Here is a 72,089-nt window from a genome sequence, read left to right as displayed (position 1 = left end):
TTGTCCATTTCTTCTAGGTTGTCCAATTGGCTAGCACCTAAGTGTTCATATTATTTTCTTATGATTCTTTTTATTTCTGTGGTATTGGTTGTTATTTCTCATATTTCATTTCTTATTTTGCTTATTTAGGTCCTCTATTGTTTCTTCTTCATAAGCCTGGCTAAAGCTTTGGCAATTTTGTTCATAATTGCAAAAAAGCAACACTTTGTTTTTATTGATTTTTTTCTATTTTTTTAAACTCTATATTATTTATTTCCTCTGTGATCTTTATAATTTCCTACCTTATGCTGAATTTGGGTTTTGTATGTTCTTCTTTTTCTAATTCTTTTAGGTTGCAGGTTAATATCTTTATTTGAGATTTTTCTTATTTTATGAGGAAAGCTTGCCTCACTACGAATACTCTTAGAATTGCTTTTGCTACATACCATAGATTTTGCATGTTTGTGTTTTCATTGTCATTTGTCTTGAGGTATTTTTAAATTTACTCTTTGATTTCATTGTTGACCTATTAATCTTTTAGTAGCATGTTTTTTACTCTCCATGCAATCATCCTTGTTTTTATCCTTATTTATTTTTCTGTGGTTGCCTTCTACTTTCATGCCATTGCAGTCAGAAAAGATGCTTTAAATAATTTCTATCCTCTTAAATTTGTTGAGGCTTGTTTTGTGTCCTAGTATGTGGCCTGTGCAATGTTCACAGTGCAATGTTCCATGTGCACTGAAAAGAATGTGTATTCTGTATTTTGGATGTAGTGTCCTATAGATATCAATTAAGTTCAACTGCTCTATTGTGTCATTTAGGGTCTCTCTTGCCTTATTGATTTTCTGTGTGGAAGAACTGTCCATTAGTGTCAATGGCATGTTAAAGTCTCCTATTATTATTGTATTCCTGTCAATTTCTACCTTTATGTCTATTAGCATTTGCGTTATGCATTTAGGTGCTCCTATACCAGGTGCATATATGTTAATGGATGTAATATCATTTTCTTTTATTTATCCCTTTATCATTACATAGTCTCCTTCTTTGCCTTTCTTCATGGCCTTTGTTTTAATATCTATTTTGTCTTATATGACTATTGCTTTCTTGTCATTTCCATTTGCATGAAATATCTTTTTCCATCCCTCACTTTCAATCTATGTGTGTTTTGACCTAAAGTTTATCTCTTGTAGGTGACACATTGTAGGTCCTTGTCTGTCTTATCCCATCTGCCACTCTGTGTCTTTTGATCAGAGTATATATTCTATTGTCATTTGAAGTAATTACTGATAAGAATGTATTTATTGCAATTTCAAACCTTGTTTTCCAGTTGATTTTGTAGTTCTTTCATTCTTTCTTTTGTTTTTTCCTTTTGTGGTTTGATGGTTTTCTTTTGTAATACGTTTAAGTACTTTTCTTTTTAGTTTATGTGAATCTATTTTTTTGTTTGTTTGTTTGTTTGTTTTTGTGGTATGCGGGCCTCTCACTGTTGTGGCCTCTCCTGTTGCAGAGCACAGGCTCCGGACATGCAGGCTCAGCAGCCATGGCTCATGGGTCCAGCTGCTCCATGGCATGTGGGATTCTCCCAGACTGGGGCACGAACCCATGTCCCCTGCATTGGCAGGTGGACTCTCAACCACTGTGCCACCAGGGAAGCCCCTATTGTATGTTTTTGATTTGTGGTTCCCCTGGCTTTCAAGTATGTTAACCCATAACTCTGTCTACTTTCTTTAGAATGATAGTCTTATAAGTTCAAATGCATTCTAAAGGATCTATATTTTTTACTCCCTTCCCCCATATTTTGTGATTTTGATATGCACTTTTGCATCTTCATGTTTATAACTTTGCTGTTAATTGGAGTTATAATCACTTTAACAATTTTTTCTTTGTTTTTTAATCTTTGTACTGGTTTAAACTATGTTCAATCCTTTTTTATATATTTTCCTTTCCTATCGTTTTTCCCTTTCCTAGAGATTTTTGCTTCATTTTTATTTAGAGAATACCTTTCAATATTTCTTTTAGGTTACATTTAGTATTGCTGTATTCTTTCAGATTTTGTTTGTATGAAAAGTTATTTTCTGCTTCAATTCTGAATGATCACCTTTCTGGGTATCCTAGGTTGTAATTTTTTCCCTTTCAGCTCTTTAAATATATCATGCCATTCCTTTCTGGACTGCAGTGTTTCTGCAGAAAAAATCAGATGTTAGCCTTATGGTGGTTCCCTTGTAACTGACGCTTTGTTTTTTCTTGTTACCTTTAGAATCCTCTCTTTGTATTTGACTTCTGCCATGTTAACTAACATATGTCTTTATGTGAGTCTGTTTGGGTTCATCTTGTTTGGGACCCTCTGTGCTTCCTGTACCTGGATATCTTTGTCCTTTAAATTTCTAAAGTTTCAGCCATAATTTCTTCAAATACATTTTTGATCGCTTTATCTCTTTTCTCTTCTTATGAAACTCTTATTTTGGGTAACTTTGCATGCTTTTTATTAACCCATCAATCTTGTATGTTGCTTTCAGTTTGTTTGTTTGGTTTTTTTTTTTTTTTTGGATTTGTCTTTCTGTCTGTTGTCCCAATGGGGTGATTTCCATTATTCTAACTTCCAGATCACTTTATTCTGCATTATTTAGTCTGCTATTCATTGCTTTTAGTTTCACTTTTATTTAAGCATTCGTGTTGTCTAATTTTGATTGGTTCTTCTTTATATCTCCTAGTTCCTTGCAACAGTGATCTGCATTTCTATTGATAACCTTTCTTAATTCTTTTAGCATTTTTATTACTCCCTTTTTGAACTCAGGGTCTAATAGACTGGAGAGGTTCATTTCATTGTTTATTCTTTCAGGACTTTATCTTGTTCTTTTAATTGGGAGTAGTTCCTCTGCTTTTACATTTTACTTAAAATTTATCTGTCCCAGTGATTTTGGGAGAAACAGTTATATAATACTGTCTTAAAGAGCTCTTTTTATGTGAGAGAATCCTTGTGTAGATTGTGTGAGTCCAATATTTTTTGTTGTGAGTGCTGTTTTTGATATGGATGCCTGCCACATATTTCCTCAGAATGTGATGGTCATTATCCCCTTGGTAGTGGGTGTGATTGGTGTTTTGGTGACCAGAGCCTGCAGTCAATGTTGGGAGGGATCTCCTCTTTGCTCTGTGGTTGTCACAGTCCTGTCATTCGTATGGGGAGACTGATTCCCAGTTGTTAGACTAGAAATCCCCAGATCTGGCTCTAAGCCAGGGTGTGAAGGAGGTGGAGCACTCCTGCTGAGATAAGAACTGCTGCATACTCCGCCCCAGGGGCTGTCTGTCAGAGACATACAATTCTGTAATGCTGCCTCCCACCTAGTGTGTGTGCCAACAATGTGTGCTGCTGATGAATTCACCCCAGGATCTGCATCCACTGTGGAAGTGCTGATAAGCAGCTCTGATGTCAGCCCCACCTCAGACATGTGTGGGTTCACAAATCCCATTGCCACTTCAGCCATGACCCACTGTGAGCATGCTGACAATTGGGCTCTTATGGCAGACCTGTGCCCCACCCAGAGCACACTGGTAATGGGTCTCCTATGGCGGACCTTCACCCTGCCCTGTGTGTGTCAACAGTGGCAGCCTGGATCACACTTCAAGCCCTTTGGGCTGTCTCCACACATCTAGAGAGAATCCACTCCCAGAGTCCATTGACTGAAACCCCAGTTTTAGAGCCCAGTTGCTGTTACTACTAGCAGCCCATACCAGCACTCCTTTTAGGCTAGAAAGTGTGGTGACATGGCAGCCATCAGAACTGGTCTCTCTCTGCTCTGATTGTTAACAAGTCAGCACAAGCACACTCCTCGTGAGCAGAGTCCAGGCTCCTTTGACTCCCTATCTGTCCCAGTGGATCTCCCAGCTGGCAAAGGGGGTTCTCAGGGAGAAGGTAACTTCCCTCTTTCACAACTCCCACCCAGGGTTGCAGATCCCATCCTGACGCTCTCTTTCTTTCTTTCTTTTCTTTTCTTCCTCCCTCCCTCCCTCCCTCCCTCCCTTCCTTCCTCCCTCCCTCCCTCCCTCCCTCCCTCCCTCCCTTCCTTCCTTCCTTCTTTCCTTCCTTCCTTCCTTCCTTCCTTCCTTTCCTTCTCTCTCTCTCTCTCTCTCTCTCTCTCTCTCTTTCTTTCTTTCTTTCTTTTTTCCCTACAAAGTTACATGGGGATCTTTCTTGCAGCTTTGGCTCTATAAGAGATATTTTGCCAGTTTTTAGTTGGTTTTCTGTGAGAATTATTCCACAAGTAGATGTATTTTTGGTGTGTTTGTGGGGGGAGGTGAGCTCCACATATTTCTACTTTGCCATCTTGACCTGGGGCCCCCAGACATATTTATAAATACAAATTACAAGTACCTTATCTTTGGCTCCTCCCTTTAATTTAGTAAGTATTCCATTATGCCAAGTACTGTTTAAGATGATTGAGAATTTCGATTCCATCTTCAAGGAGTATACAGACTCTTGGGAAGTATCTACTGAAGAAAAATTGTTTGAAATGTATATGCTACAATGGGACATGTGTGTGCAAACTTAGTGGAGAGTAAGTGAATATCAAGTCTCAAATATCAAGTGTGGGGAAGAGAATTGTTTAAAGAAGACTTTATAAGGAACCTTGGCATTCACTGAAAATTAGAGAATCTTTTCCCCCGAGTGCTTTATTGATACTACTCTCCTGTCTTCATATGTATTATTCCAAGGGTAAATCTATAATTCTTACCTTTGCTTCTCTCTTCATAGTGTGTATATTTCTCTCTGGTTGTTTTAAAGTTGTTTTTTTTTTTTCTTTATCACTTGTTTTGAGCAATCTGATTGTGATGTGTCTTGGTGTAGTTTTGGAAAATTTATAACCTCTCTTCCTTAAAATATTTTTTCTGTTTTTTCCCCAGTCTCCTTTGGAAACACCACATACACATATATAGGCCACCTGATGCTGTCCTACTACCATCTGATACTTTGGGGGGTTGTTGTCATTGTTGGTGGGTTTTTTGGGGTTTTTTTGTTTGTTTATTTTCTACTATTACACCTTCAAGTTCAATATTTTTTCCTGCAAATTCTAGTATTTTGTTAATGAAATTCAGTGTATTTTTATAAACTTACACATGTAGTTTTCCTCTCTAGAAGTCAATTTGGATTTTCTCCTCTTCCCTAATTCTATTTAATGTGGTCAATCTTTTCTTTCTTTTTTTTTTTTTTTTTAAATTATTATTATTTTTTATTTATTTTGGCTGTGCTGGGTCTTCGTTTCTGTGCGAGGGCTTTCTCTAGTTGTGGCAAGCGGGGGCCACTTTTCATCGCGGTGCGCGGGCCTCTCACTATCGCGGCCTCTCGTTGCGGAGCACAGGCTCCAGACGCGCAGGCTCAGTAGTTGTGGCTCACGGGCCTAGCTGCTCCGCGGCATGTGGGATCCTCCCAGACCAGGGCTCGAACCCGTGTCCCCTGGATTAGCAGGCAGATTCTCAACCACTGCGCCACCAGGGAAGCCCCATCTTTTCTTTCTTAACATGTGCAATATAGATATAACTGTTTAATACCCTTGTGTACTAATTCTACTATTTTTGTTCTTTCTGGATTTATTTCTATTGATTGACTTCCAGCTCTTTATGTGTTATATCTTCCTGTGTCTTTGTATATTTGGTGATTTCTGACAAGATGCCAGGCATCCTGATTTTACCCTGTTGGGCTCTGAATGTTTTGTGTTCATATATACATTCATGAGCTTTGTTCTGGGATGAAATTATTTTACTTGGGGAAGTGAAAATAGGCTTAAGAGAAAGAGAAGGAGTCATAAAGTAACAGGAAAACCAGGCATATGAAAAGTCTGTTGAGCCAAGTGAAGGAATTATTTTAAGGAGAAAAGCAGTATCAAATGCTCCAGATATTCCACTAGAGTATAAACCAAAAAGTTACTATTGGACTTAATAACATGTAGGTAATTGGTGATGTTGATAAGGGCAGTTTCTGTAAAGAAGGGAGGGGAGGAAGCCTGGTTGGAGTTAATCCAAGAGACAAATGAGAGAGAACTAATACTCAGAACTCTTTCAAGAGGTTTTTATGTAAAGAAGAGAAACAAAGGGGAGTAGGAAGACAGAGAAAATGTAGGGTCAAGAGAGTTTTTATTTTATAAGATGAAAGAAGTTACACCGTGTTTGTTTCATTATGGTAATAATTCACTAGAGAGAAAAAATGCTACTGCTTGAAATCATGGAGGGGAGAATTATTGAATCAATGTACTTGAATAGATCAGAAACAATGGGTACCAATGCATAAATAGAGAGAGTAGTCCTTAGCTAGGACCATGGATATTTCATCTAGAATGCCATTAGAGCATACTGAGTACTTCAGTATATAGGATAGGTAGATAAGGTAAGATTTCCTGGAAATTTATTTGATTACTTGAATTTTCTCAGTGAAGTAGAGTCATTAATTTTTATTGGCAATAGCAGATAGGTTTGAGAGAAGAGCTAGTATAAAGTATCTGTCCAGGAGAGTGGGAGGAAAAAAAAGGACTAGGAAATTATAGTCTCATTAGTGGACACCATAAATGTTCTACTTGAGTTTAGTGATCATAAATGTTGAGAACACTTACGTTGTTGTCCATCTTTCTCCACCCACATTTAGCTGTGCAGGTACACCCTCAGAATGTTTGTAGAATTGAGTTTAAATAGGGTTATAGTGTTGTCAAGGTGGTACAATAAAATTTTAAAAAGTGACAAATGACTTGGGAGAGTAGTAAAAGATTTGTAAGGACTGACTATGGAGTGTAAACCAGATAAGAAGATAAAGACAGGAGAAAAGTAAGATATAATAAAAATTATAATACAGTAACAAACACATATAGTACAGACATTCTTCTAATGTGTTTCATGTATATTAACTTTCACTTATTGAAAGGATCAATAGATAGAAGATATTGCCTGGTCAAAGAATTGTTAGAATTGGTTTACTAAAAAGCATAAGTTGAAAAGACAGCAGGCTTAAGCAGGAGAGCTTGCTTGTTTAGTCACTTGGTCATTGGTTCTCAAGCTCTAACATTCCAGTCACCAGCATGACTATAAAACTCAGAAATCTGGACACCCACTCCAGAATTTCTCATTCAATAAGTCTAAAAAACTCCTAGGTGATACCTGATGGTGCTAGTCCAGTGATCACCATTTGGGAATCACTGTTCTGTATCAGAATTCTGCATTCCAGGTCACTGCCACTTGAGAAAGCAGGAGAAAAATTAATTCATACTGGAATATGAATAGTTGAAAACATTAGCTTTCAAATAATTAACATACACACACCAAGGACTCTTGCTGTTGTAATTCCATAAGAAAAAACAATAAAATTTATGTTGAATTTCAGCTACACTAAAAAATTAAATCTCAAGTCTGGTACTCACCCACAGTTCATGTAGTCATCTGTCACTGAATCTGTGCAAATGATTTAGGGAAAATTTTCTTCTATGATAAAAATCTATTTCAGCTGTTTCAGTACCTGTTTTTTTCTACTATGTGAATTAATTCCTTTACTTAAAATTTTATTTTTCTTAAAATGGGAGTCTGGAAGTTTTTGCTGCTTATTTCAAATAAGGAGTCTAGAAAAAACACTTACTAAATATTTAACTAAATTAATTGCTAGAAAATGGAAGAGAGCCTGGTGACATAACTAGCTGAAAGAGGGTACATAGAGAAAGGGAATGGGATTACATTTCTAGTAATTAGCAATGGACTGGGAATCTCAAGGATCCTGCTCATTATTTATACTGATGGAACTATATGGTTGATATGTCATAAAGATGTACATCTATTCTATTCAGTTCAGTCAAACAAGGTGTGTAGTATAGAACTAGGCATGTAATAAGACTTCCATAATTAATTATTGGAAAGCTATCTATCCAATAGACTAATTAATCGGTGTCAAACTAAGGCTGCTAGGCTAAATCTGGCTCACTACCTGATTATTATAAAGCATTATGGGAACTCAGTCATGCCTATTAGTTCACATTTTATCTATGGCTGCCTTCCTACTACAATAGCAGTATTGAATACTTCAGATAGAGATAGAATGGCCCACAAAGCCTAAATATTTACCATCAGGCACTTTACAAAAAAGTTTGCTGTCCCCTGGGCAAGTTTATGGGCAGCATGAACCAGATGTTTTGGATTCCTTGTTCCTTGCATGTCAAAAACTAATCATTCTTATTCTAATATGAAGTCAATACAAAAGCCAATAAAGCCAGGAAAATACTAACTTTTCTACTACTGCATCTCACAATTAAATTGATGCAACCCCTTGGGGCATATTCCAGATGTTATGTGAATGTTACTTTTCTGACACTCCATAAAACAAGTTTTTATAATATTTGAGATGGCATTTGAAAATTCTCATAACTCTAGCAATAGATTAGGGATCTTTCCTTTCTTTCTCATTTTTTCTCTCTTTCTCTCTCTTGAGAAATTAGTCATAAACAGTGATGACCTCATCATTATCTTTAGGTGTGGAAATAGCACTTTTTATTTTTCTGCTTATTTACCCTAGTTCCCTCCTTCTTAATGATGGGAAATTGTAGCATGAAGGAAAAAGGAATAAATCTTTACCGAATGCCTATTATGGGCCAGACAATGTATTAGTTAACTCAAAAGCACAATCTAACTTAATTCACTGAATAATCTTGCAAGGCAATTTATTTCCCTATTTAAGGCTTCAAGACAGGTTAAACTCTAAGAATTAAGCTCCATGAGGTAAAAAGCCCACATTTTCTATACTATAGCTGTTAACATTTTTTATACTAACCTTGAGTTATATCTGCTATGGGAAAATAACTAAAAGTTTTTATTTTCCAAGGTCTCAAAGATTAGGAAACACTTATAATACATGACCAAGTTTAGCACTAAATGTGCATGGACATACAACCTGCTAATAACAATTTGATGCATTATAGGAATGCCGTGTGTTACAAAATAAGACAAGTTTTCATTTGTTTATTCAATAATGAAAATATTTATTGAGGTCTAACTCTGGGCTATATGCTCAGAATTTAATTTTGAACTTGACATTGTTATGGACTGAATGTTTGTGTCCCTTCCTAAATTCATTGGTTGAATCTCTGATCCTCAATCTGATGGTATCTGTAGGTGGGGCCTTTGGGAGGTAATTAGTATTAGATTAGGTCATGTGGGTAGAGTCCTCATGATGGGATTAGTGCCCTTATTGATGACAAGCCTGGGCTCTTTCTCTCTCCACCATGTGAGGATACAAGGAGAAGATGGCTGTCCGCAAAGCAGGAAGTGTCCTCTCACTAGAAACCAAATGTGCCAGCACGATGATCTTGTACTTTCCAGCCTCCAGAACTATGAGAAATACATTTCTGTTGTCTAAACCACCTATCATTATAGCCCAAACTGAGATTGACACTGTACCTATCCTTATAGATATTTTGCGTTAAAAGTCTCAGATCCTGAAAGGCCTGTGAGTCCCTTTTGTAATTTCATCAATTAATAAGTTATAAACTGCTTTCAAAACACTCCATTTAATGCTTATCTCACCTCTGTAAAACAGGTCGTTATTTCAAACATTTAATTGTACATTGAGCCTCATATGTAACAGGTTTAAGTAGCATATTCATAGCTTGTATGTGGAAGTGTTGGGATAAAAACCTGAGTCTCTGACTCCAGAACCAATGTTCCATTCACTATACTACAACAAATTCTTTTTAAAATGAAATAGTCCTACAGTTTATATTAAGCAGTATGTTAGATATTACTGAAAGCTTTTTTCATAATTGGTCCTAAAGGAATTTTTTTCTTCTAATCCAAATCCAAATAGCAGAATGCTAGGACTAGAAAGGATCCCAGACATTATTTCAGCCTAAATTACTGATTTTACAGATGAAGAAACAGAAACCCAGGGAAAATATTAAATTATTGTCCATCAGTGAAAGAATCATTGAGCTTCCTAATTGCAGTTATGTCCTCTTTCCAGTACCCTATGAAGAATTTTTCCTAGTGTTAGTATTTCTGCTATTATATGCTGCCTTTAATGTGTTTAACTGTGTTGTATGATTAACTTTTATATTCTAATAGTCCAGATCCATTTGCATGGATGAAAAATCTTGTTCTTTTCTTTTATTCATCAAATTGCCAAAGAAAGCACATAAAGAACTATTACATATCCTAAAATGTTATTGCTCACATTTATGTTCTCTTGCTCTAGGATTAAAAAAACAGTTAAATTACAACGAGTCTGTTTGTGATGCATTCCACAGCTTTACGATGGTCTGAAATGTGAGCTTGATGTTAGATATCTCCAAACAAACTCACATCATTTCCTCTGTTCTCTGCATATTTGGACATTTGGTCAGTGCCTTTGCTCATCTGTAAATACTATGTGGTCTGTGTTATACACCATGGTTTGTTTTAAAATCTACAAGGACACAAATCAGTAACACAACTTACCATTTTTAAAACAAGGTTTGAAAGATACTAAAGTGCGTTGAACAAATTTGCTTTGTTACAGTCATAATTTGATATATGTATATTGTGTATATACATATATGTTGTCATTCCCTCTTTTCATATTTTTATGGTCATTGATAAACATTTCAGAAATACTAGAATTCGCATTCATTTTTTATTGTACTAGTTAAGGAAAAGGAAAATATTTATATTTTGTCACTGTAGAAAAGCCTTCACCCTAATTTCACTGTAATGGCCAAGATCAACAGCTAGAGACAGTCTTAAAGAAGATCTTAAAAGTCAGATATTATGGATTTAGATTTCAGCTTTATCACTTATCTTGATTTTGTGCAAGTAATTTAGGTTTTCTCTACCTCACTTTGAAAAATGGGGCTAATGATATTTCTTCTAAGAATAGTTTTGAAGATTAAATGAGATAACCTATATACTATTCTTGATTCCATCCCTGGTACACAGCAAGCACTCAAAATACATAAACTGTAATAATGATGGTGATGAGAGTGATCACGACAAAAGTGAGGATTATGATTTCATTCCTCAGAAGACAGATGTTTAAGGCAATGATAAATTACCCAGAATAGCAGAATAACTCATATTAAGTGTCCTGTGCATATTAAGTGTCCTGTGGCAAGGAACTCAGGTAGATTTCCAATAACCATGTAAGGTCAACAACTATGAAGACATCATGTTAGCCAAAACCAGCATTACCAATAGAGAGCCCAAGCAAGCAAAAAATAGTACAGAGTATTTGGAAAACTCACTATAAGTATGGATTTGTGATACAGAATGTTAGTAATATACAGAATTATGTGGGTCTACCCCTTTCCCGACATACAGGCTGAGTGGGGAATATGCCAAGGAGGAGAGTTCCTAAATCATGGGGGGAATAATACTGTATAGTGTCCAAGGAGAAAAGTAGGGGGTGGGGGCAGACAGGTAAAGTAATACAGTATACAGCAATTTATCTAAGGTATGAATATGACCATGAGTAAGGAACCAAGGCAGTTGGAGAATCACAGTACAGTGAAAAACAGAAGATAGAGACAGGAGTAAGATGTGATCTGGCTCATTACCAGAGAACTTCATTTGAGGATTTCCCTGTTTGCATTTTAAAGGGGCCAAGGTAGGAGTACCATGAGATGGGCAGGGTAGGGATTGCCAGCTGGGGTCTGTATACATTAATTGATTTACCTAAGGCCATAGAGCATGTTAGTTGCTCATCTGGCTTCAAATCCATATCTCCTCACAGTCCTAAACTTTTCCATTAGATCACATGAGAAATGCTGACCCAGATTGTTACTTATGATCAGAAAATACTTTCCTAAACTATGTTCATTTATTAATATGATCCACACAGATCTGATGATCCCAGCACTCTCTCAACAAATTAGTCAGATTAAAAAATGGTTATTGCATAATAATTTCAAAAATTATTAGCATCAACTAAATTTAAAAGAGACATTAATACGCATCTACTGTTAGTCTCAAGAGTACACACATACTTGAATAATTTTTTGGACTCTTGCATCTTTCTAGGTCATTAGTTTTAATTTTTAAATTTCCTTTGTCTGTAAATGTATAAGATGGCCATATTAATGCCCACTGCATAACCCGTCATGAGTCAGGACACATCAAGCTTCTGTTCAAGGCTTTTCAGTGGCTTTTCAGCTTACTCTAGGTAAAAACCAATGTCCTCAGGAGGACTAGAATCTTCTCCATGTGCTGATTCATATTCTTTCTCTCATCTTGCCTTTACCACTCCCCTCTTATTTAGGCTGTTCCAATTACTCTGGCCGCTTTGATCACTCCTGCTTTGAGACCTTGCACTTGCTCTTCCCCTGCTTATCATTCTTTTCCTACCACAGCTATCCACATGGATGACTCCCTCACTTCCTGTAGGTTTTTACTCAGAAGTCACCTTCTCAATGAGGCCTTCATTGGGCTCTGGAACAAATATTTCAATGCATCCAGCACTTCATATTTCGTCTCCCTGCCTTGTGTTTTTTTTCTTCATACTTAATCATTTCTAACATGTGATATATTTTACTTGTTTCCTTTATTTATTGTTTGCTTCCTCCTACCAGAATATAAGTTTCATGAGAGTAGACTTATTTTTTCTGTTTTGTTTACTGTCAGATCCACAATGAGCAGAACATTACCTAAATTTAATTAGAGAATTAAAAAATTGTATATACAAAAACAAATCAATATGTGAATAAATACTGGTCCCTTTAAAATAAATTTAAAATTGTATGACTTCCCTGCAAGAAGGGCAATACAAAATAACTTTCAAACTATACAGGAATTTAAAAACTCTGACGTTAAATTCCTTCAGCCTGGAATTTTATACTTACACAACTTAATTTCCATCTGTATAAGTACAAATATATCTCTCCTAAGAAATGCTCTATTCAGTGGCTTCTAGAAGGATTTTTACATTTTTTACATTCATACTATATTTTCCACTTTCGAAATTCTACTTTCTCCTCTTCTCTATTCCAAAGGCTACCTCTTTGTAAGTCCAGCATAAGTTCCTTCTCTTCTAGGAACAATTCCTGTAATCCAGCTTGAACTACTCTTCCCCTTTTCTTCATCTCTGGACCACTTAATAGCTAAACCACTCATTTGATAATGTTGCATCACTGTCTTTTTCTAGAATATAATATTTTTTTCATATTTTAAATTACTATTATTTATCCTTTGTCTTAGCTGTGAGTCTATTGAAGTCTCATTGATGCTTTACATTTTTTTGAAACCCCCTTCATCCTAAAATACTATCTTGCATATGGTACACGTTCAGGATATATCTATTGACAGATTTATTCTCATGGCTATTGTAGCAATTCATTGTCTTTGGTTTAAAAGATCATTTAAATATAATAGGTTAGCTGAATTAGTGGAAAGTCAGACTGGAGTAATCAGAAGTTACAGCCTCTGCCAACAAAACTTCCTCTGAAAAATAATTATCCAATTTGTGCTCAATACCTTTAGAGTCTTTCTAAAGGATAAGTAGGTAGGTATACTCTCACAGTATCATAGGATATGAAGTAAGTTTTACCATTAAGTCACAAGGCCAAATTTTATTCATTCCCAATTGATACAGCTAAACTAAATCTAATTCCAATGTTTCATGAATAAAGTGAGCCAGGCAATTGGGCAGAATCTACTTTATTGCTTATTATCAGCATTTAAAAGGATACTCTGGTTCAGAGTCAGGAAGGTAAGTAACCCTTTGGAAAAGCAAATGTAGCAAGCTCACCAATAAGGCTATATATAACTGAGTACTCACTCTCCTGAGCTGTTTATCTCAATTTTATATCTCGCTTGTCATTTTGAAAGGTATTTTTCCCCTTAAAATCCTATCTATTTCTGAAGACAGTAAAGATATCCTAACATGGCAACGATTGCTGTAAAATATTGTTGTTTATTGAAATCATACTATTGTGTCTATTGTTCCTACTTCACTTTCAAGAATAAATTGTTTGAAGTGTCGTTTAGTACACAAATATCTTACTGCAAATTAAATGGTTGTCAAAAATGTTTTGGGAAAATTTCATTGCGGAATAAACCAAAACACTGCATGATTTATTACTGAGCCTGCTCAACTCTCTGGCAGTACATTGAAAGTCAGAGAGGTGGAGCCCTTTCCCAAGCAGCTCTTTCAGGATGTGTGTGTGTGTGTGTATGTGTGTGTGTGTGTGTATTAATCCCATGTATACTTCAGGCCAGTTTAGAAAAAAAGTGTTAAGATTAGAGTTAATGAATGATTAAAAGTGGAGTAATTTAATTTGAAGCAGGAAAAATTTCTATGGCTGTGAATGTGCTCTGCACCTTAAGAAAAGGAATTGTCATTGATTCCCAATTAAGTGATTCCAATTAAGATACTAACAGAATGTTGGCAGCTAATGACCTGAAAACTAATACTGGTTCAAAGTGTATGCTGTATTTCCTGATGGTGATGATGATGATGATGCCAACAATGCTGTACCTACTACTTACTATGAAGCAGTGGATAAAACGACAGAGGATTCTAAAATAAATACATTCGATATTGCACTAGAGGAAAAGCAGCAGGCACATATTTTTGTGGAAGGCCAAATATCCACTTGAGGCAGTATGTGATAAATGGAGAAACAAAAACAGAGAACATGAAAGTAACCTGTCTTAATTTAAAAAAAAAAGCAACAATATTAACAAAACTTAAACACTTATAGATTAAATTTCCTGTATATTTATCTATTACTTGGCTCAAAAAATATTCATTGTGTGCCTATTCAATCAGCCAATGGAGAAATAGAATTAAATTGTGTTATTCTTCTTTATTTTTTGCTTCACCTCTAGCTCAGACTTGGCCAAACTGTTTTCTAGAGTAGAGATATCCAAAGAGCAAGCCAGGCAAATCCAAAGGTGATCAGCCTCAAAATAAATTCTAGATTTTTGTCAGTCTACTCTCAAAAGATATTGAGTTCGCATAAGCTCCTGGGTAAATCTCCCATTGTCACCTAAAGGTAACTCATTTTCATGCATGTGTGGACTTGGGTCATTGTCTATGTGGTATGGCTCACAGACCTTAAGAGAGCTTGTGCCTAGAGATCTTTCTCAGAGTTATGGTTTTGCAGTGCTCTGTTGCAGCCTATATGTTTTATGAAAAGCATTACACTTTCTTCTAGGCATTTTAAACTAGAACTTAGATTTATTCCAGTAGAGTTTTGAGATTCACACCAAACTATTTTTTATTTCTGTCTTCCCCCAAGGCTTTCCAAATAGTCCTCTCCAAAACTGGCTGGGATTTCTGGCGGAACAGGATGTCTGTCTTTTTCACTGGCACAACTTAATTTTCCTATTGATGATTGCAAGTTGTCCCCCTTCATGGAGAAGGATAATTTCTTCATTAAATATTTCAGGAGCTCAGATTTGCCTCTGTCAGTAAGAGGTACTTGGTAATAAGAACTAAGGGCAAGACCTAGAGCTGACAGAACTACTCAAAGCAGGAAGAAGGTACTTTACATCATCAGAAGCAGCACGTGAACCCTGGTTCTGTTGACAGAGAGGGCCATACTGGCAGAGAAAGGGAGATATTGGTTCAGGGGAATTAGAGAGACAAAGATGAAAAACAGCCACTGCCTGTCATAATCTGATGCCTATCTTCATTCACCCAAATCTTACCATTTTCTAAACAATATTCAGATACTTCCAGTGTGCTAACCCTGAAGCTATTCCAACAGTACTGATTGTCTTTAGCATTCTTTGGTACTACAAGTGTTTACACCCACATAATATACTCTGATTATTTCCTGCACATTAATTTCAACATCTCAGCCATAAGCTTCTTAAGGACAAGGACTGTGTCTGTTTTTTTCTGTCTTGCCACCTTCATGATAAGAGAAATACATATATATTATCACAATGAATAAAATAAATAAATTCATGAAAGAACACACTAGCTTATTTTAATAAACCAAACTTGTAAATCCTGGCCTTGCTATTGATAAACAAGCACTGTAACAAATCTTTCATGCAGGCTATATATATATATATATATATATATATATATATATATATATATATATATATGAACTATTTACCCAATACACAGGGTATTTCTTTCTTTCATAGATATGGCAGATATTGCCAAACACTCATAGTAAACTCCTTGCAGCCTAGCCATGGTGTAACCATTCTTCTTAACATAGATGCTCCAATGGATTTAACTACATTGAATAAACACTTTTCCACCCAGACTTTAGAAAATTCTTCGTAAAGCACATACCATAATTGGGGAAATCATCATCCAGGTAGAAAAGAATATTTTATGCACATGAAAGAACTAGAGGACAGGACAAGATAAATTTGAAATTATCTATCCCTTCCATCCTTCAACTTTATTTCCTGTACCACACAAGAACAGTATGATGGAAATAGTGATTACCTACTTTCACTTACTACCCATTTACAAATGGTCCAAGTCCTGTCAATTTTTCTATCTACATAATATCTTTGGAACCTGTCACCTTTCCTTCACTCCTAGTGCTCTTTTCTTAATTCTGGCTCTAATGTATTCTCTCCTGGATTACTTAAATTATCTCCTATCTTTTTGTCTCCAGTTAATCTTTTCCTCTAATTTATCTTTTGCATAGTTTTCAGAGTGATCTTTCTGAAACATAAATCTTACTAAAATATTCCCTTACTTGAAAATCACAATAAAGTATCCCCCTACTTGAAATTCACAAGTCCTCATACTTGCAGAATAATATTCAAATTATTTCATGTGAAATACAAAGCCTTAATGGAAGAGTTTGCTATTTTAAAAAATTCATCATGTGTTCTCTATCTGCCCCCAATACAATTCTTTACTGCAGTATTCAACTTCTCTTTCCTTGCTACATTTGTGACTACTATTTCTTGTACTTAAAATACACTTCCCCTTCCCTCATTTTATCCATTGGCTCATTAATGTGTTTCAGACCCTTGGGTTCTAAAGAACTCTATTAGAGGCTGAGATGAACAGGTGGGAATAAAGACATACGGGTAGGACTCACATATGACCCTATCAAATCACACTTCAGCTAGTCAGTTTAACTTTTGTTGGTTTTCATATTGGGTTCCTTTGTAGAATTATGTTTACATTAAAAAGTCTTTATATTTAAAAAAAAGATTTAATACCACTGAGCTTCCCTGATTCCTGTTAGATTTATATTGCTGAATATTTTGGTTGGCCTACTTGTAAAATCAGAAACAATGATGCATAAGTGTCTTTGGAGTTTTTCAAACTCTTATATTCATGAACTTGGAAAACTCAGGAGAAGGACCTATCAATAATTGCCATGTTCTATCTAAATATGATTCCTAAACCACGGTTGGAAAATACTTTTGTAATCATTCCCATTATGATTTTTAGTGCAAAAATGCACTAAAAAAGTGCATTTTTACAATGAACTCTGAACCCTTGGGGAATCCATGGATAGGCTTTAGAGATTCAGTGAAGCACCTGAAATGGTATAGAATTCTTTAAAGCATTTTTCTAGGAAGAGGGTTCATAAGTTTAATCTCAAAAAATCCAACATGACAAAAAAGTTTAAGTACTCTCCTTTACAGAGAAAAATAAAGCAAATCTAGTTGTGAGTAAGATGAATGTATTTCCCTTTAAAAATATAGATTCAATATAACAAAAGGCAAGAAAATTATTACTCACAATACAACACTTTAATACAAATCAATTGCCTGCAACATTTTACAGTTTCTCTTATCTCATCATGTTCAGTCTTGGTTCATATAAAGAAAGGATTTGTTCTATGACCTAAAGAACACAAGCATGAGATCTATAATTATTAAGTTAATTCAGGAAATGGCAAGACTTACGTGGTTAAACAGTAACCTAGAGATCAGAGCCAAGGACTCACTTGATCACTACAAGGAGAAAATAATAAAGTATCTGGACATCCATAATGACTAAGGGATGCATTTTCTGATATCTCAAAGGATGGATAGAATTTTTATAAATTGATTTCAAATACTTTACTTTACTTTACATTTAATGCATAAGTGAACATGAAGTTACTTTTAACTAAGATACAGAATTGTCGGTTTCATCTGAATGATATCAAAAACAATTGATTTTTATTATGATGAAGATATGCAAACACTTGAGTCATTACCAAGTCTCCCTTGGAAGAATCTACATCTCCTTAATGGGATAGCTTTCATGCAACATAATTCTGCCCCACTCTTCCAACTGAGTACCACCTATGGGTCATAGCTGATGAAATCATAGGTGGATCTTAACCTGCAAAGTATCTATTATGTTTCCTTTCCAAAGAAATGGAGTACAAAAACCATAAGAATCAATCCATCAAATAATGTTGGGCTTCTGAACTGAAAAGTCATATTAAGTTGATGAGTGACTAGGCATCAGGGAAAAGCAAGTCCATGAGCAACTCCCAGAAAACAGAGAGACTGTGAGAAAGGAAATGAGAAAATGAGCAGAAGTGTAAATGTACTTCAATGAGAGACTGAAGTAATGACTTTTTTTCCTATTTACTATTTCCAAATACTTTGTGACACTTGATTATCCACAGGATATCTGCTGAAGTCTTTAAATAAGCAACTTGAGTCTTTTTGAATGTGTTTAGTTCCTTACAATTGAAAACATCAAAACACCATGCTTCTGTCCAGCCTTGACTACTCAACTTACATGTAATGAAAAATAAGATAAAACTTTGAGTCATGAAGAACGGGAGCAATGGCTGAAGGATAGAAATACACCCTTAATATAAAATACATATATGTGTATGCAAACACACACAACAAATATATATGGACACACACAAATATAAATTTACTTAATTGTGAAAATTTTGGCTATGTGAAAATATCCTCCACCCCTATGTGGACCAGATTCTTAATTAATGATAGTATAATTACTACTACTACTGTTACTGTTACTACTGCTTATATCCCTGCTAATAAAGTTAGTCCCTTTTATCTCACAACACTGAAATATTTGAATGCTTTCTTATCTAGCCCCCTCCTCACCTGATTCCCTTGGAAAGCCAGTAACATCAATTGAGAAGACATTTTTATTCCCTTTAGCCTGGTGAGGAGACTGAGCCTCACAAAGTCAAATATTTTGACTCTGCGTCCTTTACATTACATCACAGATAAATTCAATACAATTTTCAGCTGAAGTTATTTCTAAACTGAAAAATATTGAATCCATCTTGAAAATCCACTGCCTTTGGTTCAAAGAGGCTCAGAGAAGAGGATATATATTGGAATCAGCAAAATCCATTCATCCCTGGAAGTCTCAAAACCCAGATCCTAGTGCTGTGAGGAAGAATGTTTAAGCATGACAAAACTACTGCATACCAGCTATGTGCTCATCACTGTGCTCATCACTGGAGGTAATAAAAGGGAATATAAGCCTGCCTTCAATGGGTATTTTATGAGTGAGTAACAACTGAAAACGATATTTAAGCCATAATGATTTGCAGGACTGTGGATAAGAGAGAAATTGATATAGGTGCCAAGAGCCAACAAAGGATATAACAAAGATATGTGATAAAATACAACATGAACTATAACATGTTTAGATAGAGATTATTTTATTGTGTAAATATCATGAAGTTTAAATTAATCTGGTTAATAATATTTTAGAAATATGAATCCAAATATTGAGTAAAATATATCTGGGAAAGAAAGAATATCAAAAGCAACATCAGAGGAAAATTCTCAAGAAAAATTGAAACAAACAAGTTAAATCTCTGTTGGCTAAGAATGAGAGTGAGTTAATAAATAAATATGGAAAAGCACTAAAATATAAACTTCTAGTAAAACTTTAGAACTCATGATATTCAGTTCCATAATTTTATAGATGGAAATAGTAACCAATATCACATAGTATAGCAGAATGTAGAGCTGAGTTCATGAAGAGTACATTACCCATTTCCCTCATTTTAGACATGTAGAAACTGAGGTCCCAACTGTAGTTATTTATACAATGTAACAGAGTTTCCAATCATTTTGGGACCAAGACACAGTTACAGCAACTCTCCTGTTTAATCTTCCTTTTAAAAGCCATGTTGATCTGCATGCATCAGTTGTTTATTACAAAATTTTAAATATACAAAATTCTAAATATACAAAATGTATATTTAGAATTTAGTTATTATATTATGCAAAAGTCAAATAGCATTATTATGCCTTTCTTTGATCTGCCCACTGAATGTTTCCACCTATCCAATTGTTATTATAATAGAGATTCTGTTGCAAATATTGTGTAGTAAACAATTATTTCCTTAACATTTTGCTTATTGAAAAGTTACTTTTTTTCTCAAAATATGCCTATTGAAATTTGAATACATGGGTTTCCTTGACATTATGATATATGATGCAAATATTAATGTCATTAAAAAAATGAATGGAACAGGTAGATTGCCCTCTTTCAAATCTAGGATTTTAGAGCCTTAAAATATGAGCAGGAGACACAGATGCATATGTATCTTTCACTCCAAATGAATAGAAACTGACAAATTTGGGGATGGAACTTATAATGTGGCATTATGAGGACTATTTAGAGGTTAACACAACAAGGGGCATTTCAGTGCTTAACGTGGTAAGATTAAGAATGCTAATGCAATATTTCTCATTTCTCAATGTATCATGAAAAGTCGGATGACTCTACTACAATTGGTGCCTAAGACTTGTGAGAGAAACCTCTTATCAGACTAAAACCTTTCTATTGAGGTCATCATGTAAATAGTTAATGAAGCAGAAACTCTCTGCGGATTCACTGAACAATTTTAGATGAGTTCTATAGAAATGTTCAATTAATGGTAGGGAAATTACTTCAATGATGCCTTAACAGAAACTGTGGACATTCAACACTTCCTTCATTCAATGGTGTGTTTATAGTTAATTTCCTATTTTCTGAGCACATGTAAGAGTCTGACTATAATTTTTTTACTATAAACATTAACACTTAAGCCAGAGGTTACACGACAGATTAACTAACTGCCCAGTCCAATTGAGTGGAAGAGATTTGAGTTGCCAACTTGTTTTCGGTTGGCTGGTCATTTTCAGGTAAGTAACCCCCAATTTAACCCTGCCATGAACATGTAATGGACAGTCATCAGTGTTTTATTTCCACCATAACCATCATGATCATCCTTTCAATGGATGTGTAGCTGCACCATTTATGTAAATATATTTAATTACATTTAATACACTCATTTAGTGTTCAATAGGTGTCATGCACCTATTGTAAATTCTTTACAAACATTAACTTAACCTAGTAAAATTTGCTTATTACATACTCTCAAATCCCTTGTCACTTGGTCCTCATGACACACTCTTGTTTTCCTTGAGGATTTCAAGAACTAGCCCAATTGTTTTCTTTCTTACCCCATCCACTGCCATGTTTCTCCTTCATATCAACAGACATGTTGATGATCCATTTAATAAACAGATATAACTGCTTCTCAGCACCCTCAGGTTAGAGCTTCAACTCTAATCCATGAGCACAGCCATAATTGGATCCTATCTCAAATGGAAACATTTCCATTTTTGAATTTTAAATTAGGAATATTCCCTTAAAATGACAGTTTTCTCTATTTTCACCACTTCTCTTTTTTGTCTCATGTAGCCTGTAATTTATTCCTATCATGACCTCTTTCTTCTAAATTTCTCCCTATTTCTGTTAGTTGAGTTGCCTCATTCTGATTGCATTTGCTCCCCATAAATATCAATTTTCTAAAAGACACTGATCAAATCTCAGGCTGAAAATGCCCTAGAATTTTATCATCTTTACTGTCACTGTGTTGGGTTTCTGAAATAATAATTTTACAGGGGAACTTGAACATGTAGATAACATGATCACAAATCTAACAAAGTACCATTACTATGATTATCTCTACTATACTACTACTTATATGCTATTATCATTACTATTTACTATTCTTTTATTATGTGTTAGCCTCTACATTAACAATTTTGTAATTGTTCTCATTTAATTCTCACAACAACTCTGTAAGGTAGACAATATTATAATATACATTTTACAGACAAAAAAAGGATGCTTAGAATGTTTAAATAGCTTGCCACAGGTTAGAAATATAGTCATGTCTAGACCATAATTTCAAACCTAAGTCTGGTTACATTATACCACCTTACAATGCAGTCCAAAATTCAAAGAGTCCAACTGAAGTTATCACTGTCATTAATAAGGAAAGTATAATGATAAATGTTGTTAATATTTATTAAGTCATTTCTTCACAGAGAATATTTTCTTAACACTTGTGTCAATTGTGTTAAAATCAAAAGCTAGTTCAGGAAATTAGATGACACATTTATTGAAGCATATCTAAGAAAACTCAACTAGTGAAGATATAAACATACAAATAAAATAAAATAACGTGGCTCTCTATGCTTTCTGCCTCATGAGGATACAGCGAGAAGTGAGCTGTCTGCAACAAAAAAGAGGGCTTTCACCAGAACCCAACCGTGCTAGCAGCGTGACCTCGTGTTTCAAGGCTCCAGAAGTGTGAGAAATAAATTTCTGTTGTTTATAAGCAAATAAATAAATAAATAAATAAAATAGTGTGCATTTATTCATGTTATAAAGGAATTCCTTACCTGACATTAGGGTTTGTGATGAGGTGATTATTTTTTAACATCTTTATTGGAGTATAATTGCTTTACAATGGTGTGTTAATTTCTGCTTTATAAGAAAATGAATCAGTTATACATATGTTCCCATATCTCTTCCCTCTTGCATCTCCCTCCCTCCCACCCTCCCTATCCCACCCCTCTAGGTGGTCACAAAGCACCGAGCTGATCTCCCTGTGCTACGCAACTGCTTCCCACTAGCTATCTATTTTACATTTGGTAGTATATATATGTCCATGCCACTCTCTCACCTTGTCACAGCTTACACTTCCCCCTCTCCATATCCTCAAGTCCATTCTGTAGTAGGTCTGTGTCTTCATTCCTCTCTTGCCCCTAAGTGATGAGGTGATTTTTAATTAAAAATTCTTTTGGTTTACAGGTTATTAGAAAATCTACAAAGAAGTTGATAAAAAGGTAAAAAGAAGAATGGGTGATCAATAAAAACAAACCTATGGTTTATCATTAATCAGTCAAAATATCTAGATATCTAAGACTTAAAAATTATAACTTTTCACAAAGTCATAAAACATAGGAGGCTCAGCCTCTACCCTTGGGAAGTGTATACCTTAGTTGGTTAGAACAGGACTGTGCACACATGCACACATACACACACACACACCACAGATACACATAACACAGATACACATAACACAGTTCATGAATTGAGTTGTCAGGATATCAAGATCACTGGCAAAAGGAAGGCAAACACTTTAACACAGTATTTCTCAACCTGTTTTGGTTTGTTTCTTTTTTGATAATTTTCCCTCTCCTAAAGAATCTTTCTATAATATTTTTCTTAATAGTTCCTCCATCATGAAATTTTAATACCAGAGATATGCAGCATATATGTTGTTATACTCTGGGCAATTTGGAGGGCCACAAGCCATTGTAATAACTAAGATGTATTCCACTCCCCAAGAATAAATCTCAAACCCTTGGAAGGTGATACATCACTGTTGAAAATGCATGCTTTAGAACTATAAAAATATACGTTGGAAATTAACATTAAGTTGTATTATCAAGCTCCATTTCATAATCACATAATTCTATTCTATAACAAGTCTCGTGTTTTTAAATACCTTTTGTGAATTTGGTTGAGTCCATTAATTCATACACTTCATGTCATTTATTAAATTTCTTCTACCTGGTAATAGTGGGTATCAGCAAGTGCATATTAAATCAAATACTGAAAGTTCAAGTAGGTTAAAAGTATAAAAAATTCCCTTTAATATTTTGGGAGTCAAGCTGAGGGTTGCATCAAATTTCTAATATACCAGAAATTACCATTGTCTCCTACTGAGTGCAAGTCACAATTTGAACAACTAGTAAAAGATGTTGATTGTGTTTCTCTTACTGTGATTTGTATCAATCCAGCAGTATAATAAACATCAAAGTAACCTCCACATAGTGACAAAACAAGACATAAAATCCAAACTCAATATCCTATAAATGTGTCCCACCTGGAGCCCTGGAGATTGTCTCCAAACTTGTAGCATAATCAGGTCTGTGGAAATACCATAAAAATGTTTTCTTTCAATCACTTGTAATTGGTATCCTTAAAGTGAAGAGAAGAAAATAAAAGGGATGTGATCTTTTGATTTGCTGCTTTTGTTTGGAAGTGCTCCAAATCACAAGTTAACTACAGGGCAAATTGACATCTTCTTGGTTGAGTTGTAACCTTTCCCTCCTCCATTTCTTTCCAAGGTTTGTAAACACCTCGGAGTCCAGACATTCACATATTTGTCTCAAACCAAACTTCTCATCCTGGAAGCTCTATATAACCTGGCCTCACTTTTACATTTTCCAGCAGTATTCCTCTTTCTTTCCCATTGTAAACCTTTAACTATTTTCTCTAGGATTATTTCTCATTATTCCCTGAACGAGCCATGCTAATGACCACGTTTGCAAAATGAGCTCCTTCTCATTTCCGGGCACTTTTCGTTATGCCCAGTTCTCTCTACCTATCGGAGGCATACTCATCCATCAAGATCCTTCACTAAGGCAGTTTAAAAAATCTCACATGTTGATTCATCCCTTCCTGATAGCACTTGTTTTATCCGAACTGCTCCATATCATATTATTAATGTGCCTGATATTCATTCAATCAGCAAATGTTTAGTAAGTACTATGTGCCACACACTGTTTCTAGGTTTCAGGATTAAACTAGGGAACAAAACAGACAAAAATTCCTACCAGCCAAGGATTTATGAGCTTAGTGGAAAGAAATGAACAATAAAAATATAATAGGTAAAATAGTATATATGAAAAAAACTAAAATATAATATTTTAACTAAGAGGTCAGCAAACTGTAAAGGGCCAGAGAGTACAACTATTCAATTTTGCCCTTGTATTACAAAACAGCTAAGACAATATATAAATGAAAATGAGTGTGTTCCAACAAAACTTGACTTATGAATGGTAAAATTTGAATTTAATAAAAATTTCTCATATTATAAAATAGTCTTGTTTTGATTTAAAAAAAAACATTTAATATGTAAAAACTCTTCTCAGCTCATGGATCGTACAAAAACAGAAGGCGGTCAGAATTTGACCTATGGGCATGATTGCTGAACATGGGTTTAGATAATGGTGAGTGCTAAAGAGAAAACAAAATCAGAGAAGTGGGCTAGGGAGTGTTGGCGGTATAAAGTCAGAATTTTTAGAAAGAGTGGCCCAGATAAGGACCCACAGAAAGGTGACATATGAATAAAGAATCAAAGGAAGAGATATAAATTTCACTCAACAATAAGAGACTTAAGAAATAAGATATTTCTTTTATCTTTCTCAGTCTCCGTCTCATTCATTATTCCCACAGGTTCTTCACCTGGGATACATAGACACAACACCTCACCCCGCAGAGAAGCCTGTGTTTAGAAGAGTATTTCACAAAACTATGGTTTTAGTTTTAATCCTGTGTACTTTATTCATGGTTTTAAAAATATTACTCTGAGAAGGGCTCTATAGCTTTACCACACTGACAAAGGAATCTATGGAACAAAACTATTTGGACATCATTAAGGATCGGGTCCTAAGCGACTAGATGGAAGGTTGGAATTGGATTTTGACCTTGGTATTAACTAACTGCCTCTTATTTTCAGGTGACCCTTAGATATCTCCTGCATAAAAGTCCCTTTATATGTTCCTAGATAAATAAATATACTCTAAGGATACTCAGCTCCTCACCTCCAGAATTAGTTCAGAACATTTCCCTTTTGCAGTCTCTAAACCAGCATGCCACCTCCCCAAGAGGTGGCTCTTACCTTCTCTCACTAGCTCTTAGCAATGTCTCCAGCTGGCTCAATAAATCCCTGTCATAATTATTCCAAAATCATTTTCCTTCATCTTCTCTCACCACTGTCAACCTTCCACACATTACTGGTCTGGACTTAACCACAGGCACTCAAAATACATTACTATCTGACCATGTCTGGCAGGTGTTATATACCAGGCATTGCATTACACTCCCAATTGCATTACCTTATTTTGTCCTATCAACAGGCTGTGAGACAGCTAGGTTTTTACTCTTATTGATATTTTACAGTAAGTAAACTGAGGCACAAAATCTTAAGGAGCTTAACCAAGACTGGGATTTTTTTTTTTGGAGTATAATTTTTTTACAATGTTGTGTTAGTTTTCTCTGTACAACAAATTCAATACGTATACATATATCCCCCCCATTTTGGACCTCCCTCCCACCCCCACCCATCTAGGTCATCACAGAGCACTGAGCTGAGCTCCCTGGGCTATAAAGCAAGTTCCCACTAGCTATATATTTTACACATGTAATACATATGTACGTATGTATTAATGTATATATGTCAATCCTAATCTCCCTATTCATCCCCCCTTCCCCTTTCCCTTCTGGGTCCACCCATCCATTCTCTATGTCTGTGTCTCTATTCCTGCCCTGCAAAAAGTTTTACCTGTAGCATTTTTCTAGATTCCATATATATGCATTAATATACGATACTGTTTTTTTTTCTTTCTGACTTACTTCACTCTGTATGACAGACTATACCTCCATCCACATCTCTACAAATGATCCAGTTTCATCCCTTTGTATGGCTGAGCAATAATCCATCATATATATGTACCACATCTTCTTTATCTGTTCATCTCTCAATGGACATTTAGGTAGTTTCTATGTCCTGGCTATAGTAAATAGTGTTGCAATGAACATTGGGTACATATATATTTTTGAATTATGGCTTTCTCAGGGCATATGCCAAGAAGTGGGATTGCTGGGTCATATGGTAGTTCTATTTTCAGTTTTTTAAGGAACCTCCATACTGTTCTCCATAGTGGCTGTATCAATTTACATTCCCATCAACACTGCAGGAGGGTTCCCTTTTCTCTACACCCTCTCCAGCATTAATTGTTTGTAGAATTTTTGATGATGGCCATTCTGACCGGTGTGAGGTGATACCTCATTGTAGTTTTGATTTGCATTTCTATAATAATTAGTGACGTTGAGCATCTTTTCATGTGTTTGTTGGCCCTCTGCATGTCTTCTTTGGAGAAATGTCTATTTAGGTCTTTTGCCCATTTTAGGATTGGGTTTTTTGTTTTTTTTGATATTGAGCTGCATGAGCTGTTTGTATATTTTGGAGATTAATCCTTTGTCAGTTGCTTCACTGGCAAATATTTTCTCCCATTCTGAGGATTGTCTTTTTGTCTTGTTTGCAGTTTCCTTTGCTGTGCAAAAGATTTTACATTTAATTGGGTCCCATTTGTTTATTTTTATTTTCCTTATTCCAGGAGGTGAGTCAAAAAAATATCCTGCTGTGATTTATGTCAGAGTGTTTTTCCTGTTATCCTCTAAGAGTTTTACAGGCTCTGGCCTTACATTTAGGTCTTCAATTCATTTTGAGAATATTTTTGTGTATCGTGTTAGGTAGTGTTCTAATTTCATTTTATTACATGTAGTTGTCCAGTTTTCACACCTGCACTTATTGAAGACGGTCTTTTCTCCATTGTATATGCTTGCCTCCTTTGTTATAGATTAAGTGACCATAGGTGCATGTGTTTATCTCTGGACTTTCTATCCTGTACCACTGATCTATATTTCTGTTTTTGTGCCAGTACTACACTGCCTTGATTACTGTAGCTTTGTAGTGTAATCTGAAGTCAAGGAGCCTGATTCTTCCAGCTCCGTTTTTCTTTCTCAGAATTGCTTTGGCTATTTGGGGTCTTTTTTGTTTCCATACAAATTGCAAATTTTTTTGTTTTAACCTGTGAAAACTGTCATTGGTAATTTGATATGGATTGCATTGAATCTGTAGATTGCTTTGGATAGTATAGTCATTTTCACAATATTGTTTCTTCCAATCCACGAACACAGTACATCTCTCTATCTGTTTGTGTACTCTTTGATTTCTTTCATCAGTGTTTTATGGTTTTCTGCATACAGGTCTTTTGCCTGCTTAGGTAGGTTTATTCTTAGGTATTTTATTCTTTTTGTTGCAGTGGTAAATGGAATTGTTTTCTTAATTTCTCTTTCTGACCTTTATTTGTTAGTGTATAGGAATGCAAGAGATTTCTGTGCATTAATTTTGTATCCTACAACTTTACTAAATTCATTAATTAGCTCTAGTTGTTTTCTGGTAGCATCTTTAGGATTTTCTATGTATAGTATCACGTCATCTGCAAACAGTGATGGTTTTACTTCTTTTCTAATTTGGATTTCTTTTATTTCTTTTCCTTCTCTGATTGCCATGGCTGGGACTTCCTATTCAAACTATGTTGAATAGTATTGGTGAGAGTGGGCATACTTGTTTTGTTTCTGATCTTAGAGGAAATGCTTAAAGTTTTTAACCATTGAGAAGGATGTTTGCTGTGGGTTTGTCATATTCAGCCTTTATTATATTGAGGTAGGTTCCCTCTATGTCCACTTTCTGGAGAGTTTTTATCATAAATGTATGTTGAATTTTGGCAAAAGATTTCTCTGCATCTATTGAGATGATCATATGTTTTTTTCCTTTAATTTGTTAATATGGTGTATCACATTGATTTATTTGCATATATTGAAGAATCCTTGCCTCCCTGGGATAAATCCCACTTGATCATGGTGTATTATCCTTTTAATGTATTGTTGGATTCTGTTTGCTAGTATTTTGTTGAGGATTTTTGCATCTATATTCATCAGTGATATTGGTCTGTAATTTTCTCTTTTTTAATATATTTTTCTGGTTTTGGTATCAGAGTGCTGTTGGTCTCGTAGAATGATAGAATGAGTTTGGTGGTGTTCCTCCCTCTTTAATTTTTTTGAAGAGTTTGAGAAGGATAGGTGTTAGCTCTTCTCTAAATGTTTGATAGAATTCATCTGTGAAGCAATCTGGTCCTGGACTTTTATTTGTTGGAAGCTTTTAAATCACAGTTTCAATTTCAGTACTTGTGATTATTCTATTCATATTTTCTATTTCTTCCTGGTTCAGTCTTGGAAGGTTTTACCTTCCTAAGAATTTGTCCATTTCTTCCAGGTTGTCAACTTTATTGGCATATAGTTTCTTGTAGTAGTTACTCATGATCCTTTGTATTTCTGTTGTGTCAGATGTTACTTCTCCTTTTTCTGTTTCTGCTTCTGGTGATTTGAGTCTTCTCCCTTTTTATATTAATTAGTCTTGCTAAAGCTTTATCAATTTTGTTTATCTTCCCAAAAGACCAAAATTATTTTTATTGATCTTTGCTATTGTTTTCTTCATTTTTATTTCATTTATTTCTGCTCTGATCTTTATGATTTCTTTCTTCTACTAACTTTGGGTTTTGTTTCTTCTTCTTTCTCTAGTTGCTTTAGGTATAAGTTTAGGTTGTTTACTTGAGGTTTTTCTTGTTTCGTGAGGTGAGACTGAATTGCTATACACTTCCCTCTTAGAACTGCTTTTTCTGCGTCTCATAGGTTTTGGGTTGTCCTGTTTTCATTGTCATTTTTTTCTATGTATATTTTTTATCTCATCTTTGATTTCTTCAGTGATCTCTTTATTTAGTGTCGAATTGTTTATCCTCTGTGTGTTTGTATTTTTTATAGTTTTTTTCTTGTAACTGATTACTAATCTTATAACATTGTGGTCAGAAAAGATGATTGATACTATTTCATGTTTCTTAAATTTACCGAGGCTTGATTTGTGTTGCAAGATGTGATATATCCTGGGGAATGTTTTGTGTGCACTTGAGAAGAAAGTGTATTTGTTGCTTTGGGGTGGGATGTCCTATAAATGTCAACTAAGTCTATCTGGTCTACTGTGTCATTTAAACTTGCATGTCCTTATTTATTTTCTGTCTGGATTATCTGTCCATTGGTGTAAGTGGGGTGTTAAATCCCCCACTATTATCCTATTACTGTCAATTTCCCCTTTTTTGGCTGTTTGAATTGTCCTATGTATTGAGTTGCTCCTATGTTGGGTGCAGAAATATTTATAATTTTTACATCTTCTTCTTGGATTGATCCCTTAATCATGATGTAGTATCCTTCCTTGTCTCTTGTAACAGTCTTTATTTTAAAGTCTATTTTATCTGATATGAGTCTTGCTACTCCAGCTTTCATTTGATTTCCAATTGCATGGAATATCTTTTCCATACCATCACTTCCATTCTATATGTGTCCCTAAATCTGAAGTGGGTCTCTTGTAGACAGCATATACACAGATCTTGGTTTTGTGTCCATTGAGCCAGAGTGTGTCTTTTGGTTAGAGCATTTAATCCGTTTACATTCAAGGTAATTATCAATATGTATGTTCCTACGACCATTTTCTTAATTTTTTGGGTTTGATTTTGTGTGTCATTTTCTTCTCTTGTGTTTCACCTAAAGAAGTTCCTTTAGCATTTGTTTTAAAACTGGATTCATGGTGGTGTATTCTCTTAGATTTTGTTTGCCTGTAAAGCTTTTGATTTCTCAGTTGAATCTGAATGGGATCCTTGCTGGGTAGAATAAGGTGTCTTGCAGATTTTTCCCATTCATCACTTTAAATATATCCTGTCAATCCCTTCTAGCCTGCAGGGTTTCTGCTGAAAAATCAACTGATAGCCTAATTGGGATTCCTTTGGGTTTTTTTTTGGCAGTACGCGGGCCTCTCACTGTTGTGACCTCTCCCGTTGCGGAGCACAGGTTCTGGACGCACAGGCTCAGCAGCCATGGCTCATGGGCCCAGCCACTCTGCAGCATGTGGGATTTTCCCAGAACGGGGCACGAACCCGTGTCCCCTGCATCAGCAGGTGGACTCTCAACCACTGTGCCACCAGGGAAGCCCTCCCTTGTATATTATTTATTGCTTTTCCCTTGCTGCTTTTAGTATTTTCTCTTAAAATTTACTTTTTGTTAGTTTGATTAATATGTTTCTCAGTGTTTTTCTCCTTTTTTTTTTTTTTTTTGTGGTACGCGGACCTCTCACTGTTGTGGCCTCTCCCATTGTGGAGCACAGGCTTCAGACACACAGGCTCAGCGGCCATGGCTCACGGGCTCAGCCACTCCACGGCATGTGGGATCTTCCCGGACCGGGGCACGAACCCGTGTCCCCTGAATCGGCAGGCAGACTCTCAACCCCTGCGCCACCAGGGAAGCCCTTTCCTTTTATTTATCCTGTATGGGACTCTCTGCACTTCCTGGACTTGCGTAGATATTTCCTTTTCCATGTTAGAGAGGTTCCAACTCTAATATCTTCATATATTTTCTCAGACCATTTCTCTTTCTCTTCTTTTTCTAGGACCCCTAGAATTCAAATGTAGGTGTTTTCAATGTTATCCCAGAAGTCTCTGAGACTGTCTTCATTTTTTTTTAATTCTTTTTTCTTTATTCTGCTCCTTGGCTGTTATTTTGACCATTCTATCTTCCAGCTAACTTATCCATTCTTGTTTCATTTATTCTTCTATTGATTTTTTCTAGTGTATTTTTCATTTCAGTTATTGTGTTGTTCATCTCAGTTTGTTCTGTAGTTCTTCTAGGTCCTTGTTATGCATTTCTTGTATTTTCTTGATCCTTTCCATTCTATTTCTGAGATTTTGGATCATCTTTATTAACATTACTCTAAATTATTTTTCAGGTAGGTTGCCTATTTCCTCTTCATTTATTTCATCTTGTAGGTTTTTACCTTGCTCGTTTATCTGTGACAATTATTTTTTGTCATCTTATTTTTTTGATGAGTGAGGTTGTGTTCCTGTCTTACTTGTTGTTTGGCCTGAGGCATCCATCACTGGAGTTTGCAGGCAGTTGGATGCAGCTGGGCCTTAGTGCCAAGATGAGGACCTCTGGGAGAGTTCACACCAATTAATATTCTCTGGAGTCTGAGGTTTTCTGCTAGTCCAGTGGTTTGGACTCAATGCTCACACAATTGGAGCTCATGCCTGACCCCTGCTCTGGGAGCCAATACCCCACAAGCCAAGTGGCATGGTAAAAAAAAAAAAAAAAAAGCAACAAACAAAAAGGAGCAGAACAATAACAAAGAATAAAAAATAAAATAAAAGTAGAGGAATAAAATATATATTAGAAAAATAAAAATGAAACAACAACAAAGCAAAAGAGAACCACAATAGAAAAAAAAAGAAAAAAGAAGAAGGTGGAAAAGGCCCTGGTGGTGGGGTTGGGTTGTGGTTGGGGGACTTAGGCTCAGGATCTGCATGGCTGGAAGGGGCCCTGGAAGGCAGAGTTTCAGGCCCAGGACCCCAGCAGGTTCACGAGGGCTCAGGCAGGCTGGAGAGATGCTGGCCACATTCCCCTCCAATCCCTGAACCCCTGAAAGCCTCTCCCCTTTCCTGCTGATCCTCTCACCATGAGTGGGGTCCTCTGTACGTGTGAACCCCTCCCCTTCCCCAGCTGCCCTTCCGGGACACTGGTCCCATCCCACCTTCACTTTTTCTGCCCCCTCCCCTCTCCACCGATATCCTATCTGGTCATGCAGGTATTCCTCCCATCCCCTTAGGTGTTGAAGGTCCCCCACTGGTGCCTGGTAAGTGCCCTAGTTGTGAGAAGATGCAAACTCGACATCCTCCTACTCCACCATCTTGACCCCATCCCCAAGACTGGGATTTTAACCAAGATAATTTGGTTAAAGAGTTTATGTGCTTAATAAATTCTCATCATTATATCCAAACCATATAGTTATTCAATAGTTGTATGAAATAAATGTATTTTGCAAAATCAAAGCAACAAAATATTAAAAAGGTAATATATAAATGACGAAGTGGGGTTTATTCCAGAAACGTAGAGTGGGTTTATGTTTGAAAATCAACAAGGTAGTTCACAACACTAGCAATCTAAAGAAAAAGAAGGTCACAATCATCTCAATTTATGCAGATAAATCATTTGAAAAAGTTCAGTATCCACTTCTTATAAAAATCTCAGCAAATTAGTAACACAAGGGAACTCCTTCAACCTGATAAAATATATCTGTGAAAACCTACAGCTAGCATCATACTTAATGGTAAAATTCTGATTGCTTTACCCCATGATCAGAAACAAGACAGGAATGTGTGCTCTCACAGTTCTGTTCAACACTGTATTGGAGGCTCTAGTCAGTGCAATCAGGCAATGAAAAGAAGTAGAATTCCAACTTTTAAAGGAAGAATTAAAATTGTCTTTATTCTAAGATGATGTAAACTTCTATATAGAAAATTGATTGGAATTTCCTCCACCAAAAATCTACTAGTACTGATAACTGATAACACTCATTGTTATTTACTCTGTTCAACTCTTATACACAAATATGAGCTCTGTTTGCAATAACCAAAAACCAGAAACAACCCAAATACTTATAAACAGAGGAATGAGAAACAATTTGCAAAATATTCATATAATGGAAAATTACTCAACAATGAATAGGAAGGAACTATTAAAATGCACAACATGGGTGAATCTCAAAATAAATATGTTGAGTGAAAAAGTCAAACAACAAAAAAAAGGCATATACTATAACATTTAATTTATATGAGTTTAGAAAATGCATAATAACCTATAATGACAAACAGCAAGTCGGAGTTTTTTTTTTTGGACAGGAGGATTGGGATGGGCAAGTGGGAGCAATCGCAAAGGGACATAAGGAAAATTGAGAAGAAATGTGGATTCATTATCTTGATTATGGTGATGGTTTCAAAGATGTATGGATATGTCAAAACTGAATTGTATACTTTAAATATATAGAGTTTACTGTATGCTTACTATAACTTAATAAAGCTGTTTAAAGTTATATCTATATCCATATATATTGTTCTTAGTATTAGTTGAAATTAAATACATTTTATTCATAAAAGCTTGTGACTTGCCATATTCTATGCAATGTCTAGCCCTGTGGTATATCTACATATGTTGGAGTCATTGTCATTACTTAAAAATTGCCTTAATGAAATGCATAAACTCAAAGAAAATTCACCGTCATACCTATAAACACTTGTATCACATAAACTGCCCTTTCTTTCTGAAGTCAACCATGTAATTCCTCAAATAACCAAAAGTGAAATCAAGTGTCCATTCTGTAAAAAAGTAGACTTTAGCTTAAATGTGCAAGGACAATTAACCAAGTCATTAGACTAATATTCAGAATTAGCTTAATTTTTTAAAAAATTAGTGGAGTATAGCTGCTTTACAATTTTGTATTAGTTTCTAATGTATAGCAAAGTGAATCACCTATATGTATACATATATCCCCTCTTTTTTGGATTTCCTTCTCATTTAGGTCACCACAGAACACTGAGTAAATTTCTCTGTGCTATATAGTAGGTTCTCATTAGTTATCTATTTTATACATAGTATCAGTAGAGTATATATGTCAATCCCAATCTCCCAATTCATCCCACCCACACCTGTCCCCCTTGGTATCCATACATTTGTTCTCTAAGTTTTTGTCTCTATTTCTGCTATGCAAATAATGTTATCTATATCATTTTTCTAGATTCCACATATATGCACTAATATACGACATTTGTTTTCCTCTTTCTGACTTACTTCACTCTGTATGACAGTCTGTCAGTCCATCCACTTATCCACAAATGACCCAGTTTTATTCCTTTTTATGCCTGGATAATACCCCATTCTATATATGTACCATATCTTCTTTATCTATTCCTCTGTTGATGGACATTTAGGTTTCTTCCATGTCCTGGCTATTGTAAATAGTGCTGCAATGAACATTAGGGTGCATGTGTCTTTTTGAATTATGGTTTTCTCTGTGTAAATGTCCAGTAGTGGGATTGCTGGGTCATATGGTAGCACCTATGGATGATCAATCTATGACAAATGAGGTAAGAATATATAATGGAGAAAAGGCAGCCTCTTCAATAAGTGGTGCTGGGAAAACTGGACAGCTACATGTAAAAGAATGAAATTAGAACACTCCCTAGTACAATACACAAAAATAACCTCAAAATGGAATAAAGACCTAAATGTAAGACCAGACACTATAAAACTCTTAGAGGAAAACATAGGCAGAACACGTTTTGACATAAATCACAGCAAGAATGCTTTTTGACCCACCTCCTGGAGTAAGAAAAATAAAAACAAAAATAAACAAATGGGATCTAATTAAACTTAAAAGCTTTTGCACAGCAAAGGAAACCATAAATAAGATGAAAAGGAAACCCTCAGAATGGGAGAAAATGTTGCAAATGAAACAACTGACAAAGGATTAATCTCCAAAGTATACAAACAGCTCATGCAACTCAACATCAAAAATAAATAAATAAATAAATAAGCAACCATGGGGAGAGAGAGCTTCAAGATGATGGAAAAGTAAGACATGGAGATCAACTTCCTCCCCACAAATACATCAGAAATACATCTACATGTGGAGCAACTCCTACAGAACACCTACTGAATGCTGGCAAAAGACCTCAGACATCCCAAAAGGCAAGAAACTCCCCACATACCTGAGTAGGGCAAAAGAAAAAAACAGAGACAAAAGAATAGGGATGGGACCTGCATCAGTGGGAGGGAGCTGTGAAAGAGGAAAGGTTTCCACATGCTAGGAAGCCCCTTTGCAGGAGGAGACTGCAGGTGGCTGAGGGGGGAAGATTCGAAGCCACGGAGAAGAGCACAGCAACAGGGTTGTGGAGGGCAAAGTGGAGAGATTCCCTCACAGAGGATCGATGCCGACCTGCACTCACCAGCCCGAGTGGCTTGTCTGCTCACCCGCCGGGTTGGGTGGGGGATGGAAGCTGAGGCTTGGGCTTCAGTCGGATCCCAGGGAGAGGACTGGGGTTGGCTGAATGAACACAACTTGAACGAGGCTAGTGTGCCACAGCTAGCAGGAAAGGAGTCTGCAAAAATGTTTGGAGCTGCCAAACAGGCAAGACTCCTTTTCTTGCCTCTTTGTTTTGGGTATATGAGGAGAGGGGATTAAGAGTGCCACTTAAAGGAGGTCCAGAGACGGGAGTGAGCAGCAGCTATTAGCATGGACCACAGAGAGGGGCATGAGATGCTAAGGCTGCTGCTGCAGCCAACAAGAAGCCTGTGTGGAAGCACAGGTCACTATCCACACCTCCCCTCCTGGGAGCCTGTGCAGCATGCCACAGCCAGCGTCCTGTGATCCACAGACAATATCCCCGGCAGAATGCATGGTGCGCCTCAGGCTGGTGCAACGTCACGCCAGCATCTGACACTGCAGGTCACCCCACATCTGTACCCCTCCCTCCCCATGGCTTGAGAGAGCCGGAGCCCTTGAACCAGCTGCTCCTTTCACCCCGTCCTGTCTGAGCAAAGAACAGATGTCCTCAGGTAACCAAAATGCAGAGGTCAGTTCAAATCCAAAGCTGTATCCCAGGAGCTGTGCCAACAAAGAAGAGAAAGGGAAATCTCTCCCAGCAGCCTAAGGAGCAGCGGATTAAAACTGCACAATCAACTTGATGTACCCTGCATCTGTGGAATACCTGAATAGACAACGAATCATCCCAAATTGAGGAGGTGGACATTGGGAGCAATGATATATTTTTTTTTTCCCTTTCTCTCTTTTTGTGAGTGTGTATGTGTATGCTTTTGTGTGTGATTTGGTCTGTATAGATTTGCTTTTACTATTTGTTCTAGGGTTCTCTCTGTCCGTTATTTTATTTATTTTTTTTTACTTAAAAATTTTTTTCTTAATAATTTTTCTGTAGTTTTTACTTTAATAACTTTATTTTATCTTCTTTCTTTCTTTCTTTTTTTCCTCCCTTTGATTCTGAGCCTTGGGGAGCCAGGCTCTTGGTGCTCCAGGTAGGCATCAGGGCTGTGCCACTGAGGTGGGAGAGCCAAGTTCAGGACACTGGTCCACAAGAGACCTCCAGCTCCATGTAATATCAAATGGTGAAAATCTCCCAGAGATCTCCACCTCAATGCCAGCTCCACTCAACGACCAGCAAGATACAGTGCTGGACACCCTATGCCAAACAACTAGCAAGACAGGAACACAAACCCATCCATTAGCACAGAGGCTGCCTAAAACCATAAAAAGGCCAGACAGCCCAAAATATACCACAAGATGTGTACTTGCCCACCAGAAAGACAAAAGCCAGGCTTATCCACCAGAACACAGGCACTAGTTCCCTCCACAAGTAAGCCTACACAACCCACTGAAACAACATTAGCCACTGTGGATGGACACCAAAATCAATGGGAACTATGAACCTGCAGCCTGTGAAAAGGAGACCCCAAACACAGGAAGTTAAGCAAAATGAGAAGATAGAGAAACACAGAAGATGAAGGAGCAAGGCAAAAACCCACCAGACCTAAAAAATGAAGATGAAATAGGCAGTCTACATGAAAAAGAATTCAGAATAATGATAGTAAATATGATCGAAAATCTTAGAAACAGAATGGAGAAAATACAAGAAATATTTAACAAGGAACTAGAAGAACTAAAGAGCAAACAACAGTGATGAACAACACAATAAATGAAATTAAATATTGTCTAGAAGGGATCATTAGAAGAATAACTGAGGAAGAAGAACAGATAAGTGACTTGGAAGATAAAATAGTGAAAATATCTCCTGCAAAGCAGAATAAAGAAAAAGAATGAAAAAATTGAGGACAGTCTCAGAGACCTCTGAGACAATATTAAGTGCAACAACATTTGAATTACAGGGGTCTCAGAAGAAGAAGAGGAAAACAAAGGGACTGAGAAAACATTTGAAGAGATTATAGTCAAAAACTTCCTTAATATGGGAAAGGAAATATTTAATAAAGTCCAGGAAGCACAGAGAGTCCCATACAGCAAAAATCCAAGGAGAAACATGCCAAAATGCATATTAATCAAACTATCAAAAATTAAATACAAAGAAAAAATATTAAAAGCAGCAAGGGAAAACCAACAAATAACACATAAGGGAATCCCCATAAAGTTAACAGCTGATCTTGCAGCAGAAACACTGCAAGCCAGAAGGGAGTGACAGTACATATTTAAAGTGATGAAGGAGAAAAACCTACAACCAAGATTACTCTACCCAGCAAGGATCTCTTTCAGATTTGACAGAGAAATTTAAAAGTTTACAAACAAGCAAAAGCTAAGAGAATTCAGCACCACCAAACCAGCTTTACAACAAATGCTAAAGGAACTTCTCTAGGCAGGAAACACAAAAGAAGGAAAAGACCTACAATAATAAGCCAAAAACAATTAATAAAATGGTAATAGGAACATACATAACAATAATTACTTTAAATATAAATGGATTAAAGGCTCCAACCAAAAGACATAGACTGGCTGAATGGATACAAAAACAAGACCCATATGTATGCTGTCTACAAGAGACCCACTTCAGACTTAGGGACACATACAGACTGAAAGTGAGGAGATGGAAAAAGTTATTCCATGCAAATGGAAATCAAAAGAAAGGTGGAGTAGCCATTCTCATACCAGACAAAATAGACTTTAAAACAAAGGCTATTAGAATAGAAAAAGACGGACACTACATAATGATCAAGGGATCAATCCAAGAAGAAGACATAACGATTGTAAATATTTATGCACACAACAAAGCAGCACCTCAATACATAAGGCAAATACTAACAGCCATCAAAGGGGAAATCAACAGTAACACAATCATAGTAGAGGACTTTAACACCTCACTTTCACCAATAGACCGATCATCCTAAATGAAAATAAGAAAGGAAACAGAAGCTTTAAATGATACATTAAACAAGATGGACTTAACTGATATTTATAAGACATTCCATCCAAAAAAAATAGAATACACATTCTTCTCAAGTGCTCATGGAACATTCTCCAGGATAGATCATATCTTGGGGCACAAGTCAAGCCTTGGTAAATATAAGAAAATTGAAATCATATCAAGTATCTTTTCTGACCACAATGCTATGAGACTAGATATCAATTACAGGAAAAAACCTATAAGAAATACAAACACATGGAGACTAAACAACACACTACTTAATAACAAAGAGATCACTGAAGAAATCAAAGAGGAAATAAAAAAATATCTAGAAACAAATGACAATGAAAACACAACAACCCAAAATCTATGGGATGCAGCAAAAGCATTTCTACGAGGGCAGTTTATAGCAATACGATCCTCCCTTAAGAAACAAGAAACATCTCAAATAAACAACCTAACATTACACCTAAAGCAATTAGAGAAAGAAGAACAAAAAAACCCCAAAAGTTAGCAGGAGGAAAGAAATAATAAAGAACAGAAAAGAAATAAATGAAAAAGCAATGAAGGAAACAGTAACAAAGATCAATAAAATTAAAAGCTGGTTCTTTGAGAAGATAAACAAAATTGATAAACAATTAGCCAGATTCATCAAGAAAGAAAGGGAGAAGAATCAAATCAATAGAATTAGAAATGAAGAAGTAACAACTGACGCTGCAGAAATACAAAGGATCATGAGAGATTACTACAAGCAACTATATGTCAATAAAATGGACAACCTGGAAGAAATGGACAAATTCTTAGAAATGCATAACCTGCTGAAACTGAACCAGCAAGAAATAGAAAATATAAACAGACCAAACACAAGCACTGAAGTTGAGACTGTGATTAAAAATCTCCCAACAAATAAAAGCCCCAGACCAGAAGGCTTCACAAGAGAATTCTACCAAACATTTATTGAAGAGCTAACACCTATCCTTCTCAAGCTCTTCCAAAGTATAGCAGAGGGAGGAACACTCCCAAACTCATTCTCCAAGACCATCATCACTCTGATAACAAAATCAGACAAAGATTTCACAAGGAAAGAAAACTACAGGCCAATACCACTGATGAACAGAGATGCAAAAATCCTCAGCAAAATACTAGCAAACAGAATCCAACAGCACACTAAAAGGATCATACATTATGATCAAGTGGGGTTTAACCCAGGAACGCAAGGATTCTTCAATAAACACAAATAAATCAATGTGATACACCATATTAACAAATTGAAGGAGAAAAAAATATGATCATCTCAATAAATGCAGAGAAAGCTTTTGACAAAATTCAACACCCATTTATGATAAAATCCCTCCAGAATGTAGGCATAGAGGGAACTTTCCTCAACATAATGAAGGCCATATATGACAAACCCACAGAAAACATCATTCTCAATGGTGAAAAATTGAAATCATTTTCACTAAGATCCGGAAAAAGACAAGGTTGTCCAATCTCACCACTGTTATTCACCATAGTTTTGGAAGTTTTAGCCACCACAATCAGAGAAGAACAAGAAATAAAAGGAATCAAAACTGGAAAAGAAGAAATAAAGCTGTCACTGTTTGCAGATCATATGATACTATACATAGAGAATCCTAAAGGTGCTACCAGAAATCAACTAGAGGTAATTGATGAATTTGTTAAAGTAGCAGGATACAAAATTAATGCACAGAAATCTCTTGCATTCCTATATACCAATGGTGAAAAATCTGAAAATGAAATTAAGAAAACACTCCTATTTACCATTGCAGGAAAAAGAATAAAATATCTAGGAATAAACCTACCTAAGGAGACAAAAGACCTGTATGCAGAAAATTATAAGACACTGATGAAAGAAATTAAAGATGATACAAACAGATGGAGAGATATACCATGTTCTTGGATTGGAAGAATCAACATTATGAAAATGAATATACTACCCAAAGAAATCTACAGATTCAATGCAATCCCTATCAAACTACCACTGGCATTTTTCACAGAACTAGAACAAAAAACTTCACAGCTTGCATGGAAACAAAAAAGACCCCGAATAGCCAAAGCAATCTTGAGAAAACAAAATGGAGCTGGAGGAATCAGGCTCTGTGACTTCAGAAGTTACCATAATCAAGACAGTATGGTACTGGCACAGAAACGGAAATATAGATCAATGGAACAGAATAGAAAACCCAGAGATAAACCCATGCACATATGGTCACCTTACGTTTGATAAAGGAGGCAAGAATATACAGTGGAGTAAAGAGAGCCTCTTCAATAAGTGGTGCTGGGCAAACTGGACAGCTACATGTAAAAGAATGAAATTAGAACACTCCCTAATACCATACACAAAAATAAACTCAAAATGGATTAAAACCTAAATGTAAGTCCAGACACCATCAAACTCTTAGAGGAAAACATAGGCGGAACACTCTAAGACATAAATCACAGCATGATTCTTTTTGACCCACCTCCTAGAGAAATGGAAATAAAACCAAAAATAAACAAATGGGACCTAATGAAACTTCAAAGCTTTTGCACCACAGAGGAAACCATACACAAGACAAAAAGACAACCCTCATAATGGGAGTAAATATTTGCAAATGAAGCAACTGACAAAGGATTAGTCTCCAAAATTTACAAGCAGCTCATGCAGCTCAACATTAAAATAACAAATAACCCAATCTAAAAATGGGCAGAAGACCTAAATAGACATTTCTACAAAGAAGATATACAGATTGCCAACAGACACATGAAAGAATGCTCAACATCATTAATCATTAGAGAAATGTAAATCAAAACTACAATGAGATATCATCTCACACCGGTCAGAATGGCCATCATCAAAAAATCTACAAGCAATAAATGCTGGAGAGGGTGTGGAGGAAAGGGAACCCTCTTGCACTGTTGGTGAGAATGTGAATTGATACAGCCATAATGGAGAACAGTATGGAGATTATTTAAAAATCTAAATATAGAACTACCATACGACCCAGCAATCCCACTACTGAGCATATACCTTGATAAAACCATAATTCAAAAAGAGTCATATACAAAAATATTCATTATCCCTCTATTTACAATGGTCAGGACATAGAAATAACCAATGTGTCCATCAACAGATGAATGGATAAAGAAGATGTGGCACATATATACAATGGAATATTACTCAGCAATAAAAAGGAATGAAATTGAGTTATTTGTAGTGAGGTGGACGGACCTAGAGACTGTCATACAGAGTGAAGTAAGTTAGAAAGAGGAAAACAAATACCATATGCTAAGTTAGAAAGAGAAAAACAAATGCCACATATATATGGAATATAAAAAAAATAAAATGGTCAGAAGAACCTAGGGGCAAGATGGGAATAAAGATGCAGACCTACTAGAGGATGGACTTCAAGGTACAGGGAGGGGGAAGGGTAAGCTGGGACAAAGTGAGAGAGTGGCATGACATGTATACACTACCACATGTAAAATAGGTTTCTAGTGAGAAGCAGCCACGTAGCACAGGGAGATCAGCTCGGTGCCTTTTGACCACCTAGATGGGTGGGTTGGGGAGAGTGGGAGGGAGAGAGATGCAAGAGGGAAAAGATATGGGAACATATGTACATGTATAACTGATTCACTTTGTTATAAAGCAGAAACTGACACACCATTGTAAAGCAATTATACCCTTATAAAGATGTTAAAAAAAAAACAACCTATGGGCAAGATGGGAATAAACGTGCAGACCTACTAGAGAATGGACTTGAGGATATGGGGAGTGGGGAGGGTAAGCTGGGACAATGTGAGAGAGTGACATGGACATGTATACACTAGGAAACGTAAAATAGATAGCTAGTGGGAAACAGCCGCATAGCACAGGGAGATCAGCTGGTTGCCTTGTGACCATCTAGAGGGGTGCGATAAGGAGGGTGGGAGAGAGGGAGATGCAAGAGGGAAGATATATGGGGACATATGTATATGTATAACTGGTTCACTTTGTTATAAAGCAGAAACTAACACACCATTGTAAACCAATTTTACTCCAATAAAGATGTTAAAAAAAATGAAAAATATGTGGAAAACCTACATAGCCATTTCTCCAAAGAAGCCATAGAGAGGGACAACAAACACATGAAAAGATGCTCAACATCACTAATTATTAGAGAAATGCAAATCAATACTACAATTAATTATAACCTCACACCAATCAGAATGGCCATCATGAAAAAATCTACAAACCTTAAATGCTGGAGAGGGTATGGAGAAAAGGGAAACCTCTTGCACTTTTGGTGGCAATGTAAATTGATACAGTCACTATGAAGAACAGTATAGAGATTCCTCAAAAAACCTAAAAGTACAATTTGCTTAAAAATTGACTCTAACATATTTGTAAAGAGATATATTCTCCAGAGGCAAAGAAAAGGTACGTAGTTTGGTACTATGGGAAGTTGTAATAACCAGCATACCAAATAAATGCTTGATTTACAGCACCAAAATGCCACCTGAAAGCTGGAAAAATCTACTATAAGTTTCAGAACTGTGTAACTTACTTACAGGAATTCATTTCAAAATGACTTTATGTATTCCATGTCACTGGCATAGACAAAAAAAAATTTTTTTTCAAGGATGAAAATGATATAATTTAAAAAGTTATAGAATTTCATCTATATACATATTTATATTATAATAAAACAAAATATTAAATTTCCCTCAGCAATCTACTTTTAAGAAAAATGAGTCCAAATTTAATGAAAATTTCCATAATAACCATAATCATAGCTTAGACTTCTAAAACTAGAGGAAACATAGTTCAGCCAGTTTGATTTTCCATTTTAAAGATGAAAAAAATTGAAAAGTGCAGTGATGTGCAAAATTGATGCACTGAGATAACAGATAATAAGGACAGAACTAAAACCCAGAATGCTCACTTCTTTTTCTCTCTCCTAATGATCACAAGCAAAGAGAGAAAACAGTTCTTGAGATTTAAGAACAAAATTCCTGTGTCCCTGAGTTCTTCAAATTATTATTCAATGAACTAAGCTATCTCTTCCATAAATGCACTGGCTCCTACAACCTCCAGTACTGCAGTCTTCTTGCACACTTCATTTGTTAAAAAATATCACGAATATTAAAAATTGACAGTTGCATACTTTGACCTATGTCTGAAGCAAGGTATGTTAGGAACAGTATAGTTCTATGAAGAATAGGAATATAGAGATAATTAAATCCTGGAGAACTTGTCTGCAGAGATTGAGATGCCCTCAGGCATTTGTTAACATCAGGCAAAATCACTAATTGTAGCTATACTATTTTTTGCATGGAAGGGCTTAGGACTAGTCTGGTGTGCTTTTCTATGCCTGAAATTTTATCAGAAAATGTGAAATCTTCAAAGAACTCTACAGGTATCATTTTACTTAAATGGAGTTACTTTCAACAAATCTAAAAAAGGAATGTATTTTCCCTATTAAATCAAATTAATCTCAGAGAGGGAGCAGTGAGAGGTGGCATGAAGCAAGATCTTAATTCCCTGCCTAGGAATTGAACCTTGGTAGCCTGGAACAAAACCAGGAATCCTAGCCACCAGACCAGCAAGGGCTAGAGGCTAGAAGCTATTTTTCCTTGGCTCTTGCCCCCAGTGAAAAATGCATTTCTCACAGAGACAAAACTGTAAAAACAGGTAAAAAGTTTATTATTAGAGTCACAGAACAACAAATGGGAGAGCACACAGAGAAACAGTTTGTTTAGTTAAGATAGAAGCAAGGCAGAGATGCACACCTGGAGAGAAAGGGTGTCGGTGTCCTCCCTAATGAGGAGGAGCACAGTAAAGAAGCAGTTAAGTCATTTATATAGGGCAGTTCTTTCAGGTCTTTGTCTTCCTTCTGGCCAATCATCTTGTTTTGTCTCCGTGACTAATTTGTTTCAGTACCTGACCCCTAGGTGCACACACACCTCCTAGCCAAGATGGATCTCAATGAAAAGGCATCTGGGAGAACCAAGACTCATTATGGCCTGGCATTGTCCCCTGATTTTTGACCCGCAAGGAGCTTCTCTGCGCATGCATAGTATCTCCCTTGCCTCAAGGAAGGGCGGGGGCGGGGGGAAGCGGTGTTCTCTTGATCCTTTACTCAAACAAGGTTTTGCTCCTTTTTGTTCTTGCTATGACTGTTGTCTTAAAGCGTCCACAAGAGACAAAGCTTGGCTATTTACCTTGTCTCTGTCATTGCTTCATTTCAGAGAGCAAACAGAAGGCTGATTTTAAATGTCTAACCTGAAGCCCACCTATCTTCTGTTTCAGGAAATGCAAACAGGAGGCTAGTTGTAAGTGTCTGGCCTGAAGCCCACTTTTTCCTGCCCCATGAAATATAAACAGAAGGCCAGTTGTAAATGTCCTACCTGGAGCCCATCTACCTCCTGCCTCAAAGTTGAATAGTGAGAGTGTTTTTTTCATTACCCTGCTTTATTTTTATTATTTTTATTCATTTCTTTTAACACACACACATTTAAAAAAAATAGAACAATAGGTGAATGTCTGAATTATTACATTCTGTAACAAAATTGGTTTTATTCTTTAATTTGATTCAAAAATCTGAAAGTTAGATAACTGCATATGAACAGTAATCTATTTAATTTGTATGTAACAAGTTTGGGAGAAATGCAGATAAGTTATCTTAAAATAAAAGATGAGGGCTTTGCTGGTGGTGTAGTGGTTAACAACCCACTTATCAATGCAGGGGACATGGGTTCAAGCCCTGGTCTGGCAAGATCCCATATGCCACGGAGCAACTAAGACCAAGCACTACAACTACTGAGCCTGCGCTCTAGAGCCCATGAGCCACAACTACTGAGCCCACATGCCTAGAGCCCATGCTCCATAACAAGAGAAGCCACCACAATAAGAAGTCCCTGCTGCACAATGAAGAGTGGCCCCCACTTGCTGCAACTAGAGAAAGCCCATGCACAGCAACAAAAGACCCAACACAGCCAAAAATAAAAATAAGATAAAATAAATAAAAATAAAAAAATAAAAGATGAAAGAGATTCCGTATTTGAAACATTTGTCACATTAGCTGACACACAGTGTATACTCCTTAAATATTAAAAAACAAATAGAAAGCAAAAACTTTATTTATATACATTAAGGCAGAGTCTTCAGATGCCAATATTTGTGTAGAACTCAATTTTATCCTAAATAAAAATCAAATAAACTCTATAATGTAAGCAGTGCCATGGCAAATTCTTACCATCAATTTTATTGAATTGTATTGCCAAAATTGGGTTGAGACAATAGATATTTTTTGATAGAAAATGTCACATATTATAGACTGATGCTTACATCTTACTTAATGCTAACATCTTAGCTTAAATGCTTAAGGGAAAGCAAACTAAATAGTACATCACAATGGAAAATAGAAAATATTTGAAATAAGTATAATATAAATATAGCACATCAAAACTTGTAGAGTCTAAATAGCATCATTTAGAAATGTTTTACACTTACATTTATAAGGGAGCAAAATTTGATACCCAAAAGTGTATCCTTTTGGCATGAGGATTAGTTTAGGCTGATTAATTTTAAGAAACAGGAGACCCAGGAAGTCTTTTTTTTAATCTCCTCCTTAACTACTTAAAATAATTTTGGTAAAGGGCTTGGTCCAGCAAGAGCACTATCACCACAGATATCTATAAAAAATATGGACTTGGTGTGGTAGGATAATTCAGTGGGGTCTAGAGATCAGACTCTGTTGCTTTGTGTCTTATTGTCTTTGCCTGGCACAGCAAACAATTTGCTTACCAAACATTTGTTATTTCATCTCCATATGAATCGCCTTCCTCTTCTGTGAAGTCCCAAGCCCCTACCCCTTTCTCCTTCTCTCAGATCGTATATAAACTTCAATTTTCTAACTTGTTCTTGAGTCTCATTTTTCTAATGGTACCCCCATATGCATGTAACAAATTTAATTTATTCCTGTTAATTTGTCTCTTGTCAATTTAATTATTAGGCTAGCCATAACCTAGAAAGGGTAGAGGAAAATTATTTCCTTCTCCAACATACTAAATGGTTTATATTTGAAAAAAAGAAACCAACATTTAATAAGCTAAATATCCAATTTGAGATATTTAAAAGAACAACTGTAAATAAAAGGGATTAAAACAGAGAAAGTAATAAATAAACTGCTATTGAAATTAAAATGGAGAGTCAACAAAATCAAAAGCAAACTTTTTTTGAAAAATCTACTGAAATAGATATAATTGACTGACAAAATTTACCAAAAATTTAGAAAAAATGATAATATGAAATAGTGAAAGAGTTCTTTAAAAATATACAAAAATATAAATTTGAAAATGTAAATTAAGTAGAAAATTTCCTTTTAAATATAACCTATGAAATTTTGGAAAAGTAGAAGTGTAAAACGCATCACAGTCTTATAACCATTAAAGATTTGAATCACTTGTGAAAAGTTAATCAGCATCAATATATAAAAGACTCAAAGTAATTTGCAGATGGTTCTACCTCATAATTATGAAGTAATCCCAATATTATATAAACTCTTCCAGAAAATACAGAGACTGTCTTGTATCTCATGTTCTCAAGAATTAGATGCTTGACTAAATAAAATCAGCAGAACAAACTGTGTAACTAAATTTGTAATATTATTATCCTCCCAGGTAGTCTGCAGTGAGAGAATTCCAGGCTGGAACAGGCATCTCATAAAAGAAGGTTGTGCTTCCATGTGCTCCTCAGATTATAACCTGGGCACTAAATCTTCCACCTCTGACTAATACAATCTGGTGTCATTGTCATCCTAAAAACATTTCAGAAATTGATTAGCTTTTGCTAACAGAAAAGATGCCAATACGTAGTGGCTAAAAACAAGTAAAATGTACATCTAAAGGAACTAGAAAAAGAGGAACAAGTAAGCCCAAATGTAGAAGAAGAAAGGAAATAATAAAGATCAGAGCAGAAATAAATACGAGACTAAAACACAATAGAAAATATTAATAAAACTTAGAGAATTTATTTAGAAATATAAACAAATCAATAAAGCTTTAACCAGATTCATCAAGATAAAAAGAGAGAGGACCAAATAATTACAATCAAAAATGAAAAAGAAGTTACAGCTGATACCAAAAAGGATCATAAGAGACTACTACAAACAATTATGCAACACACTGGACAACCTAGAAGAAATAGGTAAAGTCTTAGAAACATACAATTTTCAAAGACTGAATCATGAAGAAATAGAAAATCTGAATTGACCAATTACTAGTAAGAAAATTAAAACGGTAATAAAAAATCTCCCAACAAACAAAAGCTTAGGACCATACAGCTTCACTGGCAAATTCAAAAAAAAAAAAAAGAATCTAAAAATGATTTAATACCTATCCTTCTCAAACTCTTCTTAAAAATTGAAGAGGAGGGAAGCCTAAACATATTTTATGAAGTCAGCATTACTCTGATACCAAAACCAGACAAGAATATCACTAAAAAAGAATATTACAGGACAATATAACTGATGAACATAGATGCAAAAACCCTCAACAAAATATTAGGAAACAGAATCCAAATACAAATTAAAATAATCATATAACACAATCAAGTCAGATTTACTCCTGGGATGTAAGGATGATTCAAAAATATCAAATCAATCAATGTTATACACTATACTAATAAAAATGAAGGATACAATTTATATAATCATCTCAATAGATGCAGGAGAAGCATTTGACAAAATTCAACATTCATTTATGATAAAACTCTCAACAAAGTATAGAGGAAATATACATCAACATAATAAAGGCCATATGTAACAAACTCACAGCTAACATCATGCTTAGTGGTATAAAGCTGAAAGCTTTTCCTCCAAGGTGAGGAACAAGACAAAGATGCCTATTCTTGCCACTTTTATTCAACATACTGTTGGAAGTTTTAATCACAGTAAATAGACAAGGAGAAGAGGTAAAAGGCATCCAAATCAAAAATGAAGAAGCAAAACTGTCACTATCTGCAGATGGCATGATACTATATACAGAAAACCCTAAAGACTCTACCGACAAACTGTTAGGACTAATAAATGAACTCAGTAAAGTCTCAGGATACAAAATCAATATACAGAAATCTGTGGTATTTCTATACACTAATAAGAAACTATCAGACAGAAGAACAAGCCAAGTGTCCATTGGTGGATGAATTGGTAAAGAAGAGGTGATATACCCACACAAAGGAATATTACTCAGCTATAAAAAAGAATGAAATTCTGCCATCTGTCACAAGATGAATGGACCTTGAAGGTTTTATTATAAGTGAAATAAGTCAGACAGAGAAAGAAAAATACTATATAATATCTCTAATATGTGGAATCTAAAAAAAAAAACTACAAAAACTAACAAACTAAATAAAACAAAAAACAAACTCATAGATACAGAGAGAAGATTAGTGGTTATCAGAGGGAAAGGGAGTTGGGGGTTGAGCAAGATGGGTAAAGTTGGTCAACGAGGTGATGGTGATGGATGGCAACGAGGCTTGTGGCTGTGATCAACTTGTAGGATATACAAATGTCACATTATAATAATGTACACTTGAAACTAATATAATTTTTAAAATGCTTATTACAGGATTCTTGCCTTTGATAATTTTACAATATAATGGGAAAATCAACCTTAACAAACTTAAATATTAAACTCTCATATGTTTGACATATAACTCAGACCTGCTGTATTACTGATTCCTGCTTTCTTAAAAACATGTCATGAAAAAATTTTAAGTTTCTTGTATAGGCCCATTTGTCATGTTTGTTTCTAGAAACAAAGAAAATTTTAATATAGTTTACTTCTCATTAAAGAAGAAATATTTAAAGTCTTATTTTTGAATTGATAATAAAGGCTAAAATTTAAAAATGGTTAGGCTTACTGTTTGGCTTGTTGTAGGCAAAAGCAAACACATTTAAAAAAAGGCAAGAAAACAAAGGAAAGTTTCAATAATCTTTAAAATTTCAAATAAGTTTGGAGAGATGTATGTACTTCCATTTCCATCAGCCATGACATTATTTCACTGTAGGTTGATGTATGTTTTAATTGATTTGTGATATGAACAACTTCTGCATCTTTGTAAACAACATCTATGTCTTAAATTTACAAAAATGAGTCACATAAATAAATATTTTGTGTCCAAACAAGCAGTATTATCTTTCATGATACTGTGTGTAGAATGCGTGCCTTTTTTGGTTTGAGTCAGCTCAGCTAAAGGGAATGGTCCAGATAGCCTCCCTCTCATGTCAGCTGGCAGGCTGGTTGAGCTGCAGAACCTCAGCTGGGTTTTCTTCTCTCGGCTCTACATAATCTCTTCTCTTGCAGGAAGCTTGCTCTGCTTTGACACATGGTAGTCTCTTGGTTCCAAAAAACAGAAAAAGACTGATAAAGACTTCTTGTGAAAAAATTTTCAACTCTTATTGGCCAAAACAACTTGCAAATCCACTCCAGATTCAGTGTGGGAGGGCACTACCAAAGGGCACTGGTAGGGGGAGAAGAATTTATGTAAAATATTTATACCAGTAGCAAAACAGATAATATTATTGATTTAAGATTTTTAGTAGGGCTGGTGTACTGAATAAAAATCCAATCTCCAGCCAAGAGTGTTCTGCACATAGTCAAAGTTGGGCATGTTGATATTATACCATCTATTTCAATTTAATTCAATCAGTTCACTAACGTTCTCTATGTGCTCTGATACATACAAGAAAAGGTTAAATGTGTTTATGGTACTCACTGCACCTGAAATTCAGTTGGGAGAAGACACCACCATTTGAAAAATTAAAAAATCTCATAAGTCATTCATTGTGCAGCCAGCTTAAAGGAAGAGACCACAGATTCAACAAAAACTCACAGGAAGGGAAGCGGTCTTAGGCATTAAGGTGAATGGACAGAAAATACTTGTTTAAAGAGGTGGCACTTGAGCCTGGAAGAATAAGTAGAATTTTTCTAGAGAAGTGAGAAGTCAAAGGCTTGCCTGGTGAAAAGATCAAAAAAGTAAAAGTTGTGAAAGTGGGAATGATCTTGTCATGAGCTGGGGATTTTTAGTAAACTGCTCTGACATACAATGAAGAGGTGAGTGGGAGCACAACTGGTTTGTGTTGGGTTATAGAAGACCAGGCTCTCTAGTGTCTGGGAATATCAGCTACACTAGAATTGATGCTATAGGTCAGAACCTAACCACTGCTCCTCTTCCCTAGGTTTTTGTTTAACTATTTTAACCAAGGCATCAAGGAACTAAGAAGCTTGAAGATGTAGGTAGTAACAGAGTTGTGTAAAAGAGTTTACTTCTAATTAGGTGATACTTAGCAGAATCTAAGCTACATGAATTCTTTGCCACATCTCACAGAGTGCTAGATTGTGAGATGATGTATGCAAAACAGATGTTTTACACAAATCATGTTCTATATTGCTATAATACTTCTGCTCCCACATTCTGTGCAGGGATACCCCTCTGTGAAACTTCTCCTGTTTGCTGGCTGCTGTTTGGAGAGATGTCCATCTTAGGGCCAATGAGGTATACCTAGAAGGTCATATCAAGGAGAAAAAAAATGTGATGCTTACTCTACAGGGCCCCTTAATTAGGACTATGGTTTGTGAAGTTGACACTCAAAATGGACTCAGGTGTGACAGCAGACAAAACCGTAGGACATGCTCACAACAAAAGTCATTATGGAAGATAATGTCAAAGTTGAGGAGATGATAACCACCTTAAAATGTAGTAAATAGCACAAAGAAGATGAGTAATGAAAATATGCCTTTAGACTTGATAATTAGGAAAGCAGCATGAATTTGTGATAACACAGCTTATGATAGTCATGGAGGACTGTATGTAATAGTGAGGATTTGAATAAAGTATATAAAGTGATTAGTGTTTCCTCAGAAAGAGGTGAGAACATTTTTGATTGGGGAATAGTGTAAGCAAAAATCCTGAGAAATGGATTAGAAAGACTGAAGAGATGGAGAAGATAAAAGAGGTGGTAGAGGAGGAAATAAATTCAAATCTTATAATCAAGTTAGTTAATATTAATAAGTCTTTAGTGAAGAATGAAAATATTTGAATATCAAGAAAGATCATAATTAAGAAAGCATGATATTTTTTCTTAAAAATGTATGAAGTTAGTCAAAATGTCCAACTAAGCAGGATAAATATCTATAAAATGTTACTTTCTGTTATAAGCATTTTGTTTCACATCACTGCCCTCTTATGTTCTGATTTTAGTTGAATGAATATTTAGAGATAAATGTCATTTACAATTATTCTAGCCTGCTCTTTTGGCTGCACTCAAAAGCAGACTGCCATGATGGGCCGCGTGATCCCTAGGCAGAGAAAGGGTGCCGGCGCCGTGTTTCACGTGTGTGTGAACCACCAAAAGGGCATCACGTGTCTGCAAGCTGTGGACTTCGCCAAGTGACACGGCTACATCAAGGACATCGTGAAGGACATCATCTGTTACCCGGGTTGCTGTGTGCCCCTTGCCAAGGTGGTCTTCCAGGATCCGTACAGTTTTAAGAAGCGGATGGAGCTGTTCATTGCTGCCGAGGGCATCCACACTGGCCAGTTCTTGTACTATGGCAAGAACGCCCAGCTCAACATCGGCAATATGCTGCTGGTGGGCACCATGCCCGAAGGCACCATCGTATATTGTCTGGAGGAGAAGCCTGGTGATCGGGGCATGCTGGCCAGAGCCTCTGGGAACTATGCAATTGTCATCTCCCACAACCCTAAGACAAAGAAGACCAGAGTGAAACTGCCCTTGGGCTCCAAGAAGGTCATCTCCTCCATCAACAGAGCTGTTGTCAGTGTGGTGGCTGGAGGTGGCCACGTTGACAAGCCCATTCTGAAGGCGAGCTCTGCCTACCACAAGTATAAGGCAAAGAAGAATTGTTGGCCATGCATATGGGGTGTGGCCATGAACCCTGTTGAGCATCCCTTCAGAGGTGGCAACAACCAGCACATTGGCAAACCCTCTACCATCTGCAGAGATGCCCCTGCTGGCCGGAAAGTGGGTCTCATTTTTGCCTGCTGGACTGGGTGTCTCTGGGGAACCCAGACTGTGCAGGAGAAAGAGAATTAGGGCTGGGGGCTCAATAAAGCTTGTCTTTTTCACACACACGCAAAAATTATTCTAGCCTGTTTTTACTTGTTCTTATGCAGCTTTTGTAAGGAACACCTTTATTCCATTTGAAACTGTCAAACTTTCAGTCATGGAAGCAATTTGAAATCCTAGAATTTGATGATATCATCCCATCAAACCCTCTGTCTTCTCAGAAGAACAAAATCTAACCTTCCCAGAGTAACAAGGCTCAAAACAGTATTCTGAGATATTCTTATTTCCCCATCTCTAAAGCTAACAAACAACACCTTATTGTTCACATAATCAGGAATTGCAGTTTTTTCTTGCTTTATTAAAGCAATTCAACCATCTCAGTTTATTCTTAGTCTCCTCTATAGAAGAAAAAAGTTATTTGGACAAAAATTTAGTGGCCTTTCTCCTCCTTTTCTAGTCCACAGGCATTCAAAATACCTGAATATTTAAAAGTTTGCAACCAAGATGAAGAGGAAACTTGGTATTTTTTTAGCTTCTTTTGTATTTTGCCATTTATTTACAGAATGAATTATTGGACTTAAATTGTCTTCCCCTTTTCCAGCTTTTTTTTTTCTTTGTGGTACGTGGGCCTCTCACTGCTGTGGTCTCTCCCATTGCAGAGCACATGCTCCAGATGCACAGGCTCAGCGGCCACGGCTCACGGGCCCAGCCCCTCCGCGGCACGTGGGATCTTCCCGGACCGGGGCACGAACCCATGTCCCCTGCATCGGCAAGCGGACTCTCAACCACTGCTCCACCAGGGAAGCCCCAGCTTTTTTTTAAACATCTTTATTGGAATATAATTTACTTAAAATGGTGTGTTAGCTTCTGCTGTATAACAAAGTGAAATAGACATACAGATACATATATCCCCCTATCTCCTCCCTCTTGCTTCTCCCTCCCACCCTCCCTATCCCACCCCTCTAGGTGGACACAAAGCACGGAGCTGATCTCCCTGTGCTATATGGCTGCTTCCTATCAGCTATTTATTTTACATTTGGTAATGTATATATGTCCATGCCACTCTCTCACTTTGTCCCAGTTTACACTTACCCTTCCCCGTGTCCTCAAGTCCATTCTCTACATCTCCATCTTTATTCCTATCCTGCCCCTAGGTTCTTCAGAAGCATTTTTTTTAATATTCCATATGTATGTGTTAGCATACATATTTGTTTTTCTCTTTCTGACTTAATTCACTCTGTATGACAGTCTCTAGGTCCATCTACCTCACTACAAATAACTCAATTTCATTTCTTTTTATGGCTGAGTAATGTTCCATTGTATATATGTGCCACATCCTCTTTATCCATTCATCTGTTGATGGACACTTACGTTGCTTCCATGTCATGTCTATTGTAATTAGTGCTGCAATGAACATTGTGGTACAGGACTCTTTTTGAATTATGGTTTTCTCAGGGTATATGCCCAGTAGTGGGATTTCTGGGTTGTATGATAGTTCTATTTTTAGTTTTTTAAGGAACCTCCATACTGTTCTCTATAGTGGCTGTACCAATTTACATTCCCACCCACAGTGCAAGAGGGTTCCCTTTTCTCCACACCCTCTCAAGCATTTTTTGTTTGTAGATTTTTTGATGATGGCCATTCTGACCAGTTTGTGGTGATACCTCATTGTAGTTTTGATTTGCATTTCTCTAATGCTTAGTGATGTTGAGCGTCTTTTCATGTGTTAGTTGGCAATCTGTATATCTTTGGAGAAATGTCTATTTAGGTCTTCTACCCATTTTTGGATTGGGGTTTTTTTTTATTGATATTGAGCTGTATGAGCTTCAGCAAATTCAATTTTAATCCAACTTGTAGTGTGACTTCAAAAAAAGCTAAATAAATTTATATAAATTTAGTTTACATTAGAATAAGTGTAAAAGTGGCTAGAATAAGTGATAAAAAAAGTGTTGCTTTTTTCTACATATGAGTATTAAATTCAATTTTTAGTGCCGTGGTTTATAAGCATAATGGTCATGGAAAATTACAAAGATGTTAAAAGACTGGAAAAGATGCCATAAATGAAATAATGAGGTCAGTGGAGATCAAGATGGCAGATTAGAAGGGTATGGTGCTCACCTTTCCCCACAAATATATTTTAAAAAAATACATCTACGTGTGAAACAATTCTCACAGAATACCTACTGAACACTGGCAGATCTCATATAACAAAAACTGCCAGAAAGATCACCACACAACTGCATAGGATGAAAGAAAGGAAAGGAATTGGGACCGGACTTGTGACCCTGGGAGTAAGCTTGAAAGAGGAAAGGTTCCCTCAACCTGGGAACACCTCTCACTGGCTGCGAGATCAGCTGGGACAGATAGGGAGACTCAGAGGCTCAGAGAAGAGTGCAACAGGTGGCCTGTGGCAGACAGGACAGAGAAACCAGCACAGATCATCCTGGCTCCTTGCTGCATTCCCCATCTTGAGACATATGCCTGCTGGAGATGCATGCAGCAAGTGGGTGATGAAACTCAGGGGACATACCTGGGGAAAAGATTGAGGTTGGCTGTGCAGAGGGAAACAGAAGGGTGTGGTCTGGGCCATAACTGGGGATATGGGCAGGACAGAGTCCAGGTTTGCCATGGGTGTCCCATTGTCAACACATGCACAAATGTGTGTGTGTGTGGGGGGGGGGGTTGTGGCCCATCCATAGCAGCCTCATTCTTGGTGTGCTAATAGCAGGTGCACCTCTGCTTCTATGAGATCTGGAAGCATGAAAGCACCTGCTTGTTGCCCAAATGCAGAGGCAGGGTTGAAATCTGAGTTGATTCCCAGCTGCTGTGCAACTTCAATGGATTTACACCCCTGGAAGCTTTTTGACCAAAAAGGCTGCAGTACATCTGAGAGGATTACTGGCATTCCTGTGGCCAGAGCAGGTCTTATATCAGCAGTGGTGGGCTTTGTGGATGCATGGATACAGAGGCAGGGCTGGTGTCTGCACTCCCATGGTGGACCCAGGTGTGCAACCTCTGTGGGTCCAGTGCCAGTCTTTGGCAAATTTGTGATGGTGGTTTTGTGAACACAGTGCCTGAGGGAAATCCAGAGATGTGCCAGTGTTCCCACAGCTGAGGTAGGGTTGAGGGCAGTGCCAACAACAGTGTATTTTGTAAGCATGCACAATGGGTGACAGGTATCAGAGACTGCACTTCTTGGTGGACAGCCCCTGAAGAGGAATACTCAGTGCCTCCTTTCCTCCAATCCTGGAGTAAGATTGCTCCAGTTCTGCTACTTCACTGTATATAACCTGATTTGGGGGTTTCTATTCCATAAATTTGTGAGCAGAACTTGCTCCCAACAAGGCTGTTACAACTACAGAAGCAAAGAGGAGGCCCTGCCCAACACCCAGTGCAAGCTCTGGTAACAATATCACCAATAACACCCCCAGTCAAGGGAAAAACAGTGAACACAACCTGAGGAAAGATGTGGTAGGCATCCATACAAAAACAGCCCCTCCTACCAAAATAGACTCATGCAGCCTACACAGCAACATTCCAACATAAAAAGAACCATTCAAGACAACAATAGATAACTGTTTCTCCTAAATTCATAGAGTCAGAGAAGTATAAATGAAATGAAGAAGCAGAGGAACCTCTCCCAATGAAAATAACAAGAGAATTCCTCTGAAAGAACAAACAATGAAACAGACTTCTCTAGTCTACTAGAACCTGAGTTCAGAAAGGAAGTAATAAAAGTGCTGAAGGAATTTTAAAAAGGCTATTGATAGAAATGCAGATCACTGTAACAAGGAACTAGAAACTAAAAAGAGGAGCCAACAAGGTTGTCAACTCAATTGATGAGATAAATACTGCGTTAAAGGCAATAAACAACACACTAAGCAATGTAAAAGAATGAATAAGTGATCTGGAAGAGAGAATAATAGAAATCACCCATCAGAACAGCAGACAAAAAGACAAATAAAAGAAAGTAATATACAAGACCTATAGGATAATCTAAAGCATGCCAATCTAAACATAATAGGGATCACAGAAAGAGAAGAAAGAGAAAAAGGGATTAAAAATGTATTTGAAGAAATTATAGCTGAAAACTTCTCAAACTTATAGAAGGAAACAGATATCCAGGCACAGGAAGCACAGAGGGTGCCAAACAAGATGAACACAAACAGACTTATATTAAGACACATTATAATTAAAATGGCAAAAGTTAGAGATAAAGAGAGGATTTTAAAGGCAGCAAGAGGAAAAAAAAAGAGTTAGTTACAAGGGAACCACCAAAAGGCTATCAGCTAATTTCACTACAGATATGTTGCAGGCCAGAAGGGAGTCGTGAAATATATTCAATGTCCTGAAAGGGAAAAATCTGCAACCTAGGATTCTCTACACAGCAAGATTACCATTTAGAATAGAAAAAGAGATAAAGATTTTCTCAGATAAGAAAAACTAAAAGAATACAGCAATGCTAAACCTAACCTAAAAGAAATATTAAAAGGTCTTCTTTAAATAGAAAAGAAATAAGAATCTATAGGAAAGAGAAAAATCATAATAGGAAAAAAATATATCAAAGGATTGAAGATCACTTGAATAAGCCTGTATATATATTTAAAAAATCAAAAGGAAATTGTGGAATAGATTATAAGTAAAAAGGATAAACATGAAGATGTAAAAGAGGACATCAAAATCATAAAATGTGGGGGTGGGGGTGAAAGAAAATGTAGATGTTTTTTCAGAATGTGTTTGAACTTATATGACTATCAGTCTAAAGCAAGTAGATATAGAACAGGCTAACTTACTTGAAAACCAGGGTAATCACAAATCAAAATCTTACTAGATTCCCCAAAACCAAACAAAAGGGAACTCAAGCATAATACAAAAGGAAACCATCAAACCACAAAAGAAAAACAAAAAGAAAAAGAGGTCCATCACTGAACTGCCCTGGGGCCCGAGGGGACGGTGGCCTGACTGAGGCTGCCGGCTATGGAGGGGCCCCACCAGCTGAAGCCATGACAGTCCTTGGGACCGCGGGTCAGTTCTTTCAACAAGTAACTTAAAGACAACATGGAAAAACAAGGAGGTTTGTGCCTGAGATCATGTTGATGTGAAACCAGGAATGGCCACCTTGTGCCAGAGTGAGTACAACTTGGAGGAGCTTCAAGATACCGGAAGAGTAACATGCGGAGATCACCTTCTTCCCCACAAATACATCAGAAATACATCTACATGTGGAACAACTCCTACAGAACACCTACTGAATGCTGGCATATGACCTCATACCTCCCAAAAGGCAAGAAATTCCCCAAGAACCTGGGTAGGGTAAAAGAAAAAACAAAAACAAAAGAGACAAAGAATAGGGACGCGACCTGCACCAGTGGGAGGGAGATGTGAAGGAGAAAAGGTTTCCACACGCTAGGAAGATTCCCGCACAGAGGATCAGTGCCGACCAGCACTCACCAGCCCGAGAGCCTTGTCTGCTCACCTGCCGGGACGGGCAGGGGCTGGGGACTGAGGCTTGGGTTTCGGAGGTAGGATTCCTGGGAAAGGACTGGGGTTGGCTGCGTGAACACAGCCTGAAGTGGGCTAGTGCACCACGGCTAGCTGGGAGAAGGTCCAGAAAATAGTCTGGAGCTGTCAAAGACACAAGAGACATTTTCTTGCCTCTTTGTTTCCTGGTGCATGAGGAGAGGAGATTAAGAGTGCTGCTTAAATGAGCTCCAGAGATGGATGTGAGCCGCGGCTATCAGCACAGACCCCACAGACGGGCATGGGATGCTAAGGCTGCTGCGGCAGCCACAAAGAAACCTGTGTGGAAGCACATGTCACTATCCACACCTACTCTCCTGGGAGCCTGTGCAGCCCACCACTACCAGAGTCCCGTGATCCAGGGACAACTTCCCAGGGAGAATGCATAGCATGCCTCAGGCTGGTGCAAGATCAGGACAGCCTCTGTCACTGTAGGCATGCTGTGCATCCGTACCCCTCCCTCCCCCTGGTCTGAGTGAGCCAGAGCATCCAAATCAGCTGCTCCTTTAACCCCATCCTGTATGAGCCAAGAACAGATGCCCTCAGGTGACCTACACACAGAGGGGGGTAAAAATCCAAAGCTGAAATCCAGGAGCTGTGCAAACAAAGAAGAGAAAGGGAAATTTCTCCCAGCATCCTCAGGAGCAGTGGATTAAATCTCCACAATCAACTTGATGTACCATGCCTCTGTGGAATACCTGAATAGACAACAAATTATCCCAGATTAAGGAGGAGGACATTGGGATCAATGATATGTATATATATTTTTTCCCCTTTTTATCTTTTTGTGAGTGTGTATGTGTATGCTTCTGGGTGTGATTTTGTCTGTATAGCTTTACTTTTACCATTTGTCCTGGGTTTCTCTCTGTCTGCTTTCTTTTTGTTTATTATTACTTAAAAATATTTTTTCTTAATAATTATTTTTTATTTTAAAAACTTTATTTTATTTTACTTTACTTTACTTTATTTTATTTTATCTTCTTTTTTCTTTCTTTCTTTCTTTTCCCCATTTTATTCTGAGCCATGTAGAAGACAGGCTCTTGGTGCTCCAGCCAGCCTCAGGGCTATGCCACTGAGGTGGGAGAGCCAAGTTCAGAACATGGGTACACAAGAGACCTCCCAGCTCCACGTAATATCAAATGGCAAAACTCTTCCAGAGATCTCCATCTCAAAGCCAAGACCAAACTCCACTCAATGATCAGCAAGATACAGTGCAGGACACCCTATGCCAAACAGCTAGCAAGACAGGAACACAACTCCATCCATTAGCACAGAGGCTGCCTAAAATCATAATAAGGCCACAGACACCTCAATACACACCACCAGACGTGGACCTGCCCACCAGAAAGACAAGAGCCTGCCTCATCCACCAGAACACAGGCACTAGTCCCCTACACCAGGAAGCCTACATAACCCACTGAACCAACCTTAGCTACCGGGGACAGACACTAAAAACAACAGGAACTACGATCCTGCAGCCTGCAAAAAGGAGACCCCAAACACAGTAACTTAAGCAAAATGAGAAGACATAGAAACACATAAGAGATGAAGGAACAAGGCAAAAACCCATCAGACCTAACAAATGAAGAGGAAATAGACAGTCTACCTGAAAAAGGATTCAGAATAATGATAGTAAAGATGATCCAAAACCTTGGAAATAGAATGGACAAAATACAAGAAACATTTAACAAGGACATAGAAGAACTAGTGGGCAAACAAACACTGATGAACAACACAATAGATGAAATTAAAAATTTCCTAGAAGGAATCAATAGCAGAATAACTCAGGCAGAAATACAGATAAGTGACCAGGAAGATAAAATAGTGGAAATAACAACTGCAGAGCCGAATAAAGGAAAAAGAATGAAAAGAATTGAGGACAGTCTCAGAGACCTCTGTGACAAGAGTAAATGCATGAACATTCGAATTATAGGGGTCCCAGAAGAAGAAGAGAAAAAGAAAAGGACTGAGAAAGTATTTGAAGAGATTATAGTTGAAAAATTCCCTAATATGGAAAAGGAAATAGTTAAACAAGTGCAGGAAGCACAGAGAGTCCCATACAGGATAAATCCAAGGAGAAACATACCAATACACATATTAATCAACTATCAAAAATTAAATACAAAGAACAAATATTAAAAGCAGCAGGGGAAAATAAAAACAACTAACACATAACGGAAAACCCATCAGGTTAACAGCTTATCTCTCAGCAGATACTTTGTAAGCCAGAAGGGAGTGGCAGGACATATTTAAAGTGATTAAAGAGAAAATCCTACAACCAAGATTACTCTATCCAGCAAGGATCTCATTCAGATTTGATGGAGAAATTAAAAGCTTTACAGACAAGCAAAAGCTAAGAGAACTCAGCACCACCAAACCAGTTTTACAACAAATGCTAAAGGAACATCTCTGGACAGGAAACAAAAGAGAAAGAAAAGACCTACAATATTAAACTAAAAACAATTAAGGAAATGGTATTAGGAACATACATACCGATAATTACCTTAAATGTAAATGGATTAAATGCTCCAACCAAAAGACATAGACTGGTTGAATGGATACAAAAATAAGACCCGTATATATGCGGTCTACAAGGGAACCACTTCAGACCTAGCGACATATACAGGCGGTAAGTGAGGGGATGGAAAAAGATATTGCATGCAAATGCAAATCAAAAGAATGCTGGAGTAGCAATTCTCATATCAGACAAAATAGACTTTAAAACAAAGACAGTTACAAGAGATAAAAAAGGACACTACATAATGATCAAGGGATCAATCCAAGAAGAAGATTTAACAATTATAAATATTTATGCACACAACATAGGAGCAACTCAATACATAAGGCAAATACTAACAGCCATGAAAGGGGAAATCGACAGTAACACAATCATAGTAGGGAACTTTAACACCCCAGTTTCACCAATGGACAGATAATCCAAAATGAAAATAAATAAGGAAACAGAAGCTTTAAGTTATACATTAAACAATATGGACTTAATTGATATTTATAGGACATTCCACCCCCAAAACAACAGAATACACATTCTTCTCAAGTGCTCATGGAACAGTCTCCATCATAGATCATATCTTGGGTCACAAAACAAGCCTTGGTAAATTTAAGAAAATTGAAATCATATACAGTATCTATTCTGACCACAATGCTATGAGACTAAATATCAATTACAGGAAAAAATTTGTAAGAATACAAACACATGGTGGCTAAACAACACACTACATAACAACCAAGCGATCACTGAAGAAATCAGAAGAAATCAAAAAAATACCTAAAAACAAGTGACAATGAAAGCACAATGACCCAAAACCTATGAGATGCAACAAAAGCAGTTCTAAGGGAGAAGTTTATAGCAATACAAGCCCATCTTAAGAAACAGGAAACATCACAAATAAACAACCTAACCTTGCACCTAAAGCGATTAGAGAAAGAAGAAGAAAAAAACCGCAAAGTTAGCAGAAGGAAAGAAATCATAAAAATCAGATCAGAAATAAATGAAAAACAAATGAGGGAAAAGATAGCAAAGATCAATAACACTTAAAGCTGGTTCTTTGAGAAGATAAACCAAGTTGATAAACCATTAGCCAGACTCACCAAGAGAAAAAGGGAGAAGACTCCAATCAATAGAATTAGAAATGAAAAAGGAGAAGTAACAACTGACACTGCAGAAATACAAAAGATCATGAGAGATTACTACAAGCAACTCTATGCCAATAAAATGGACAACTTTGAAAAAATGGACAAATTCTTAGAAATGCGCAACCTTCTGAGACTGAACCAGGAAGAAATAGAAAATACAAAAAGACCAGTCACAAGCACTGTAATTGAAACTGTGATTAAAAATCTTCCAACAAACAAAAGTCCAGGACCAGATGGCTTCAAGGGCGAATTCTATCAAACTTTTAGAGAGAAGCTAACACCCATCCTCTCAAACACTTCCAAAATATAGCAGAGGGAGGAACACTCCCAAATTCATTGTACAAGGCCACCATCACCTTGATACCCAAACCATACACAGATGTCACAAAGAAGGAACTACAGGCCAATATCACTGATGAACATAGATGCAAAAATCCTCAACAAAATACTAGCAAACAGAATCAAACAGCACATTAAAATGATCATACATCATGATCAAGTGGGGTTTATCCCAGGAATGCAAGGATTCTTCAGTATATGCAAATCAATCAATGTGATACACCATATTAACAAATTGAAGGAGAAAATCCATATGATCATCTCAATAGATGCAGAGAAAGCTTTTGACAATATTCAACACCAATGTATGACAAAAACCCACTGGAAAGTAGGCATAGAGTGAAATTTCCTCAACATATTACAGGCCATATATGACAAACCCACAGCCAACATCATCCTCAAAGGTGAAAACCTGAAACCATTTCCACTAAGATCAGGAATAAGACAAGGTTGCCCACTCTCACCACTATTATTCAACATAGTTTTGGAAGTCTTAGCCAACAAAATCAGAGAAGAAAAAGAAATAAAAGAAATCCAAAATGGAAAAGAAGAAGTAAAGTTGTCACTGTTTGCAGATAACATGATAATATACATAGAGAATCCTAAAGATGCTACCAGAAAACTACTATAGCTAATCAATGAATTTGGTAAAATAGCAGGATACAAAATTAATGCACAGAAATCTCTGGCATTCCCAAACATAATGATGAAAAATCTGAAAATGAAATTAAGAAAACAGTCCCATTTACCATTGCAACAAGAAGAATAAAATATCTAGGAATAAACCTACCTAAGGAGACAAAAGAACTGTAGGCAGAAAATTGTAAGACACTGATGAAAGAAACTAAAGATGATACAAATAGATGGAGAGATATACCATGTTCTTGGATTGGAAGAATCAACATTGTGAAAATGACTCTACTACCCAAAGCAATCTACAGATTCAATGTAATCCCTATCAAACTACCACTGGCATTTTTAACAGAACTAGAACAAATTATTTCACAATTTGTATGGAAACACGACAGACCCTGAATAGCAAAAGCAATCTTGAGAAAGAAAAATGGAGCTGGAGGAATCAGGGTTCCTGACTTCAGACTATACTACAAAGTGGCAGTTATCAAGACAGTATGGTACTGGCACAAAAACAGACATATAGATCAATGGAACAGGATAGAAAACCAAGAGATAAACCCATGCACATATGGTCACCTTATCTTTGATAAAGGAGGCAAGAATATACATTGGAAAAAAAAAGAGGCCTTCAATAAGTGGTGCTGAGAAAACTGGACAGCTACATTTAAAAGAATGAAATTAGAACACTGCCGAACACCTTACACAAAAATAAGCTCAAAATGGATTAAAGACCTAAATATAAGGCCAGACACCATCAAACTCTTAGAGGAAAATATAGGCAGAACACTCTATGACATAAATCACAGCAAGATCCTTTCTGACCCACCTCCTAGAGAAATGGAAATAGAAACAAAAATAAGCAAATGGGACCTAATGAAACTTAAAAGCTTTTTAACAGCAAAGGAGACCATGAACAAGACAAAAAGACAACCCTCAGAATGGGAGAAAATGTTTGCAAATGAAGCAACAAACAAAGGATTAATCTCCAACTCATAAAAGCAACTCATGTAGCTCAATATCAAAAAAAACAAACAACCTAATACAAAAATGGGCAGAAGACCTAAATAGATATTTCTCCAAAGAAGATACACAGATTGCCAACAGACACATGAAATAATGCTCAACATCATTAATTATTAGAGAAATCCAAATGAAAACTACAATGAGATGTCATTTCACACCAGTCAGAATGGCCATCATCAAAATATCTACAAGCAATAAATGCTGGAGAGGGTGTGGGAAAAGGGAGCCCTTTTGCACTGTTGGTGGGAATGTAAATTGGTACAGCCACTATGGAGAACAGTATGGGGGTTCCTTAAAAAAACTAAAAATAGACCTATCATACTACCCACCCATGCCACTACTAGGCATATACCCTGAGAAAACCACAATTCAAAGGAGTCTTGTACTAAAATATCCATTGCAGTTCCATTTTCAATAGACAGGACATGGAAGCAACCTAAGTATCCATCAACAGATGAATGGATAAAGAAGATATGGCACAAATATACAATGGAATATTACTCGCCATAAAAAGGAACAAAATTGAGTTATTTGCAGTAAGGTGGAAGGACCTAGAGTCTGTCATACAGAGTGAAGTAAGTCAGAAAGAGAAAAACAAATACCATATGCTAACACATATATATGGAGTCTAAAAAAAACAATTGTCATGAAGAACCTAGGGGCAAGATGGGAATAAAAACCCACAACTACTAAAGAATGGACTTGAGGATACGGGGAGGGGGATGTGTAAGCTGGGACAAAGTGAGAGAGTGTCATGGACATATATACACTACCACATGTAAAATATATAGCTAGTTGGAAGCAGCTGCATAGCACAGGGAGATCAGCTCGGTGCTTTGTCACCACGTAGAAGGGTGGGATAGGGAGGGTGGGAGGGAGGGAGATGCAAGAGGGAAGACTTATGAGGACATATGTATATATATATATATAACAGATTCACTTTGTTGTAAAGCAGAAACTGACACACCATTGTAAAGCATTTATACTCTAATAAAGATGTTAAAAAATAAATAAAATAAAAAGAAAGGAACAAGAAGGAATACCAAAATACTGGAACATAATATTTAAAATGACAATAAACACAAACATAAAAATAATTACCTTAAATGTCAAAGGACTAAATGCTCCAATCAAAAGACATAGAGTGACAGATTGGATAATAACACAAGAACCTACAATATGCTGCCTACAGTAGACCCACTTTAGGGTGAAGGACATATATAGATTGAAAGTGACGTGATGGAAAAAGATATTTCATGAAAATGGAAATGACAGGGAAGAGAGGTGGCAGTACTCATATAAGATAAAATCGAATTTTAAATAAAGGCCATAAAGAAAGATAAATACACTATACAATGGTAAAAGGATCAATACAAGAAGAAGATATTATACTTATTAGCAATTGTGCACCTGATATAGGAGCAACTAAATACATAAAACAAATATTAACAGACATAAAGTATAAATTGACGGGAATACAATAACAGCAGGAGACTTTAAAATGCCACTGATATCAATGGACAGATCTTCCACACAGAAAATCAAAGCAACAGAGACCCTAAATGACACAATAAAACAATTGGCTTAATTGATATCTATAGGACACTACATCCAAAATACAGAATACATATTCTTTTCAAGTGTACATGGAACATTCTCTAGTAGAGACAACATAGTAGGACACAAACAAGCCTCAACCAACTTAAGCAGATAGAAATTATTTCAAGCGTATTTTCTGACCACAATGGCATGAAAGTTGAAAGCATCCACAGAAAGAAAAATAAGGCAAAAAAAAAAAAAAGCCAACAACATGGATAGTAAAAAACATGTTATTAAAAAATTAATAGATCTGGGCTTCCCTGGTGATGCAGTGGTTGAGAGTCTGCCTGCTGATGCAGGGGACATGGGTTCGTGCCTTGGTCTGGAAAGATCCCACATGCCACGAAGCAGCTGGGACTGTGAGCCATGGCCGCTGAGCCTGCGCGTCTGGAGCCTGTGCTCTGTAATGGGAGAGACCACAACAGTGAGAGGCCCGCGTACCACACACACACAAAATTAATAGGTCAACAATGAAATCAAAGACTAAATTTAAAAATACCTCAAGACAAATGATAATGAAAGCACAACCATACAATATCTATGGTATGCAGCAAAAGCAGTCTCAAGAGGGAAATTCATTGTGATATAAGCCTTCCTCATAAAATAAGAAAAACCTACAACCTAAAAATATTAGAAAAAGAAGAAAAAACAAAACCAAAAGTCAGTAGAAGGAAGGAAATAATAAAGATAGGAAACAAATAAAAAATTTAAAAAAACATAGAAAAAAATCAATAAAACCAAAGCTTGTTTTTGATAGGATAAGCAAGATCAACAAACCTCCAGCAGAGCTCACCAAGAAGAAAAGAGAGGACCCGAATAAACAAATAAGAATTAAAATAAGAAATAACTACTGACACTACAGAAATACAAAACATCATAAGACAATATTATGGACAATTATATGGCAAAAAATTGGACAACCTAGAAGAAATGGACAAGTTTCTAGAAATATACAGTCCACCAAACCTGAATCAAGAAGAAATAGATGTTCATTGAAGCTCTATTTACAATAGCCAGGAGTTGGAAGCAACGTAAGTGTCCATCAACAGATGAATGGATAAAGAAGATATGGCATATATATGCAGTGGAATATTACTCAGCCATAAAAAGAAACGAAATTGAGTTATTTGTAGTGAGGTGGATGGACTTAGGGTCTGTCATACAGAGTGAATTAAGTCAGAAAGAGAAAAACAAATATGTATGCTAACACATATATATGGAATCTTAAAAAAAATGGTTCTGAAGAACCTAGGGGCAGAATAGGAATAAAGATGCAGATGTAGAGAATGGACTTGAGGACATGGGGAAGGGGAAGGGTAAGCTGGGATGAAGTGAGAGAGTGGCATGGACATATATACACTACCAAATGTAAAATAAATAACTAATGGGAAGCAGCCACATAGCACAGGGATATCAGCTCAGTGCTTTGTGTCCACCTAGAGGGGTGGGATAGGGAGGGTGGAGGGAGGGAGATGCAAGAGGGAAGACATATGGAGACATATTTATATGTATAACTGATTCACTTTGTTATAAAGCAGAAACTAACACACCATTGTAAAGCCATTATACGCCAATAAAGATGTTTTTTAAAAAAGAAGCAAGGCAGAGATACACACACACACACATACACACACACACACACACGCACACACAAAGAAGAAGAAGAAGAAGGAGAAGGAGAAGGAGAAGGAGAAGGAGAAGGAGAAGGAGAAAGAGAAGGAGAAGGAGAAGAAGGAGAAGAAGGAGAAGAAGGAGAAGAAGGAGAAATAGATAATTTGAAAAGACTGATCACTAGAAGTGAAAAAGAATCTGTAATAAATAAATAAATAAATAAATAATAAATAAATAAAACTCCCTGCAAACAAAACCCAGGATCAGATGCCTTCACTGGATAATTCTACCAAACATACGAAGAAGAACTTGTACCAATATTTCTCAAACTATTCCAAAAGTTTGAAGGGAAAGGATTACTCCCAAAGTCATTCTATGAAGCCACCATCATCCTGATACCAAAACTATACAAAAGCACTATGAAAAAAGAAAATTATAGGCCAATATTTTGATGAATATAGATGCAAAAATCTTCAAGAAGATATAAGCAGGTCTTCCCTGGTGGCGCAGTAGTTGAGAGTCCGCCTGCTGATTCAGGGGACACGGGTTCATGCCCCGGTCCGGGAAGATCCCACATGCCATGGAGTGGCTGGGACCGTGAGCCATGGCCACTGAGCCTGCCCGTCCAGAGCCTGTGCTCCACAACAGGAGAGGCCACAACAGTGAGAGGCCCATGTACTGCAAAAAAAAAGATAAAAAAAGATATAAGCAAACCAAATCCAACAATACATAAAAAAGACTGTACACCATAATCAAGTTGGATTCATCCAGGGTCAGAAGGATGGTTCAACATATATAAATTAATTCATGTGATACACAGCATCAACAAAAGACAATAAACACATGATCACCTCAATAAATTCAGAAAAATCACTTGATAAAATTCAACATCCATTTATGATAAAAACTCTCACCAATTTGGTGTAAAGGGAATGTATCTCAGCATAATAAAAGCCATTTATGATAAACCCACAGCCAACATAATACTTATGGGTGAGAAGCTTTAAGCTTTCTCATTAAAATCTCAAACAAGACAAGGATGTCCACTCTCACCACTTCTATTCAACATAATATAGTAAGTCCTGGCCACAGCAATCAGACAAAATAGCAGGATACAAGAGTAACATACATAAATTTGTTGCATGTCTTTACGCTAAAAGTGAAATATCAGAAAGTGAGTGTAAGAAAAATAAAATCTTTTAAAGTCGCATTTAAAATGCTTAGTAATAAACCTGGCAAATGAGGCAAAAGACTTATATGGTGATGATAAGAAGTATAAAACATTAATAAAGAAAATTGAAGATGATTCAAAGAAATGGAAAGATAACCCATGCTCTTGGATTGGAAGAATTAATATTGTTAAAGAGGCCATACTACCCAAAGCAATCTACAGATTTAATGTGATCCCTATCAAATTACCCATGACATTTTTCACAGAACTAGAATAAATAATCCTAAAATTTATAAGGAACCATAAACTACCTTTTTAAAAAAGACCATAAAAAGTCCAGAACAAAGCAGGAAGTGTAACCCTTCTGGACTTCAGACAATTCTACAAAGCTACTGTAATCAAAACAGTATGGTAGGGACACAAAACCAGATATATGGATTACCTGGACATAATAGAGAGCCCAGAAATAAACTCACACGCTTATGATCAATTAATTTTGAATAAAGAAGGCAAGAGTATACAAAGACAGTCTCTTCAGCAAGTGGTTTTAGAAAAGTTGGACAGCTGTATGTAAATCAATGAAGGCAGAACATACCTTAATACCATATACAAAAAGAAACTCATAAAGACTTAAAGACTTAGTTATAAGACATGAAAATATAAAACTCCTAAAGGAGAACATAAGCAAAACCTTCTCTGACATCAATCGTACCAATGTTTTCTTATGTCATTCCCCTAAAGCAAACTAAATTAAAGCAAAAATAGAGAAATGTGACTTAATCAAATTTATCAGCTTTTGCACAGCAAATGAAACCAAAAACAAAATGAAAAGACAATGTATGAGATGGGAGAAAATATTTTAAATAATGCTACCAACAAGGGCTTAATTTCCAGAATATATAAACATCCCATATAGTTCATTAACAAAACAAAACAAACAAGCAAAATACCAAGCCAATCAAAAAATGAGCAGAAGACCTAAATAGACATTGCTTCAAATAAGACATACAGATGGCCAACAGGCAGATGAACAGATGCTCAACATTGCTAATTACTAGAGAAGTGTAAATGCGAAGTATCGCTCTGTGCCAGTAAGAATGGCCATCATCCAAATGTCCACTAATAATAAATGCTTTAGAGGGTGTGGAGAAAAGGGAACCCTCCTACACTGTTGGTGGGATCATAAATTGGTGTAGCCACTATGAAAAACAGTATGGTGGTTCCTTAAAAAACTAAAAATAGAGTTAACATATGATCCAGCAATCTTCCTCCTGAGCATATATCCAGAGAAAACCATAATTTGAAAAGACACATGCACCCCAATATTCAGAGCAGAACTGTTTACCGTAGCAAGACATGGAAGCAACCTAATTGTCCATTGAAAGATGAATGGATAAAGAAGATATGGTATGTATATATATATATATATATATATATATATATATATATATACACACAGTGAATATTACTCAGTCTTAAAAAAAAAGAAATAATGTCATTTTCAGCAACATAAATGGACCTAGAGATTATCATACTAAGTGAAGGCAAACAGAGAAAGACAAATATTATATGATACTACTTGTATTTGGAATCTTAAAAAATGATACAAATGAACTTATTTACAAAACAGAAAGAGACTCACAGACATAGAATACAAATTTATACTTACCAAAGGTAATGGTGGGGATGGATAAATTAGGAGCATAAGATTAGCAGATACAACCTAATACACATAAAACAGATATGCAACAAGTATTTATTCTATAGCACAGGGAACTATATTCAATACATTGTAATAAAATATAATGGAAAAGAATTCATATATACATATATATATTCTTATTAATTGATTGGTTGATTTAAATACAACTGAATCACTTTATACCAGAAACGAACACATCATTGTAAACCAACTATACTTCAATAAAAAATTTTTAGAAAGATACAATAAAAGGAATTAGGGAGCCTAGCCTTAAAAAAAAATAAGGGAAATAGAAGCTTGAAAATATTTAAAGAAATTTTGTGTGAAAACAGGCAATGGAGAAGTTTAAATGGTAAGAAACAAGGTAGCAGAGTGTAACCACAAAGTGTGAGGTTATCTTTGTACTTAAATTCAAGATTAGAACCTAGACAAGTTTCAATAAATTGCTGTTGAATAAACATTTTTATAAATAAAGAGAAAAAATATTCAGAAGGAAGGAATCCTTAGTTTGTCATCCCTTGGAAGAGAACATGGACTGAGAAATAGACATGTTATAGAGAGCCATTGCTGACTTTTCAGAACATAGTTTTTATGGAGGTGAAATATAAATCAAATTAAAAGATGAGATGGCAATAAAGTTCTTATTTCAAAAAAAAAGATGAGATGGGATAAATTCTCAGAATTATTTTGAATCCTCAGTTAATATACTTTCAGAGTAAGCATAAGTGGCAAGCACAAGAAACATCAGGACAGTGGAGGTAAATTTCTAGAGCAGCAATAGGCAAAATGACAATGATCCCTTAGGCTTCCTGGGCATTCGATTTTAGGATGAGTCTCAGCTCATACTCATCTAGACCCAAGCGAACAATCAACCACCTCTTTGAAAGCCTGGCTGTGAAGGGCATGGTTTCTGAGGAAGCTGATCTCAACTAAACTCAGCAGGTCCTCTGTAGCCTTCTACTTAAGTAGAGGCTACTTCAGGTGGGTTAGGGCAGAAATCTGTTTGGGATGAGAAGCTGGGTCTTATAAACTTATTTGAGGGCAAAAGAGGCCTGTTTGAAAATAAACAGTGTGTTATTCAGGTGGATCGTACGGGGTCAATAAAGTTTATGGGGGGAAAGGGAGCTGACATCCTCTTAATCCACTCCTTCATTCCAAAACTGACCCTATTCTTTATTCTAAACTCACTTACGCTTAGTGTTATTTTGGAAAGAATTTGATAATTTCCACAAAGCTATGAGTTATAGTTTACTAATACCTTGCATATTATTATTTTATTGAAATTTATATTAAATGCAATGTCTTCAAGCAACTGGTTATATTCATCAAATTTTGGGGAATGATTTAAGCCACAGAGAGATATTTTGGCATAGGGATTTTTTCCCAATCTCCAACACATTGTGCCATCTGCTTATTAAGACTCCTGGTGGAATATATATGTCTCTTTCAAGAGAAGCAAAATAAAATCTCATCTTGTGATACAAAATAATTTGATTTGGGAAATACGATTAAGGTTGAAAGAAGAAAAGTCTCTAAACTTCTGTGAAGACATGATGTTTTCCCAAACAAGTAACATAGTTATATTTCCAGGAATTTTATTTCCTGATCTGAAAAATAAATTTTCACTTTGAAATAAAATTTATGACTTTTAACTGATTTAGAAATAAAATCATTTTAACATGAATTTCCTTATCTGTGAGTGTCCTTAAGTGTGGGGAGCCTGACCCCTCAGTATTAGCTCGAAACAGCTGACCTCAGTTTAGCTCGAAACAGCTCCTTGGTGCTGCCAAAAATGTTCAGATAATACTTTGAAAAGGGTCTGTGAGTGAATAAAGTAAATGAGTTTTCCGGTGTCTTCAAAGAATAAACAACTTATTTATTTATTTATTCATTCATTTATTTATGTGGGAAGAAAATTAACCAGATAGTTCTCTGATCCGTACATATATCTTTAGTTCAAAAGAAATCCAGACAGACTACACAAAGCCATCTTTTGAATAAAATTATTAAGAAATCTCTCACATGCATTTTGCTTGTCTCTTTCCTGTGACTCCATCCACCCAAGAAAATTAAGAGAGTACCCCCG

At 36.4% G+C, this 72,089-nt stretch overlaps 1 pseudogene; it reads left to right on the top strand.

The window, feature by feature from the left end:
* The first annotated feature begins 52,001 nt into the window (after positions 1-52,001).
* On the top strand, positions 52,002-52,803 carry LOC132503960 (large ribosomal subunit protein uL2-like; annotated as a pseudogene).
* The last annotated feature ends 19,286 nt before the right edge of the window (positions 52,804-72,089 follow it).

The sequence above is a fragment of the Lagenorhynchus albirostris genome, chromosome 14 (genome assembly GCF_949774975.1).
Source record: "Lagenorhynchus albirostris chromosome 14, mLagAlb1.1, whole genome shotgun sequence".
NCBI classification, from domain to species: Eukaryota; Metazoa; Chordata; class Mammalia; order Artiodactyla; family Delphinidae; genus Lagenorhynchus; species Lagenorhynchus albirostris.
This window is presented reverse-complemented; position numbering and strand designations above follow the sequence as displayed.